We start from the raw sequence: 60948 nt of genomic DNA, 5'->3' as shown, positions 1-60948 counted from the left end.
TTACAGATAAATCCCTCTTAAATGCCTCGATTGATGCCACATGCTTAGCCAGTGCAACCCAGATCCTGAGCACTCACAGGGTGGAAAAGGCAATTTTCTGTCACCATTGCCTCTTTTGCCAATTAACTTAATTAATGTGATCTCTGCCTGGTTCTCAATCCTTCCACCGAATGCTGTATACTTAAGACTCCTTATTTTGATCCCTCCAACCCTTCCCCCTCCCCTCCCCAAACCGAGTGGAAACATCTCCAAAACACTTATTAATAAATGAATTTTTGAAAAAAATAACTGTCATCCTTAGGGAAGTAGAGGAAGCGAAGATGGCTGGGAAGAGGGGATGGAACTCATGTTGTAAGGACGAAGAGGCACTTTGCAAAGAGGCGGTGGGGAGGGGAGAGATGACAGTGGGTGGAGGAGGAGGAGCAGTAAGCTGTCCAACCCCTCTGCAACTCCGTACATCATGCGACAGACTCACAGCTGAGGTTGTGGTTTAGTTTTCGCTGACAGCAGCCATCGCCTAAAAGGTAAGAGCATGAAGCAAATTTGTGCTGCGTATCTACGTGCCACTGAGCCCAATGCCCAACCCACACGTGTAACAGCAGCAACAGGAAGGGCGCAGTAAAATTGCTGGCTCCATCCCCAGCCCTTGACTGACACCGACCAGCTAAACTGCCCGATGACTTTGAATCATGTAAGATCTACAGTTATTTTGGGGGAACTTTTTTTTAAGAAGTCCAGTTGCAGTTCTGGCTATGCAGAATAAGTTCGAACAATTTTGGGTCAGAGTTTCTTTTCAGAAAATACATTTCAGTCTCGACCTGTGCTCTGTTAATAATTAACAGTCGCTTTAGCAAGAGATTATCAGTGATCTCAACTGGAGATTTGTGCCGGGTTATTTTGTAACTACTGTCCCCCTTAATCTCCTGCATTCTTGAACCAGCATTGAATAACAAATAAAATAGATTTTTGGAACCATCTCTGAATTTCTTTTCAGGGAAATTAGATTGCATTGTTTTAGGCTATTTTATTCGTGGTCTTTCTTTTTCCAAAATGACCTGAAGGAAAGAGGTGAAGGAAGATGGCCAATGGTTTACAGAACTGGCCTTTCAATGTTTAATTTTGCCCTTCCTCCACTCTACAATTTTCTCCTCTCCCCTCATCTCCCATCTTGTGCTGAAGTGCAAGGTACAGGAACTGTTGATTTTTGACAGGCAAGTTTGTAAAAGTTTACAGAAGCAAGGTGGGTAGATAGGATTAAAGATGCAGATTAATCATGTGCACATTGAATGGGTGCAACGTGCTTGAGGGGCAGAATGGTCTCTTCCTGATCCTATATTTCTGATTTGATCTGATTTATTATTGAGACATGTATTAACACACAGCGAAAAATATTGTTTCTTGCACGCTATACGGACAAAACATACCATTCATAGAGAAGGAAAGGAGAGAGTGCAAAATGTAGTGTTACAGTCATAGCTAGGGTGCAGAGAAAAATCAACTTAATGCAAGGTATGTCCATTCAAAAGTCTATGATAGTAGCAAGGAAGTAGCTGATCTTGAGTTGTTGGTACGTGACTTCAGACTTTTGTATCTTATTCCTGACGGAAGAAGATGGAAGAGAGAATGTCCAGGGTGCGTGGGGGCCTTAGTTATGCTGACTGCTTTGCTGAGGCAGTGGGCAGTGTAGAGAGAATCAATGGATGGGAGGCTGATTTGCATAATGGATTGGGCTACATTTACAACCTTTGTAATTCCTTGCGGTCTTGGGCAGAGCGGGAGCCATATCAAGCTGTGATATAACCAGAAAAAATGGTTTCGGTGGTGCATCTGTAAAAGTTTGTGAGGGTCGTAGCTGACATGCCAAAGTAGAGGCGTTGGTGGGCTTTCTGTGTATTGTTTCTGTATATAAGCCTTGGACAGCAGCACAGGATAACCAGTCTGAATCCAAATTCACACACACATATGAAGCTGCTGGTTAGTAATCAGGAACAGAATTCACTGATGTGTCACGGTGACACCATAGTTAACACTGCTGCCTCACAATGCCAGGGACCCAGGTTCACTTCCACCCTCAGCTCACTGTCTGTGTGGAGTATGCACGTTCTCCCCGTGTTGGTGTGAGTTTCCTCTGGGTGCTCGAGTTTCCTCTCGCAGTCCAAAGATGTGCAGGTTAAATGGACTGGCCATGGTAAATAAGAACATAAGAACATAAGAAATAGGAGCAGGAGTAGGCCATCTAGCCCCTTGAGCCTGCCCCGCCATTCAGTAAGTCATGGCTGATCTGTCGTGGCTCAGTTCTACCTTCCCACCCTCTCCCCATAACTCTTAATCCCCTTGCCTATTAAAAACCTATCAACCTGCGTCTTAAATATATTTAGCGAGGCAGCCTCCACCACTTCAACGGGCAGAGAATTCCAGAGATTCACCACCCTTTGAGTGAAGAAGTTCCTCCTCATCTCCGTTCTAAACCGCCCCCCCTTTATCTTGAGGCTGTGCCCTCTAGTCCTACTGTCCTTTCTGAGCGGGAAGAGCCTCTCCACCTCTATCCTATCCATCCCATTCATCATCTTATATGTCTCAATGAGATCTCCTCTCATTCTTCTAAACTCTAACGAGTACAAGCCTAGTTTATTCAGCCTCTCCTCATAGTTCAAACCCCTCAACTCCGGTATCAGCCTAGTAAACCTCCTCTGCACTCCCTCCAAGGCCAAAATATCCTTGCGTAAGTGCGGCGACCAAAACTGCACACAGTACTCCAGCTGCAGCCTCACCAGTGCCCTGTATAGTTGCAGCAAGACCTCCCTACTTTTATATTCAATCCCCCTCGCTATGAAGGCCAGCATCCCATTTGCCTTCCTGACCACCTGCTGCACCTGCAGGCTGGGTTTTTGCGACTCATGCACAAGGACCCCGAGGTCCCTCTGCACTGTTGCATGCTGCAGTTTTTCGCCATGTAAGTAATAGTCCTTCCTACCATAGTGGACAACTTCACACTTGCCAACATTAAATTCCATTTGCCAGTTCCTGGCCCATTCGCCCAGCCTATCTAGATCCTTCTGCAGACTTTCCACATCCTCCGCACAATTTGCCGTTCCACCAATCTTGGTGTCATCAGCAAATTTCGACACCATACACTCGGTTCCCTCCTCCAGATCATCTGTATAAATGGTAAATAGCTGAGGCCCCAGCACCGACCCCTGGGGCACTCCAGTAGTCACCATGTGTGGGGTTAGGGGATAGGGGAGTGGTGGGCCTAGGTATGATACTCTGTCAAAGAGTCGGTGTAGACCTGATGGGCCAAATGGCCTCTGTCTGCATTTCTGTAAGGATTGTATGTTTCCCTTCCCCCAGCTAAGGGATGTATAGACCAGTTACATCACTTTCTCATTGAGACCAATCACCTTAGCCCAACTAAGGTCAGGATTTTCCAGCCCTTCCCGCTGACAGAATCTTCCACACCTGCCAAAGGCAACCCCTCTGCAGCAAGACAGAGCCACGCAAAATGTCATTGTCATCGGCGGGACAATATGATCCCACGAAGGGTGAGCACATCCAGCACCGGAAAACCAATGCTGTGGTGGGTGGGGGGGGTGGGGGGGAGGTGGTGGTGGTAACAATACCCCACTCTAAAGCTGAAAGCTGAAAGAATATTGCAATTCAAGATGAAGTGTCAAGGGTAAAACTAGAAGTATTTCAACAAGTCTCTAGTCAATAATTTTAAGTGGTGAAAAGGTGCAAATAAAAGCTTTGTCACCAACCACACTCCAGTTTATAATTTACTAATATTTCTTGCAGCTTTATGAAAAATTAAATAACAATTACCACATCCAGAAATGCAAATTGTGGAGAAAATCTGGACTGAAAATATGCAAAATAGAAGATAAAGTAATGACAGGTGAAGAATTGGAGATGTAATCACCAAATAATATTTCTGACATGACAGTTACCCTACAGGGACTTGAATCTATGTTCGCTACACTCTAGAACTGGATTAACTTCTCACTAATCCATATGCATTCTCTGGCAGGATGAAACTGTTCAAAGCAATCAATGAACCTCAGTAATTAAGATGGTCGCTGCATTTGGAAGATACTTACGGCTTCATTGCAACCACCAACTCATTTACAAGTACTGGCAGCCAAGGAGACCTCATCCGATTGCCTCTGTAATTAGTAAAGAAATGTCCCTTCAGCAGCATGGTCTGCAGATCTTTCAGGCAGCAATCAATGCTGTTTTGCCTCAAAACATGATCAAAAACAACATTAGGATAGAAGGAAACAGGCTAGTGATACAAAATCAGTGCTTCCCTGTGCACAAGAATGTCTACCTTGTTGGATTTGGAAAGGCCGTGTTGGGAATGGCAGCTGCCATGGAAGAGATTCTGGGAGACCACCTGCTCCAAGGAGTGATCAGCATTCCTTTTGGAATTCAGCGGATTCTTCAGTTGGCTGGAAAAGAGTAAGAAATTAAAAGATTAGCATGTCTATTTTTCTTTGCTATTGGCCGGTAGCTCCAATGAGTTTCCCTCTGATCTTTCCCTAACAAACCTAACCAAGCTGGAGGGTGACTCTGTTTGGGATTACTTGAAAAACATTCAACAACTGCTCAGGTAGTAAATTTGTGGTCCGATTGTAAAATTGAATTATACCGACCAGTACGTTTGCAGATTCAATTTCTGGTCTTGCTGAATAACTAATTTCAGTGTGGGGGAGAAGTGGAAGCTACATTTGGTCTCAGTGCTTCTATGTTCTGGAGGTGGAAACTGAGCTGCTCCTGATTCTTAGCCAGACTCCTGATTCATGCTGGAAAATGATGGTGGGTGGAGAAAGGGGTATTAAGTGAGGATACTCACTATCAATAAGCAAAGACGAGTAATTGTTGGTACTGAGGGGGTGCTCAATACCCACAGAACCGTACAATGCATGGGTACAATGCACCTTCAGAAGAGGAAGATGACTTTATCGAAACATAAGGTTATGAGGGGGTTTGATAGGGAGATGCTGAGAAGGTGTTTTCCCTCGTGGGGGAATCTAGAACAAATGCACTCTATATTGTCTCTAGTGCTTAACTGCTTCGCTCCTGATAACTCTGCAGGGACATGCTTCTGAGACCTCAGACAAAAATACAAGCAATGGAAGGAGCCAGACATAACCTCCCTGATGAGAATGCTTTAAAGGCAGCCAACACTATCCATCACTTAGTGAAAGGACTTACCACAGATGACCTGCTTTTTGTGCTTATCTCAGGTACAGAAATTGTTTGTCTAATCATCATTGCAAATGTGCTGTACATAATAATCCAATGCCTCAGGTTTAGCCCAGATCAATATCCGCTAATCTGAAGGTTGACTACAATACCATTATAAAAGTTTTGAAGTATTCACTGAAATAAATTAAGTTGATTGACATTGGCACTTTACAGGATTCCTGCAGTGCCATGTGTGGTATTGGTTTCAGGTCTGATCTTTGCTGGTTAGAGAGCAAAGTACTGCAGAAATAAAAACGGATGAAGCTGTTAATGTTCAGCAGGTTTGGCAGCCTCTGCAGTGGCAAAGACATAGTTAATGGGCAGGCTTTTGACCCACTCGAAATCCAGAATCAAAATCGAGCCCAGTGTGTTAGGTCATCAGAACTGGGGAGTACTTAGAGATGTTTTGATTTGATTTATTATTGTCACATATATTAGCATACAGTGAAAAGTATTGTTTCTTGCATGCTATACAAACAAAGCATACCATTCATAGAGAAGGAAATGAGAGAGTGCAGAATATAGTGTTACAGTCACAGCTAGGGCGTAGAGAAAGATTAACTTAATGCAAGGTAAGCCCATTCAAAAGTCTGACAGCAGCAGGGAAGTAGCTGTTCTTGAGTTGGTTGGTACGTGACCTCAGACTTTTGTATCTTTTTCCCAACGGAATAAAGTGGAAGAGAGAATGTCCAAGGTGTGTGGGGTCCTTAATTATGCTGGCTGCTTTTCCGAGGCAGCGGGAAGTGTAGACAGAGTCAGTGGATGAGAGGCTGGTTTGCATGATGGATTGGACTACATTCATGACCTTTTGTCGTTTCTTGCTGTCTTGGGCAGAGCAGGAGCCATACCAAGCTGCAATACAACCAGAAGGAATGCTTGCAATGGTGCATCTATAAAAGTTGATGAGAGTCATAGCTGACATGCCAAATTTCCTTAGTTTTCTGAGAAAGTAGAGGCGTTGGTGAGCTTTCATAACTATAGTCTCAGCATGGGGGGATCAGGACAGGTTCTTGGTGATCCGAACACCTAAAAAACCTGAAGCTCTCAACCCTTTATACTTTGTCCCCGTTGATGTAGACAGGGGAATGTTCACCTCTATCCTTCCTGAAGTTGATGACAATCTCCTATGTTTTGATGACATTGAGGGAGAGATTATTGTCACCGCAGCAGTTCACCAAATTCTGTACCTCATTCCTGTACTCTGTCTCATCATTGTTTGAGATCTGTCCCGCTATGGTGGTGTTGTCAGCAAACTTGAAAATCAAATTTGAGGGGAATTTGGCCACACAGTCATAGGTGTATAGGAAGTATAGTGGGGGGCTGAGAACACAGCCTTGTGGGGCACTAGTGTTGAGGATAATTGTGGAGGAGGTGTTGTTGCCTATCTTTACTGATTTGCCTGTGAGTTAGGAAGTTCAGGATCCAGTTACAGAGGGAGGAGCGGAGGCCCAGGCCACAGAGTTTGGAGACGAGTTTCATGGGAATAATAATGTTGAAGGCTGAGCTGTAGTCAATAAATAGGAGTGACGTAGGTGTCTTTGTTATCTAGGTATAACAGTGTTTTGAGCAGAGACAGGCGGAAGGCAAGAGGAAAGAACAAATACATGGTCTGTGATAGAGCAGAAAGCAGGAGAGTGACAAAAGAGATGATAGGGCAAAAAGACATGGTAATTATGCAAGTGAAGAAAGAAAAGATGCAACTGGGCAATGAAGAATCATCACCATTAGCAGCTGCTGTTCACAGCAGAAGGGTTATGACCTGAAATAGTTAAACTTGATGTTAATTTTTAAAAATTCTTTCATGGGATGTGAGCACTGTCAGCAAGGTCAGCATTCGTTGCCCAACCCTAATTACCCTCAAATTCAGTGGCTTGCTAGGTCATTTCATAGGGTAGTTAAGACTCTGCATTGGATCTAGGGTTACATGTGGGCCAGTCCAAGTAAATATGGCAGGTTTCCTTTCCAAAAAGGTATTAGCGAACCAGATGGGATTTCATGAAAATCAGTATGGTCGCCATCACTGAGACTAGCTTTATATTCCCAATATTGATCATTTAAATTCCACCACCTGCATAGGCATTCAACACTAAATGCTATTTTTTTTGAGTGCCACATTCCCAGAGGAATCCTGCATTCCTGTCTTTCTAGTTTGTGTGGTGGTCACCTAACCTCTCTCCCCTGGTCTCTTTACAGCCGCAGTGATCACCTGCTGAAGCTCTACAAAACTCTCAGCTTCTGTATAAAATTCTTAGGAATTGGCAGGGTAGATGCTGGTGGGATAAAAGGTCCACCATTTCAGACTGAGATGTAGCACTCCAGAAGGCTGTAACTCATAGTCATAGAGGTTTACAGATGGAAACAAGCCTTTCGGCCCAACTTGTCCATGCCGCCCAGTTTTTACCACTAAGCTAGTCCCAATTGCCCGCATTTGGCCATATCTGTCTATGTCCATCTTACCTGTGTAACTGTCTAAATGCTTTTAAAAAACAAGATTGTACCCACCTCTACCACTGCCTCTGGCAGCTCGTTCCAGACGCTCACTACCCTCTGAGTGAAAAAATTGTCCTTCTGGACCCTTTTGTATCTCTCCCTTCTCATCTTAAATCTATGTCCACTGGTTTTAGATGCCCCTACGATTGGGAAAAGGTGTTGGCTATTGATCTATTATATGCCCCTCTTTATTTTGTAGACCTCACTCTATAAGATCACCCATATTTTATATACATATATAAATTCACCCTATATATCGCCTCCTACATTCCGGGGAAAGAATGTCCCAGTCTGTCCAGCCTCTCCTTATAACTCAAACAACTCTTTGGGATTCACCATCCTGGACAGCTTTAGATGTTCAATCATTATGGACACTAAGAGAATATAAGGATAGGGTATGAAAGTGAAGTTGATACGAAAGATCAACCATGATCTTACTAAAGAATAGATCAGGTGTAAGAGGCCTTACAGCCTACCCTGCTTTTATTTCTTATGTTCTTTTGCTATCCTGTGCGCTGCAAATGCCAGCCACACGGCCACCTTTCAACCGTAGAATCCCTGAGGTACAGAAGGAGGCCATTCTGCCCAAGGGGTTTGTATCGACTCTCCAAAAGAGCATCAATACCAGCCATACCCCCTTCAAATTGGACACTAAGGGGCAATTTAGCATGGTCAATCCACCGAACCTGCACATCTTTGGAAAGTGAGCGGAAACTCATATAGATATGGGGAGAACTTGCAAACTCCCCACTGTGCTAACGCTTGAGTAGTTGACTGCAGTGTATCTGTTCCATGATTCATGAAGTGTTGCATAGTTTCTCCAAAGTGCAGGAGATAGAACCATAGAAAAATAGGAGCAGGAATAGGCCATTCGGCCCTTTGAGCCTGCTCTGCCATTTGTTATGACCATGACTGATCATCCATCCAGTAACTTGTTCCCGCTTCCTCCCCATATTCTTTGATCCCTTTAGCCCCAGGAGCTATATCTAATAACGTTTTGGCCTCAGCTGCTTGTTGTGATAGCTAAATCCAGAGGCTCACCACTCTTTGGTTGAATAAGTTCTCTTCATCTCAGTCCCAAATGGTTTACCCCGTATCCTTACCCAGCTTAATCTAACACAGACGTTCTTTACAAACTATCTGATAACCCTCTAATACAGAGAGTGCTAACATCCAAACCTTACCTGAATTGGAAAGAGAAATGCAAGCAATATTATTAAGTACGTCCTTAAACCATAATTACAATTCTGAACAGAATTCCACCCTTTTAAAAGGTACCAATCAACCATGAGTTAATTCCCTTCTGTGCAAGTTCACATAGAGCCACAGAGGTTCACAGCATGGAAACAGACCCTCAGCCCAACTTGTCCAAGCTGCCCAGTTTTTACCATTAAGCTAGTCAGTTCCAATTGTCGAAGTTTGGCCCACTATACACATCTCACCCATGTAACTGTCTAAATGCTTTTTAAAAGACATAATTGTACCTGCCTCTACGACTACTCTGGCAATTCATTCCGGACATGCACAACCCTCTGCGTGGAAAAAATTGCCCCTCTGGACCTTTTTGTATCTGTTCTCTCTCACCTTAAAGCTATGTCCTCGAGTTTTAGATTCCCCTACCATTGGGAAAAGATGTTGACTACCTACCTCACCTGTGCCCCTCATTCTTTTACAGACCTCTATAAGATCACCCCTAAGTCTCCTATACTCCAGGGGAAAAAGTCCCAGTCTATCCAGCCTCTCCTCATAATTCATAGCATCCTAGTGAATCTTTTCTGCAGTCTTTTTAGTTTAATGCTATCCTTTCTATAATGGGGTGACCAGAACTGTGCACAGTATTCTAAATGTACCCATTAGTTTGTGAGAAGATTTTTTTTTCACAATCTCTAACCTGGCCTGTGTAAACTTTATGCTTAAGCTTGCTTTATATCATCCGCGGAAAACTTGGCATGCTCAGGTCTGTAACAGTTATTAAACATGGTTTCTTTAGGAGGGGGGTCTGCTTTATTGCCAGCTCCAATCCCCCCCATCACCCTGGAGGAGAAACAGTGCCTGACCAAACAACTTGCCGCTAAGGGGGCAACGATTCAGGAGCTCAACACAGTCCGCAAGACACTCTCTCTGTTGAAGGGCGGAGGTTTGGCTAGAGTCGCCCATCCTGCTCAGGTCAGTATACCTTTTCTCTTTGTTGACTGAGACTTTGCTGATTGTGATACATTGAATGAGATTGCAATCAATTGCTGGCCTAATCCACAGTGGTGTTAATCAGAATGTCAGCTGGGTCTCAGTGGTCACAGTTCCATCTCTGAGCCAGAAGGTTATGGGTTTCACGTGCTGAGTACATAATCCAGACTGATGCCCCAGTGCAGTACTGAGAGAGTGCTGCATGGTCAGAGGTTCTGCCTTTCATTTGAGAAGTGGATGTGAAAGATCCCTATGGTACTTTTCAAAGAGGAGAGAAGGAGTCTCCCAATACCCCAGCCAACATTTACCTGTGAACCATCACCAGCCAACATTTACCTGTGAACCATCACCAGTACAACAGACTACCTGGTCATTGTCTCACCCCTGTCTGCACATTTGGCTGCCATACTTCTCAAAACAAAGATTAGTGCCAAAAACTCTGTATTTGTCCGTGACTGGGATTTTCAGGTGCCGCTGAAATGAATGGACATTTGGCTGGAATGGCAAATTCTCCATTCTCATATGCAACAGGGGAGGCAGGCAAGATTAGAGAATCCCGCCCTTTGTTTCAAATACTATTAATTAGCTGTGAAGCACTTTGAGATGCCTGAAGCTTACGAAAGCTACTATCTAAAATTCTTTGTATGTTACAATGGTGAAGATTCCAACTCTTTACCCCTCTAGCCACATAGGGACCCTCAGCTGACTCAAGCAATGTCACAGATACAGCACCTTATCTGTTCCAGATGGTGCATCAAATGGCTTCTGCTCTCAAGCCTTTATACACAAAAGATGGCATCAACGGTCACAGGATTGTGGCAAGCCACATTGCACAAAAACACTTTTTGAAACATTGGCCCAATGGTCATTTGTTTGTATAAGTCTAGGCACTGGGTGCCAGCAGGTAACTGAATTACAGGGAGGAGGAAGATAGGGTGAGTGCATTATGCCTGAACATCGCATTATCAGCTGATATCTAAACATGCGCATTTCATAGCAGGCACACAATGATGAGGAGGAACCTCAGTTGATTTTCTTCTCACAAGTCCTCATGATCTCTACTCGCACCTTAATCCTCTATCACTGAACATACACTCACTTTAATTTGCCATTAAAGGACTACATGGTCAGAAAGTCTTGTCAGGAGCAACGATTTCTTGTGAAAATAAAAACTTCTTGGTTTCTCACCTGATTCTTTATCTTTAATTAGATATGCATGTCCCTTAGCTCCATCCTTTAAAGTAGGCTATCCAATCCGATCCATGTGTAAAAAAAAATTTCTAAGTGGGAAAATGCTTAGGAAATCAGAAACACAAAGTGACTTGGGAGTCATTGTTCAAGATTCTCTTAAGGTTAACATACAGGTTCAGTCGGCAGTTAGGAAGGCAAATGCAATGTTGCATGTAGAGAGGGCTAGAATAGAAGAGCAGGGATGTATTTCTGAGGCTGTATAAAGATCTGGTCAGACCCCCTTTGGAGTATTGTGAGCAGTTTTGGACCCAATATCTAAGAAAGGATGTGCTGGCCTTGGAAAGGGTCCAGGAGGTTCACAGGAATGATCCATGGAATAAAGAGCTTGTCATATGAGGAACGGTTGAGGACGTTAGGTATGTACTCGTTGGAGTTTAGAAGGATGAGGGGGATCTTATTGAAACTTACAGGATACTGCAAGGCCTGGATAGAGCGGACGTGGAGAGGATGTTTCCACTAGTAGGAAAAACGAGAACCAGAGGGCACAACCTCAGGCTGAAGGGATGATCCTTTAAAACAGAGATGAGGAGGAATTTCTTCAACCAGAGAATGGTGAATCTGTGGAACTCTTTGCTGCAGAACGCTGTGGAGGCCAGGTCATTGAGTGTCTTTAAGACAGAAATAGATAGGTTCTTCATTGATAAGGGGATCAGAGGTTATGGGGAAAAGGCAGGAGAATGGGGATGAGAAAAAAATCAGCCATGATTGAATGGCGGAGCAGACTCGATAGGCCAAGTGGCCTAATTCTACTCTTATGTCTTATGGTCTTATATTACAGTCCTGCCAAGATAAACGGCAATTTAAATAGCCTGTTACATATGCCAACAGAGAGGAGACATGCTATGTGGGGGGAGGGCATAAAATTAATCCTATTACTAAGAGTCTTTAGATTAGTTGCCATTTTGGGGCACTTATCCAAAGGCTTAATTTCCTTCACTATGTACAGAGGCCAAACTTCTTCAGTGCAGAGGTAACAAACTTTTATAGTCTATAATGTGGTTCCTTAAAATCAACCCAACATTACAAACTGAAACTTTATTTGTTTTCCCTATGGTCACCTCTGCTGCTTTGATATTGTTAAGGAGTAGGAACTGACAGGTTTTTTTTTTAATCAATTTTCTCCCTCCTGCTCCTCTTCTAAAGATACCTTGTGCTACTCAGATACGGTCCCGAGTGCCGACTATCCTCCAATACCTGATTGCAGGTGGCTATCCACTATGGGTGAACCTGGACAATAAATTTTCAGCCAGGCATTTGATAGTGTAGCTATGGAAATCTTGCAGTTGGCAATCACCAGGTGGAACTTCCAGTCAGAGTCACTTAGGTGGCAGTCAAGAGCAGGGATAAAATTTACTCCTTTATGGATTAAATCTTGCTGAGGTCATTTGTAGCCCTTACACCCTTTCACTAACATCACCTAACACAGAAATCAAAACAGATCTCTGGAATGTATGACACAGTGCCACACCATGTAATGTGTTTACCCACTTAGCTTAAGGACATCTCTGATGGATTATGAAATGATTTAACCACAGCAAGTGTAAAAGTTTATTTGTTAGTCACAATTAGGCTTACATTAACACTGCAATGAAGTCACTGTGAAAATCCTCTCGTCGCCACACTTTGGCGCCTGTTCGGGTCAATGCACCTAACCAGCACGTCTTTCAGATCATGGGAGGAAACTCACGCAGACACGGGAGAACATGCGAAGTCCACACAGTGACCCAAGCCAGGAATTGAACCAGGTCCCTGGCGCTGTGAGGCAGCAGTGCTAACCACTGTGCCACCATGCTGCCCCCTTTAGTAAGCAAACGATATTTACAGATTCTGTAAATATGTAATCTCAGCAAAATGGGTGAGAATATTGACCTGCATCTAATGTCTTTGACTATATACCATGTAAGGTTGTTGATTAAAAGCTGATGATGCAACAGGTAGTTTTGATCAGAGATTGTACTAATAATTGAAATCATCTTTGGAGTTAGGACTCTGAATACAAATTTATTTATACCGAACCCTTGTAATGGTGCTGTAATCAGGTTCAGCTGTACGAGAGGTTGAAGTCTGGAGCAGTATAAAAAAGATATGGTTTTTTTTGGCAGGTGGTGAGTCTCATCATGTCTGATGTTATTGGAGACCATTTGGAGTTTGTAGCCAGTGGCCCAACTGTACCTAATTCACAAAGTAAAGAGGACTGTCACAAGATACTGTCAAAATATAACCTAGCATCATCCATGCCAGAATCTGTGAAAGTTGTTCTGTCTCAGCCCAGCACAAAAATGGATCAAGAGGACCCCCACGGTTTTGCTCATGTGTGTAATTTTGTTGTGGGGTCCAATGCAATTGCCTTGGAGGAAGCAAAACGTAAATCAGAAAGCTTGGGTTATAACACCTCTGTCCTGTCTACTGTAGTCAGTGGAGATGTCAGGACTGTGGCCAAATTGTACAGTCTTTTGATTCGATATGTGTGCTCAGTTCTGGCAGCTGCCAATTTGAAATATGTGCATGCAAGTAAACTGAAAGATGAGATCCTGCAGATGGTTACAAGCATGGAACTATCTGACTTCCATCTAGACGGCTGTTTGGAGCTGTTAGAGGAGACGCGGCGTTCCAGGAAACCAATATGCCTTCTGGCAGGGGGTGAAACTACAGTTCGGCTCCAGGGCAAAGGTAAAGGGGGTCGAAATCAGGAGCTAGCCTTGCGTGTAGCCTTAGAACTACATTGCATAAAATCAGAGATTCCACAGAACGCACTTACAAAGCATGAAGTTGTTTTCCTGAGTGGCGGCACCGATGGACAAGATGGGCCAACTGATGCAGCCGGCGCATTCGCTTACACCGAACTGGTGGATAAGGCCTTCAGTGAAGGGCTTAACGTAGAGGACTTTATAAATAACAATGACTCCTTTACTTTTTTTAGCAAGTTCAATAATGGGGCTGATTTAATTGTGACAGGCCTGACAAATACTAATGTCATGGATGTGCAGGCAATTGTTATTCAACCCAAGGAAACTTAAGCTATTCATGAGGAGAAGGCAACTCACTACCCGATAACGCGGTGGAGTCTGAATTGTTGAATGGTTTCGAGAGAGATAAACATGTTTCCAATAAAGAAAGGGAAAGCGGGACATGAAGAGATAGGAAGGCGGATTTGAGACCAGGGAAAGATCAGCCATGATTTGACTGAATGGCAGAGCAGGCTCAAAGAGGTGAATTTGCCTACTTCTGCTCTTTACTCCTATGTTCCTAATGTGTATTGAAAAAAAATTTCTCTAATTGATCCGGATCTATAAACAAGAGACATAATTTTGTACTCTTATTTTGTTCTTTTGTCAATCCTATTACTGCTACAGTGAGTGAAACTAAGACCTTACATTACTCTGCTCTAATCGTTAGTGATATCAGCAAAAGAAACAAGGACGTGTGTATGGTTTTGCTATGTTAAGCATTGGCATTGCCAGTTAATGCAAACAACCTTTGGATCAGGTATGCCACAAGCCAGCAGCACTTTGGAGGTCACTGCACCTATTTTTCAAACAATGTTATTCAAATAAAGAAACAAACATTCAAGATTCCTTTTCTCAACAGCTTAGGAGCTAGCCAACATTTTGTAACAGAAAACACCATTGGAATTTTGGGGGCGACAGTGATGTAGTGATAATGTCACTGTGCTAGTAATCCAGGGACCTGTACTATTGCTTTGCAGACATGGGTTCAAATCTCACCACAGCTGCTAGGTGGGCAAAGAATGCTGGCCGAGCTACTGAAGCTCACATCCCCTGAGTAAAAAAAAACCCTTAAATTCAATTAATAAAACTTAAATGCTATCAGCATCAGTCATGGTGACCATGAATACATCATCAATTGTCATAAAAATGCATCTGGTTTACTCATGTCCTTTCAAGCCAGAAATCTGCATCCTTACCCAACTCCCCATACACAGCAACATTTTAACCGTGCTCTGAAACAGCCACTTAATTCAAAAACAATTAGGGATGGACAAAAATGCAGGCAATGCCAGTGGCACCCACATTCCATCAAAGGATAAAAAAAAATTTTTTTGTAATTGTGGGGATTTAAAAGTTACAGGCTTTGATCCCTAATAACGCAAAACAAAAACCGACATATGTCTTATATCTACAATCAATGTGCAAAAGTGTGCAATAGAAGCTGAAGTCCATAAGACATAGGAGCAGAATTAGGCCACTCAGCCCATCAAGTCTGCTCTGCCATTCAATCATGGCTGACATTTTTCTCATCCCTGCTTGCTAATCATTCTTGGTTCACAGCATTATGAAGCTTCTTAGTTAGCAGTACACTTATTTGCAAAATAGGGAATGAATACACTGTAGTCATGACATGATACAGATAGGACAAGAAGGACTGATTTAATTTCTCGTCTTAGTGCCTCAACTGAGGACAAAGAACAAAGAAAATTAGGGCATAGGAATAGGCCTTCAGCCCTCCAAGTCTGCACCGACCATGTTGCCTGACTGAATTAAAACCTCCCACTCTTCTGGGGACCATATCCCTCTATTCCCACCCTATTCGTGTATTTGTTGAAACATCACTATTATATCTGCTTCCAATACCTCCCCCAGCAGCAAATTCCGGGTACCCACCACCTTCTGTGTAAAAAAAAACTTGCCTCGTACATCTCCTGTCTAACTACAGTTGGGATCAGCACCTTAGATTGGTTCCCTTTCCCCCCCTCCCCCCCACCCCTTAATTGCCATCAGTAACCCTTTCTGAAAGTTGTAGACAGGTGGACCGGAATGAAAGGAGACCCCTCTCATCCTCATTTTCCATTTCACATGAAAACACTGGCCACATGGTTACTGCAAGTGAAACCATTTCTCAGCACAGCTTTGAGTTATTGACAAGTTGGAGGGCTAGGCAGACAAGTGACAGGTGAAGTTCAATGGGGAGAAATTTGAAGTGATTCACTTGGCAAAAGAATGTTTATTTATTAGTGCCACAAGTAGACTTACGTTAAGACTGCAGTGAAGTTACTGTGAAAATCCCCTAGTCGCCACATTCAGGTACCTGTTCAGTTACATAAGAACATAAGAAATAGGAGCAGGAGTAGGCCATCTAGCCCTTCGAGCCTGCCCCGCCATTCAATAAGATCATGGCTGATCTGTTGTGGCTCAGTTCCACATTCCCACCCTCTCCCCATAACTCTTAATTCCCTTGCCTACCAAAAACCTATCTACCTGTGACTTAAATATATTTAGCGAGGTAGCTTCCACCACTTCAATGGGCAGAGAATTCCAGAGATTCACCACCCTTTGAGTGAAGAAGTTCTTCCTCAACTCCGTTCTAAACCGCCCCCCCTTTATCTTGAGGCTGTGCCCCCTAGTCCTACTGTCCTTTCTGAGCGGGAAGAGTCTCTCCACCTCTATCCTATCCATCCCATTCATCATCTTATATGTCTCAATGAGATCGCCCCTCATTCTTCTAAACTCTAACAAGTACAAGCCTAGTTTATTCAGCCTCTCATAGCTCGACCCCTTCAACTCCGGCATCAGCCTAGTAAACCTCCTGTGTACTCCCTCCAAGGCCAAAATATCCTTGCGTAAGTACGGCGCCCAAAACTGCACACACTACTCCAGCTGCGGCCTCACCAATGCCCTATACAGCCGCAGCAAGACCTCCCTACTTTTATATTCAATCCCCCTCACTATGAAGGCCAGCATTCCATTAGCCTTCCTGACCACCTGCTGCACCTGCAGGCTGGGTTTTTGCGACTCATGCACAAGGACCCCGAGGTCCCTCTGCACCGTCGCCTGCTGCAGTTTTTCGCCACGTAAGTAATAATCCTTCCTACCATTATTCCTACCAAAGTGGACCACCTCGCACTTGCCAACATTAAATTCTATTTGCCAGTTCCTGGCCCATTCGCCCAGCCTATCTAGATCCTTCTGTAGACTCTCCACACCCTCCACGCAATTTGCCGTTCCACCAATCTTGGTGTCATCAGCAAATTTCGACACCATACACTCGGTTCCCTCCTCCAGATCATCTATATAAATGGTAAATAGCTGATGCCCCAGCACCGACCCCTGGGGCACTCCACTAGTCACCAACTGCCAATCCAAATAGCACCCATTAACCCCCACTCTCTGCCTCCTATTTGACAACCAATCCTCTATCCATGCTAACACCCTACCCCCAACTCCATGTCCCCTGACCTTCTGCAATAACCTCTTGTGAGGTACCTTGTCAAACGCCTTCTGAAAATCAAGAAAGACCACATCCACCGGCTCTCCTCTATCCACCGCCCTAGACACATCCTCATAGAACTCCAGTAAATTTGTCAGACATGACTTCCCCTTAACGAAACCGTGCTACACTGAGGGAAAATTTAGCATGACAAATACACTTAACCAGCACGGTTTTTGGATTGTGGGAGGAAACCAGAGCACCCAGAGTACACCCACGCAGACACAAGGAGAATGTGCAGACTCCAGACAGATAGTGACCCAAGCTGGGAATTGAACTCAGGTCCTCTGAGACAGCAGTGCTAATCACTGTGCCATCATGCTGCCAACACAATAGCAGCTTGAGGAAAAGGTTATGCTGTGAGATGCACTGCCTGACAGTCTGTTGCAGTCAGGTTTGATGGACGCATTATAAAAGTAATTAGACTGTAATCTGAAAAGAAAATGTGCAGGGTTACAGGGACAATGCAGAATAATGGCAATGGGTTAATTACTCATTTGGAGAGCTGGTGCTGACAGGATGGGTCAAATGTTCTTCTGTGTGCTAACAATTCTGTGAAACTTCAGCAGAGGATGGTTGAGGGAGAAAATTTAGAAATAAAACAGTATGAAAAAAATAATACAATTGAATTCTGACTAAATGAAATAATCAAGTTGAAAAATTTTAGGAAAAAGTTAAAACTGCACAAACTGTAAATCACAATTTTAAGCCTTTGGCAAAGACAATATTTATGCAGCAACATCACACCAGTAAACACTGCCTCTTTATTTATAATATAAATGTATTTACACAGCTGCAATGGTATAAGAGAGGTCTTGTGACGTAGGGGTAGCGTCTCTGCCTCTGACCCAGAAGCTTTGGCAGTTGATGGTTAAGGTGTGTCCGTAACACTGCCAGAAAGGTGGAGTATTCCAAACTAAATCATTTCAATGGCAGCCAGCAAGAGACTCCTAGTCAGCCATTTGATGGGAAGAGAATTGCAGGCTGCTCTGTTCAGACCCTTCATGATTTTAAATATCACATCTCCCTTGCTCCAAGTTCTAACTTCCCCAGTCTGTCTTTACAACTGAAATTCTTCATCTTCCCCTATCACTATTCATTGTTCCAGATGACAACGTGCATATAAAGGTGCATGTTGCCACAGCAACTCAGACTCCTCGGGGGTCGGTTGTTTAGACAACTAATGTGGATCAGAATTGTGCCAATAACCTCGGGTTTGATTCCCACTTCGGGTTCGGGCTAGGGTGGATTCAGTGTCCTACCTGAGAGGGAGACTGCAGTGAATTGTAGAAGAATTATTACACAGGAAACCAATTGCATAAGACTTAAAAAGAACAGTGCAATCTTGCAAAAAAAAGAAAGCTGTTCTTGTTCTGTAATGTATCCGTGATACATGAATGACAGGTTTTTACCGACCCAAGTGAGATTGGCACATTGTATGTCGATTAACAAGAAGCAGGTAGGATTTTGTAGTGGCAGGTAGGATTTTGTAGCTAGGGGAAGCCCATCCACAATCTCAGTGATTGCCCTGCAGGTATTTAACATTGGGATCTGCATTGATTCGGGTGGAATTGTTTTGTACAGGTTCTTTTTAAACTAGTTATTTTTTAATGCTATAAAGTTTTGTGTATTGTTTGATTGAGTATTAATGTAACTCAAGCAATGCTTACTCAAAAAGCTGTCCAGTAATTGTTAATAATGCTGTCCTACTTGTGTCGATGGGTCATCCCCATGTGACGTAAGGAGAATCCTGGAATGGTTTCAGCACAGAAGACTGATCACAATCCCACCCAGGCCCCATTCCCCAACTCCACACACTTACCCTGGTAATCCCCCTGACACTAGAGTTAATTTAGCATGGCCAATCAACCTAATCTGCAAATTTTTGGACTGGGTTCAAAAGTATTAATGAAAATAGATCATATTAGGAATTAATTCAAATTCTTTTTCATGAACCAAGTGTGTTTTAGTTTAATTCACAGTATAACATAAATTCCCCTCCCAATTAAGTTCTTGTTGCCAAAAGTTGCTCATATTTTTATATCACTCAACCCAATTTTAAAAATTTCTTCTGAACATAGGGATCAACCTACAAATCAAACATTTTGCATTTTACTTGATTGTTATCCAGTGATCTTCTTAAGACACAAGTGGGCCATTTGGCCCCTCAATAGGCTCTGCCATAGATGCAATAGCTTAGTGGTATTATTGCTAAATTATTAATCCAGAAACTCAGCTAATGTTCTGGGGACCTGGATTCAAATCCCACCATGGGAAATGGTGGAATTTGAATTCAATTTAAAAATCTAGAATTAAGAATCTACTGATGACCATGAAATCATTGTCAATTGTCAGAGAAACCCATCTGGTTCGCTAATGTCCTGATCTGACTATATGTGACTCCAGAGCCACAGCAATATGGTTGACTCTCAACTGCCCTCTAAACAAGGGCAACTAGGGATGGCAAGAAATGCTGGCCAGCCAGCGACGCCCATGTCCCATAAATGAATAAAAACAAAAATGCCTTTTATAATGTTCTACTACCCTCGGGGGGAAAAAACTTCCTCATCTCTGTCTTATTTTTAAATTATGCTTTTAGTTCCAGATTCCCCCAAACATGGATGTATATATTCAGTGGAATGACACACAAGATCCTTTTGATTTGGGAGTGGAGCCAAAAACAGGAAACTATAGAACAGCTATCAGCTTAGAATTGTCACTTGAATCCTGAGACAAGTCTTGAAACACCTTATGCCATAAAATTGTGATCAGTTATTATGCACACACCAAAAGTAGGAGTGTTGTGTGATGACACCCATGCTAAATTTAAAATTAGTAGCAATATAGTCTGACAGCATCTTCTATCACCTGAACTATTTGATTCCTCATCTCTGCCATATTGCAATGTGGGAATAATTTTAGAACATTTAAAACAAGATGATGGAATATCATTTTTGGTCACTGTCAGGTAGATAATTCAAAGTACCATTTACCAAGGTTTATAAGGAGGTCTCCTGTCTGATCTTAAAATTCATATGTTAAATCCAGAGCCAGGGACAATAGCAGGACACTTACCCAGAAAATACAAGACATGCACAAGTTTATTAATTCTGCACAAGTTATCAATGTATAGTATCCTACTGTGTAGTGTTAACAGTTCACACAATTCCTGTGATAGTGTTTTACCCACACACACTCAAACCAAAACCAATTAACGGCAAAGATTTCTAACAAAGATATATCCTGTGAACTTTGCACATAGATCTTCCTTTTTTGAAAGGACTACAAACCTGTGACTAAATTCAACACCTGAGCCATAAGCAAAGCTCACTGAGTTTGAACAATGGCAGAAAGCTAACACAGCACGGTGGTTAACACTGCTGTCCTCACAGCTCCAGGGATCGATTCCTGGCTTGGGTTACTGTCTGTGTGGAGTCTTCACGTTCTCTCCATGTCTGTGTGGGTTTCCTCCGGTTGCTCTGGTTTCCTCCCACAATCAGAAAGATGTGCTGGTTAGGTGCATCAGCCATTCTAAATTCTCCTTCAATGTACCCAAACAGGCACCAGAGTGTGGCAACTAGGGGATTTTCACAGTAACTTAATTGCGGTGTTAATGTAAGCTTACTTGTGACACTAATAAAAATAAACTTAAAAACACAATGCTATGTTAAAAACTAGTGGCACAAAATGCATGCACTTGCCAATACTTGCTGAACAAGGCATCATGGCAAATAACAGTGCAGAGGCTGCAATGGACGTGCAAAGTTCACTCACAGCAGTGCACACGCCACAACCCAGGATCACCATGTCACAAAAACCTGCACAATTTATAACAAGCATTTCATTGCGTAGAAATGTCAACCCCGCCTGTAATTCATAATTGTCCATTCTGGAAATTGTGGTCTATTCATTTAAAGAAAAATTAAGATGTTCTTCGAACTGAGAAAAGGATACAAATTTGGAATCAGTCTTATATTAATCCCAATTCCCAGATGGTAAATACAGTGATAGGGATCCAAAGCAGTAATCTACAAAGACAGATTTTAAGAAACAAGGGCAATTTTAACCTGCTTATAATCACAGTATTTCATTCCTTTTGGATGAAAAGCTCTCAAGAGCACATGATAAATCACTTAGATTGAAGCCTCTTGTTTATTCTGAAATTTGTAATTCTATCACTAACAAAAATATCCACATATTATGTCATGAGGATAGAGGTTTTTATTGGAGAGGAATTCGCTCCTCAGTTTCCAATCTTAGCTACATCACTATAGGGAAGCTTTGACTAGATATCAGGAATTCCCCTATATGTGAAACACAAGTCAGTGACTGAGTTACCCGAGCTTTGCTTGTTCACTTTCTGTGAGATTAAGAATGGCCTTAGTTGACACCTGAGAGCTGATTTTTACCTGCTCTTCCTGTAAAGAGAATGGTAGAGGTCAAAGGTAATAGATTAAAAAGTTGACCTGAATCTTTAGGAACACAGGAACAGGAAGAGGTTATTCTCCTGTCAAACTTGCTCTACCATTCTATATGATCATACTTGATTGAGCACTTCAATGTCTTTTACACCCACTATCCCCATAACCCATTAAGTTAATCAAAAATCTGTCAATCTCTACCTTACACAACATACTCAATGATTGAGTTTCCATAGCCCTCCGGGGTAAAAAATTCCAAAGATTCACAATCCTTTATGTGAAGAAATTTCTCCTCACCTCTGTCATAAGTGGATTCCCCATTATTTTGAAGTTGTGTCCCTCTTGTTCTAAACTCCCCAACCTTACCTGCATCTATGCTGTCTATTCCTTTATGTATTTTCTGGGTTTCAATGAGATCACCTCTCATTCTCTGAAACTGTAGAGAATACAGGCCCAGTTTGCAGAATCTCTCAAGACAATTCCATCATTCACAGAACAAGTCTGGTGAACCTTTGTTACAATCCTTCTAGACAATAATATTCTTTCTGAGGTAAGGGAAACTGCACATAGTACTCCAGGTGCCATCTAACGAAGTTTCTATACAATTGAGCAAGACTTCACTACTCCTGTACTCAAATCTTCTTGTTAAATTGGTTAACATTTTATTAGTCTTGCTACAGCTTGCTGTATCTGCATGTTACCCTTCAGTGACTTGTGGACACAGACACCCTGGTCCTATTGTACATCTACACTTTCTAATTTCTTACTATTTAGGAAATATTCTGTGCATCCATTTCTTCTACCAAAGTGGATTAGCTCACGTTTCCACATTATATTCAATCTGCCATGTTCTTGCAGACTCACCCAGTCTGTCCAATGCCTCCTGTAACCACTTTACATCTTTCTCATACCACACATTCCCACCTAGCTTTGTATCATCCACGATCTTGGAAATGTTACATTTGATCCCCACATCCAAGTCATTGATATAGATTGTGAACAGATGGGACCCAAGTATTGATCCCTGCAGCACCCAACTAGCCATAATCTGCAATGCAAAAATGACCCATTCTGTTTTCTGCCTGTTAGCCAACGCTCAGTCTACATCAGTATATTGACTCCAATCCTACGTGCTTTTATTTTGCTAATCAACCTCCAAAAAGACCACATCCACCAACTTTCCTTTATCAATTTTGTTAATAACATCCTCAAAAAACTCCCAACACGTTCATCAAACGTGATTTTCCATTTGTAAATCTGTGCTGACTATGCCCAATCAGATCATAATTATTGAGGTATCTTTGATATAGATTCTAGCATTTTAGACATGACTGATGTAAGGCTCACAGGTCTGTCATTCAGTTTTCTGTCTCTCTCTCCTTTGTTAAATAATGGGGTGAAATTTGCTTCCTTCGAATCTTAATAAATGATACATTTTTCTTGTTTAACATATTTAAGCACACTGCCTAACACCAGCTTCTCACCAACCAGTGAACTTTCTGTGACTTCAATTCTGGATGTTTTTCAAACTCAGCCCACTGTCCCATTTGAGGTTCTTTCACAGGTCCAACTTTCTCTGCTCCTGGAAGATAACGAGGCATCACCTGATAACACTTGGCCAGACTAACCAGATGATCTCTGGTGAGAAATTTAATCTCTATAGGAAGTTTTTATGCTTTAATTGAACTTAATAGGCAGTCTTGTGGTGCAGTGGATAGTGTCCCTGCCTCAGGGTCAGACATTCAAGGTTCAAGTCCCACTCCAGGATTGGAAGTGTGTTCACATTCATAACATGCCAAACAGGTTGGGTGTCAACTTACAATTCCTTCCAACGTATGTTAAAAGCAAATGGTAAGAGTGGTAGAAATTCCTGATCAGCTGTGATGGAAAGAAAATTGGAGCTTCTAACATCACTTTTCATGCATTTAAAAGTGGACATTACCACAGCAACTCCTGGGGGAAAAATTGGCTCAAATTAGCTCAACAGCCAATGGATATCAGATTGGTGCCACCAGCGTTATGTTTGATTCATTATGGCTGGGTTGTATTTGGGACCCAACTCCTTGCCAACCTCAGGTGGAGATTACAGTACTGTGAGTCAGTCCTGCCCCCCAACTCAACAAGAGAATGGACCCCATTGACCTTGGATTAGGCAGAGGTAAAAAAAAGAAACAGGATTCCTAGTGACCCACGTTGGAAAGTGAGTTGTCTACAGAATCAGGCCTGCTGGTGAATAACCTGCAAAGTAGAACCTTGTGACTATGCTATCCCATCATCAGGCCTAGCACACAGCGGAAAAGCTCCCATGACATTAATAAGTCATTTGCATTTCCTGGAGGTTAATGAAGTTAATCACTTGGGTGATATGCTGTTATCTCCTGGTGCCCTTGCAAGTACAGGAGGGGGAAAAAAAATCAAGATTCAAGAGAGGGTGGGAAAGACTGCATAGATAAAAAAAAATCCAGAGGAAATAAGGACAAGAACTCAAAAGAAGTGGGCCCAGACATTTTCAAATGAATGGCTCTTCATCTGGTGAACCACTCTGAGTAAAATATAAGGTTTAAAACTGATAGGTTCTCTAGCTTCTCCCCCCTTTTTTAAAAAAGTTGTGAAATTCTCATTCTTAGAAAGTTCCTAAAATTTTGCAATAAGGAGGCACATTGATGAATTTAAAAAAACAAAGCATTTTACCTTAAAAGTCAAACTAGCTTAAAGAGGGTGAGTTACAAAGATCCTATTGCTACAGTCTACTTATTTTGCAGTGCTTGCCAAAGATTCTTGGTTCTTTCTCCCTTGGGGCTCAACTTCTCGTGCTTTTAAAATCAGCTGTATTCAATAACAAACAAACAGTCTCACACCCTACTGTAGCTCGCTGATCCAGTCAGACTAACCACACATCCAGTGGGGTAAGCCCAGCAGAAACAAATGATCTTCTAGTCCATTTACACTAGCTTATCTTTATGTCAGAGGTGATTAGAATAATTGTATTTTGTAACTTGTGTGATTTGGCATTTTAGTAAACTCTAGGTAGAGACCTTCAGCAACAGAAGAATCTAGTACAACTATGGTTTTTTGTTTCTGCATCTCCTTTTATACAGTTTAAAATCTTAATCAAATGCAGTCCCTCCCAAAACAAAATTAAGGCTAAATATACATATATACACACATACAGCAGTTTTTCCATGTACAGCAGTCAAGAAAACCTTTCCATTATCAAACATAAATACAAGTTAATCAACTTCAGGGCCATAAGTTTACAAAGGTTGTCCAATTAATGGATTACAGTGATTTACAAAATGGTACTGTTTATGTACAAAACATTTCAATTAGAAAAATGTATGTCAGTAGAATATACATTACTTCAGTACAATCGATCCAGGGCCTGTTGAGACTTGAAAGCAACTTTTAGCATACGGCTGTCCAAATCCAAATTAATTATTTTTACTGTACTATAATGAATAATGTTGCAATATAAAAGGGACATTAAACAAAGAAATCATCCTTGTATTCATGTGAAATGTTACAGATAAGACTGTGATGAAACATGGCTCTCCCTGCCTTAAAGCCAAAGGGCAGGCTTTATTTTTGTTTCAACCATTTTGTGACCAATGTTTATTGAGGAATATCTGTTAAGTATTGGCAGTGGGGAAAGAAGACACCCAAAAACCTAATGCAATACGGTAGTACAAAAATCACAAAATAATAACACACACAAGTATTGAATAATTTATCGTGCCTCTGTTGCATAGGATATTGACAAGCAGAGGCCACATACTTCCAGAGCGAGGAGGTATATATCTGCGCAGGTGCTGGTATCCAGTTTAAAAGCGGCTTTGATAAAAGTGCAAAACATGTTACCCTCTTGGGCATGTTGCGACACATAGCAAAAAGGAACTCAGAGAAGACGGGAGAGGAAATGAAACAACAAAGTATTGGTGTGATGGTCGAGTGTCAGAATAACACGTCTCGCCTCAATTACTGGGAGTTTTGCAAAGATTTCTGGATCTCTGGGAGTGGGGGGAGATCGCTATGCAGAGGAGAATGCAAGTGAGAGGACAATAGATAGGGGCAAGATAAGACATGATGTTTGTGACATTCTCTGCCCCACTCCGATTTCTGAAGGTGGGCACTCACCAACCTCACTTACACAAGGTAACAGGTGTTGCTGATGGCCAAACCCAGCATTGTTTCTTTTAAGTTTATTTATCAGTGTCACAAGTAGGCTTACAGTAACGCTGCAATGAAGTTACTGAGAAAATGCCCTTGCAGCCACACTCTGGCGCCTGTTCAGGTACATTGAGGGAGAATTTAGCACAGCCAATGTACCTAACCTGCACATCTTCGAAATATGGGAGGAAACTGGAGCCCCTTGAGGAAACCCACACAGACATGGGGAGAATGTGCAGACTCTGCACAGGCAGTGACCCAAGCCGGGAATTGAACCTGGGTCCCTGGCGCTGTAAGGCAGCAGTGCAAAAAGCATTAAAGAAATTAGAAAGATTTGAAAAAGGGAGTGGGGGAAAAAGGAAGCAAATAGCTTCATAATACTATGCAATTAGAATCTCTCTCTCTTTCATCACATCTCATTGCTATGATATAAAACAAGAACAAGGGTGTGTCTCCTGCTGGTGATATTTTTACATAAACAGACACTCAGTTCTTCAGTGTTAATGGAGGTACAAAATCCAGGCTCTTCAATACTGGCAGATGATGGCAATGGTAGGGATGCTCTATACATCCGGAAGTGGAACAGTATTGATTTATAACCACAAGATCAGGAGTATGTTGTATGGAGAATTGCCTTTATGGGTCAGGAAGTTCAGACTCTAACTTATAGTGCTCTGTTGCATCACCAACACAACACCAACCCAGTCACCTACACTATACATTCTTAAATGAAAGTCAGATCAGTATCTTGAGCTGAACGATCAGATAAATAAACTTCCAATTTCAACCCAATGTACTTTGCTAAAGAGGCTGGGGAAAACTGTTCCATAAAGGAACCACCTGTAAGCAGGACTTTAAAAAAATGATAGTTAATTCTATCCCACCACATTTCCAATTCTGATCATTCCTGTTATAAATGCTACTTAGATTATGTTTCACTTGCCATGAATGTTGTTTTTTTCTCCCTACCCCAGCAAGTTCAGAAGTAGTAGAAATTATCTTGTTATCATTTCCCAAATGATCTTCTAAAGTTGGAAATGCAGCTCTTAGAATTTATTGCAAGTTGGCTATTGCTAAACATCAGCTGTTGCTAAACACAACAATTCCAAAGGTTGTTGAATCAAGCAATGGTTATTTGTACATGCATCTATATGTTTCATTACACAACTTTAATAAAACTGGAAATGTATGTCAGTGGATTTTGCAAGTACAGGCAACAGAGAGAAGGGACTCCACAGCTATAATAGTGCACTTGTGATTAATTTGTGATTTAAGTGGAGATCAAGGTTAATGGTGATTAACAGTCCACCAACACACATCTATTTAGGCGATGACAATGTTCTTAATTATCACCCCTTTTTTTTTAAATAATGGAAAGTTCACTGTAGTCATGGGTTCGTGAAACTGGCCATTCAGCTTGGATATGTTAAATAAAAGAAAGAATTAAACTGGAGCATAATAACTAATTACCGACAAGACTCCCATAAATATTCATATATTTCAGAACCTCTGTTAGATTGATCACCACCCTCCTGAATAATGATCATTTTTGTGAGCTGTCAGTAAACTTATGCCATATTGCTTTTCTTTTCCTGGTCCAAATGGAAAGAAGGTAGCACGACACAGTTGCAACTACAAAGCAAAAATATCACTACTGAGCACCACAGAAATAAATTAGAAATGTAATTTTGGTACCTTCTATTTGCTCCTGGAGATTTTGCTAGTAATTTTTTTTTTCAGCAGCATGCAAACAGAAAATGTCTGCTTACATCTCAAACTTCAATCCTTATTTCGGTATACTGGTTTAAACACAAAGATAAATCTCTTGGCATACTTCATTAGCTGCTCTCAAACTGGATAAGCTTTAGTGTGGGACGGATGTTTGAATTTTCCTTCGAGAGTTCTAGTTTTGTAAATACACAATATACCAAAGTTGCAAAGACGCAATTTAACTAAAAGCACAGTATTGCATTACCCCAATACTCAGCTTGGGTACCAATTCCAGTGCAAGGTAACTACATTGCTCTGCTATACTGCCACATAACAGCATTTTGTATCACAATTTCCATAATGGTCATTTTATGAAGCATAGCAGAAAAATAAAGTGACAGCTGGCGACAGATTGCCAAAAATGAAAAATGTAAACTGCAACCTGTGATTAATTTATGATTTAAGTGGAGATCAAGATTAAAAGGTGACTAACAGTCCACCAACACACATCTACTTAGGTTATGATAATGTTCTTAATTATTAAGAACATTATTGTTCTTAACCCCTTATTGATTTTTTAAAATAATGGAAAGTTCACTGCAGATGTAGGTTCCTATCTTGGTTGAGCATTTCTGTGGAATATTGTGGACTTTTAGCAGTTCAGGCTTTCACTGTATTCAAGAAAGGTTACTTTCATTGCACATCTGTCTCACTGACATTATATACATAAAGTATATTTCACCCACAGAATGCTAAACTGAGTAGTTAAGTGCATGAAAATCTAGTCAGCAGATTGGAAAGTGTTACATTAAGCCTTGGGGAAGAGGGCGAGTTGGTCCATGGTCCTACCCAATCCAATTCCTGAGCCAGCTGTCAAAGTGTTTGATTAACCTAAGGTAATTTTTTTTCTTCTTCTGGGAAAGCAACGTGACTGTCACCTAGCTGGAGTAGAGTTTCAGTCTGGGTCCCAAACAGGTACAATACTGGTGATGTTCCTTGCAGCATCCATCCAATGTGGCAGTTAGGAAGCTGGAACCACCTGTTTCCTGGTTTGGGTTTCAGATAAGGATAAGATTCTGGGATAAGACAGGGAAGCAGGAAAGGGTGAAATGCTCTTTCAGATAGCCAGTGCAGACATGATGGGCTGAATGACCTCATTCTACACTGTGAGGAATCTGAGATTGAGTAACATTGTCAGTAAACCATGGCTAACAAACAGAGGGTCCACTTCAGTTCACTGGTTTACTGTGGCTAAAAAATCATCTGGAGGGCAAGTAAAAGCTGCTGTCTTTGATGAACGATGGGAGATGAGATGTTGTTGGCATGGGCAGTGAAACAGGCCAGTAGTGGGCCACACTACATCATTTTTGTAAGACTCAATTGGGGCACTCTTGCTTCTCCTCACCTACCACATTTTATTTTGAAGTTACATTTTTGGAAAGAGTTTCCTTTTATGGATTACCAGTTAGGCCTCTCAAAGCACAGACAAAAAGAGCTACTGCAATGTGGGAACTCTGCCCCATTTGTCTTTCAAAGCTGCATTCCACAGCAGGCGTACAATCTTGATTTGAATGTGTGAACTACCTCCCATCTGTTCCATGCCATAGCCCTGGCACTCATTTCTTGGCATGCCTGAGGAGTCAACTCATGAGGTAAAATGGATTCCCTAGACGCACTGTCAACAAGCTAGTCGTCTATTTTTCAAGTGATAAACAGGCCAGTTGTAAGCTCCCCCCCAAAATCTTCCCTGACAGCAAGATCAAGATTAGAAATTTAGCTCACTGGAGAAGTGCCTGGCATGAACCCACAACTCTACTACCATGGCACATGTCGGCATACCAATGTTGTGCCACCCAATAATTTCAAATATTAAGTAAAATATGATCCTGAACTTTTCACCAATTTAGCTATTAAATTGAAATTCAAGCTGTAGAATCCGCATCAGGTTATTGGCCATTAGCTTCACTGAGTACACAAGATTGTTAAAAAGATGTCCCCTGCTTGGAGAATTATTATTATGTTGTCACAGGGAGACTGAGAAATTGCTTCAGACAACAACGTTTTACTTCACCTAACTCCCTCAAAGGTCAGCCCAACTTCCGGTTAATAATGCTGCCGTTAAGACTTTGTTGACCACGTTTAGACACAAACAAATAGGGGTTGGGCCAATATTTGCATGTATATAGACGACGAAACATAAGGCAGCAGTATATAGGATATCAAAATCTGGAACTGCTCTGTTTTACAAGTTAATTCTCAACATTTCTTTCAGCTCTACAAACTGTCCTGTTGCACTTTGGCAACAGTATAGAAGCAGTCTGATGGCTTTAAGGACTAGCATGTAACCATTCTACCTAAAAGATATGAATTGGAGTTTCCGATCCAATTTAATACATCTTTGACAAATTGCTTTAGGACAACGTTGTGACATGAAGAACAGTCTATTAAACACTTGCTAGTTCTTTGATAATCTATTTCTGGGCTCCCAATGACACCCACAGCTACTTCTCAAGGGCAATTAGGAATGGGCAATAAATGCCTAGCCAGTGAAGCCCACATCCCGTGAAAAAAAACTTGAATTTACTCTTGTCCACCAGAATCAGATTGATTCTTTTCCTCCCACGGATAAGATCCATTTTCCGCCACAGCTCCAAATCCTGAGGAACCCAGCACATCTCTGTTCAAGTCACCAACATTTTAGTTACTGGTACCTTTTTAACCAACACGTGTGCCAACATAAACTTCCCCAGATACTCAGCAAAGCCTACGAATATCAGAAAGTAAAAACAAATTAACGGCACTGAGTCACAATGGCACATTTCAAGTCATCAGGCAGCAAACTTTGAAGAGTCTAGCACCCAATGCAGTCCGAACATTCCGAATTCACAACAACTTTGCTCCACACAGCAAATCACCGCATGTCCTGGCTGCAGATTTCACACATCTTGCGTCGCTCACTCTCTGTGACTTTTAATTGACTCGCCGCTGGCATTTTCCCTGTATGAATAAATAAACATATTTCTGGATTCAAAATTGGCATTATTTCATTAGACAACTGCATTACAAAAAGTGTAATAAGTCACCTACTTCTCCGCCCAAGTTTCTACTTTTAGCCCCCTTTCCCCAAAGGAGAACTCATGACTCCACTATCCAAATTTCCCACACAGGCATTTTTAAAGTGCAAACAGGGACATAAATCCTGCCCAATGTTTCCCTTCTCAGTCAAATTGCACTGCAGCTCCTTGTAGCAGGCCCACTGCAGCTTCAGCTGCACCAGTTACCACGTGACATATCAAAAAGCAGACTGAGAATGTCTTGATTTGTTTCAGTCAATAACAATACCCTTGTATTTACCAAATGTGCCAATAAGGATGGGGTTTGGGTGAGCAAGAGGGACTTCACAGTCATATCCCAGAAAGCAGTGAATACCTTAAGGAAAGACAGGGCACAAATAAACTGCTGAGGAAAGCAAATCACATGAGATCATTGCCCCACTGGTGGGCCTTTGGTAACTTTGCTGTTTAGCTTGGAACTGCACCACAAAGAGCATGAAGATTTCACATTTGATCACTTGTTTGGGCTGATTTAGCTGATCTCAGGTGGTAGAACTGGAATTGGCCTCACCATTTTTGGGGCCAGATGAGGGGTGGGGATATTATCCATTCCTGATGCTGTCATGTGACCCTGCTGCAAAGTGCATTCAAGTTTGTTAGGCATCACTGTGACATGCTCTTTTATTCAATTATCTGTATACTCATTAAACAAAGAATGCCAATTTCGACCAGATGCCGGAAAACGGGTTGCACTCGTGGAGTAGTAACCCACCATGTCTAGGAGCGGAATCCTCAAATGGCTGTTACTTAATATAGTAAGTACAGCTGAGCAAAGTTCATGATCCAATCTCTAGACCATCTTCAATTAGATGATTTCAGCTTAGGAGGTATCAGAGGCAATAAAATTGGGCTTTACTGGTTTGCAAGGGAAATAAAAATAAATCAAATGAGGGTTCACATTTGTGATTGTTGTCCAGGAGTCCACAATGTGCCCCTAAGGAGCTCAAGTGCTTGAAATAGATCCTCATAGAAGACAACCTCTTTGATAAATTTCCTGAACGTATTAGCATCTTGAAGCTAGTTGTTCTACTTTTAACTGTGTACGTGGATTCAAATTCTGAAGGAACATATTAGGATCTTTAATAAAACTAGCTTTTAGTTTAATGCAAAAATTGCACAATGAGGTTATTTTGTAGACACGTCCATCTAATCAGAGTTTTATTATGCATCTCCAAAAATTTATTTGAAAGGAAACATACCAACTAGTAAAGTTCGAAGAGCCATCTGGAGTGCCTCCATTCTGACCTCCACTACCTGTAAAAGAAATTCTAATTCAACAGCTTATTCCACCACACACAAAGAAAAATCATAACTTATATTTTGTGTGATCGTAATGGACAAGAGTAGCCCCAGGGGACACTCTGACAATTTTCTTCTTCCATTCACTTCACAGAAAGATACTAAAGAGTCACTCACAGCATGAGGATGTCACCTGTAAGGCAAGCAATTTTGCCCAATTTGATATAACAGAAAGGTTTTGTAGGCAATTTCAGTGTCCAATGAAAAGTCAACCAGATTTCCGACAGTTTGGGATCACACAAGCCAAACTGGATAAGGACAGCAGATTTCCTTCCCTAAAGGACATTAGTGAGCCACTTCAAATAAAACTTCAATCTCTTATTTTTGCAGTCACCATTATTGGGATTAGCTTAATGCTGAGGCAGAGAAGGAGAGAAAAGGATGCAAATCCTGCACTCGGGATCCCACTACTTAACTAGATGCCCTGTCACATGTGCCCAAAGATCTCTGGGTTGAGAATCAGCCTGCTTATCTTAAGATCTTGGTCACCCTAAAATAGAAAGGATATTATTAAACTAGAAAGAGTGCAGGAAAGGTTTACTAGGATGCTACTGGGACTTGATGGTTTGAGTTATAAGGAGAGGCTGGTAACTGGGACTTTTTTCTCTGGAGCGTACAGGCTGAGGGGTGCTCTTATAGAGGTCTATAAAATAATAAGGGGCATATAACAGTTAGATAGTCAATATCTTTTCCCAAAGATCGGGGAGTCTAAAACTAGAGGGCGTAGATTGAAGGTGAGAGGGAAGAGATACAAAAGTATCCAGGAGGGCAATTTTTTCAGTAATGGATATCCTGCATCAGTCTTTACTTTATTAACGATTCATGGAATTGTGAAACAGAAATTAAGTTCCAATAGTTCCGATTCATTCATGCGCATAGAACTTTGAAGGTGGCAGGACATTTTAAGAGTGTAGCTGGCAAAGCATACAGGATCTCCTCTCCACTATCCTGACCCTTTCACTGTTTATGCTGTCAGGCAGCTTGTCTTGTATCCCGTTTTGAATTATCCACCATTTGCTCCTTCAAACACTGGGAGGACACGGATTCCATTCCTCGTCCATCTTCTCCAATTATATTACTTCCCCATTCCTCAACACCCTGAACCCCGTCCCCATTTTTCACACTACTTTGGCCATGCCTTCAGTTAATCTAGTACCATGCTCTGGAAATCTCATTCTCTCTCTCTCACCCACTCTCAAACCCATGCCACTGAGTAAGCTTTCTTGTCATCCTTCCTAATAGCTTCTCCTTCAGTCTGGCTCCCATTTTCTGGTTGAAATTTCTGAACTAAATGGGACATTTCCTATATTAAATGCAATATATAAATGCAAACCATTAAAACACATATTAGCAGGAGTGCATTTCAGAGATGTAACACATATCAGAATCCAGAAGAAAACCTTACAACATCATTTTCGCCTTATAGTATAAATACATCAAACATACAGAAATTGCTTCAGACACTCAGTGACCAATAAATTAAATAAGCAAGGCATTCTGTGTCAGCAATTATCACACAAAAGCCAATGGGATGAATTATTGATGGGGGCATGAGAAAATGCTGGCTTGGACAATTCTCTGCTCTTCTTCGAATAGTGCCACAGGATCTTTTGCCATTCAGCCTGACTCAACAGTACAGAGGAAGGCAAGTAAATAAGTTCTGTAATATGCCAAGCATCAGCCTTGGTTATGAGCACAAACACTAGTCTATGCTACTTAACTCTAATGGGCTCCAGGTTACTTTATTCTGTAGGATCCATAATAATCTCTGAACACCTTTAGCTATCTGTTAAATTGAAAGGAAAACTCAAAAATATTACTACATTACTATCCTATGTCACAATTACTTCTATGAACATCACTGATATTACACCAGCTCAAACAGGTTCAATGACATACTGATAAGAAAAGTGGAAATTTAACTTTACATTATACATTCCAAATGTTTGGCAATGAGTTTTGATGATTAGCTTCTTTTTTGTTTAGAGAAAAGCAAGGAATCTGATGTTGATGATTGAAATATTACTGCCAAAGAAATGAATTATAAACTTGCCTTTTATGTCTACATCCCAAAGCTCTTTATAGCTAATTACATTATTGTGTGACGTATAGTCACTATTACATATAATGGAACATGAGAAGGTGGCTTAGCCCCTCAAGTTTGTTCTACCATTCAATTAGATCACAGCTGATCTGTACTAGATTCCTATTATCTTCTTTGTGAATAAATACATCCAGCTTTCATTCCAATATGGCCCAAGTTCATAACCTTGGATACCCTAACTTGAGGAAGCATTTGATTTGAATATGTTTGTTCAATTGTATCTTGTACAAAAGGCTGGGGCAGCCATAAATCTGTGGTCGCATTAATATCCAAAACTATATTAAATACTATAATGTACATAAGAACATAAGAAATAAAAATAGGAGCAGGAGTAGACCATCTGGCCCTTCGAGCCTGCCCCGCCATTCAATAAGATCATGGCTGATCTGTCGTGGCTACCTATTCTCACAATGCAACAGCCATAGTAAGAGATCCCAGAAGTATGAGCGGGCTACATATAGGGGGATATAGTAGGCCTTACTAAACATTGTAGGCTTGGGAATACGTTTTGCCTCAGGGATGTTAGTCTTTGCCTGTTTAATAATGAATTTTTTTGTCTCCACAGGCATTTAAGTCCAGCAAGGGGCATGCATGCGGCAGGTTGTAGTGGGCTGCTCTTGGACGTTGCTTCGGGAGTTGCCTATTGCTTCATGTCGTTAGTGTGCTTAAACTGGACCATCTCGAGGGCAACATGACAGCTCAGAGACTATCTCTGTTGCTGTGCGGACACATGGATTTGGGCCTGTGTCTGTGGGAGTTTGCACGTTCTCCCTGTGGTTGCGTGGGTTTCCTCCGGGTGCTCCGGTTTCCTCCCACATCCCCCAAAGATGTGCTTTTAGGCTGATTGATTGGGTACTAAATTGTCCCTAAATTGGACCTCCCTGATCCTCGCACGTTAGGTGTAGACTAAAATCATGAATAGGTCACTGAGACAGTGGGACGGCGGCGCGGGCTTGTTGGGCCGAAGGGCCTGTTTCCCGTGCTGTGTTGTTCTTTGTTCTTTGTTATATTACAGAACATATTTACCATATAATCAATGAAGCAATCTAACTCATAGCTACACAACAAGACAGTTTCAAATTTGGCCTCAGTTCATCCTCCCCACCTCTCTCAAAGTAATTCACAAGATCACAATGATTACAGTATGGAAGGCCATTTGGTCCATCATGTCTGCACTAGCTCTTCAAAGCAGCAATCCACTTCATGCTACTCTCCGCATTCTCCTCATAGCCCTGCATTTTCTTCCTTTTCAGATGATCTTGAATGCTTCAATTGTACCTGCTTCTACCACAGTCTCAGGCTGTGCATTGCAGATCCTAACCACTCGCTGTGTGAAAACATTTTTCCCCATGTTGCTATTGCTTCTTTTGCCGATCATTTTAAATCTGTGCCTTCTTGTCCTTGATCCTTCACTAATGAAACCAGATTTTCTTTATCTACTCTATTCAGGCCCTTCATGATTTTTAATAACTGCTCACCCTTTCCTCACTATACAGAGTTCAATTGTAGTTTTAACTAATATCTATTCAATACTCTCAAAATAGTCAAAGCGACTATGTTTTCCCCTCCCTACATTTAAATGTAATCAGTCACTAATGAGACCCGAACTGAGTTAGCTGTTCTCAACCAGGGCAACAGCATTGGAGATATTGTTTTTAGCACATCTGCCTTTGCTTCGGGAGCAAACTATGAGGAATTTATCAAGCCTGAGCTCCACTATTGACCTTAAATTGCAAGAGGAATTATGTTTAATTACTGTAAAAATTACACAACTTGCATTTGTGTGCTAAGAGTAAAATGTTCCACTGTACTTCTAAGGAGTGGCTCTCTGATCAAATTTGACGCCAAGCCACAAAAGGAGTCATTAGAACAAATAATGACGAAAATAATCTCTCCCTCAATGTCAACAAAATGGAGGAGATAGTCATCGACTTCAGGAAGCGTAGTGGAGGGCATGTCAATGGGGTTGAAGTGGAATCATTGAGCTCAGGCTTCTGGGTGTCCAGATTGTCAACAACCTGTCCTGGTCCCTCCACACCAACACTAATTAAGAAAGCCCACCAGCATCTCTACTTTCTCAGGATGCTAAGGAAACTTGGCATGTCAGCTATGACTCTTGCCAACCATTACAGATGCACCATAGAAAGCATTCTTATTGGTTGCATCACAGCTTGGTATGGCTCCTGCTCTAAGACCACAAGAAACTACAACGGATCATTTGTGAAGCTCAGTCCATCACACAAACTAGCCTCCCATCCATGACTCTATCTACACTCCCCACTGCCTCAGAAAAGCAGCCAGCATAATCAAGGACCCCACTCACCCTAGATATTCTCTCTTCCACCTTCTCCCATCATAGTTTCAGAATAAGGAATTGTCCATTTAAGATGAAAAAGGACTTTTTTTTCTCTCAGAGGGTTGTGAATCATTGGAATTCTCTACCCCAGGGACTAGTGCAGGGTGAGTCATTGAATATACTCAAGGCTGAGATAAACAGAATTTTGAACTATAGTTGAGTCAATGGTTCAGGGGAAGAGACAAGAAAGTTGTGTTGAAGTCAAAAGGAGATCAGCCATAATCTTACAGAATAGCAGAGCTGGCTTAAGGGGTTGTTTGGCCAATCCTGCTCCTAGTTATGTTCTCAAATACCAGTAATCATATCCGAGGTCATTGTAAGAATACCTCACACTGCTATTTTTCCCAGAAGGAAATCTTTAAACATGATTCCTAGCAGCAAATGGCTTGATCATTTCTAAATTAGGCAGTTAAAACAATCTAATTTGTCAACAACTTGATGAGTAAAGCACAACAGTGCATCTCCACAACAATGGAGCCATAGAAACAGAAATAGTATGTTTGAATCTGACTTTTCTGAGTTAAGTCAGTAAGAATCAGGAAGTAACAAATTTTCCTGAACTAAAGCGAGGTAACACAAACTAAACAGTGTCAATGGGTCCTGTCACCTGTTTTTTTAAAAGTGAACAAGCCCTGGGCATTACTTTGCAGAACAGTAACTTTATCCCAGGGATGTTGACTCAAGATCACACACAGCATGTTAAAATTAGAAAATGTCCCTCATCGCCCAGCCGCAACACCAGGATTGCTGAACGTGATTAAATGCATTCCTGAAGGCTTCATCGTACAACTTGCCCCCATATTCTTGTTATTAGTTGGCCAACACATCCATCCTTGTGACATATGGCCTTCTGACACCAGTAAAAAGATTCATTACCAAATTGGATGATGCCTGTCAGCCAGACAGCTTTATCACCTCACCTCCCCGCCCCCTCCATTTCAACATTTCTAATAATTGGTAAAGAGAAATCAAAGAAAGTTGATAATTAATGCCCAGAGGAGTTTCAATTTTTCTAAAAACTGGCAAAGAGAAATCAAATAAAATGACAAAAACATTTTTTTAATGTCCAGGTGATCCCCTACCCAATTTCAAAATTTCTAACAATGAGTAAAGAGAAGTGACAACAACAATCTTTTGTTGATTCCCCCACCCCAGGGTTGCACAGAGCAAATGTCATGGATTAACATCCCCGTTCCTGGAGACCCCAGGCCAATCCTAAAGCGTTGGCAACCTTTTCCCAGTAAGAAGTCTCACAACACCAAGTTAGAGTCCAACCAGTTTATCTATTACCAGTTTAGGACTCTAACCTGGTGTTGCGAGACTTCTTACTGCGTTTACCCCAGTCCAACGCCGGCATCTCCACATCATGACAACCTTTTCCCACACAGACAACACACCTTGCCTGTAGTACATGTCATTGACTGTGGCCCCGTAAAACTTCCAGGCCATGTGAATGGCCACCAAGCTGCCGAGCAGCCAGCCCAGGAGGATTTTGAAGATGGTCACCCTCATGTCGTTGCTGCTCCAGTCCTGGGCGAACTCGCCGCAGAAGGAGAAGAGGCGCTCCAGGAGGAAGGAGAAGAGCCCGAGATCCCACGGCGGCGCCTCCATCTCCCCGCTCCCGCTGCTGCATCACTCGGGAGAGGAATTAGCCCACCCGGATCAGCGCAGCGATTCCGCCCGCCGCCTGGGAGAGCTGCTAACCAGCAGCCTCCAGCTCTCTCTCTCTCTCCTGAGGCCTAAGCTGGCCGCTCCGCTATCTCACCCCGCCCCAGCAACCGCACTTTCGCCACTCCACCCTTCACCTCACCTCAATAAACCCACGCTCTATTCCCGAGGGAATGAAAACTAAATAAAATCCTCTTTTTAATGCACGTCGACTTCTATCCAAATCACGACATAAATTCCTCGCCACCGGCGAATCTGTTAATTGGAATAGAGACTCCCGCCCAACGGCAGCCCAGACAGGACAATCCGCAGTTACCCTGGCAACGGGAACCCGAGATTCGCCTCCTTTCCTTTCAAACCTGCTGCCAACTCTGGGCAAAGTAAATTAGGCTCATGTTTTCCACCTTGTATATATAACTTTTGTTGTATGTTTCTAATATTCAATGTTAATTTTTTTAAATTAACAATTAAAAGTTAACTCAGCCGCTTAAGGTTACAGGTATGGTATCTAGAATCCCAGTAAGAAGTCTCACAACACCAGGTTAAAGTCCATCAGGTTTATTTGGTAGCAAACACCACCAGCCTTTGGAGCGCTGTTCCTTCATCAGGTGAGTGGGAGTTCTGTTGACAAACAGGGCATACAAAGACACAAACTTGATTTACAAAATAATGGTTGGAATGCGAGTCTTTACTAATCAAGTCTTAAAGGTACAGACAATGTGAGTGGAGAGAGGGATAAGCACAGGTTAAAGAGATGTGAATTGGCTCCAGACAGGACAGTTAGTGAGAATTTGCAAGTCCAGGCAAGTTGTGGGAGTTACAGATAGTGTGACATGACCCAAGATCCTGGTTGAGGCCGTCCTCACGCGTGCGGAGCTTGGCTATCAGTCTCTGCTCAGCGACTCTGCGCTGTCACGTGTCGTGAAGGCCGCTTTGGAGAACGCTTACCCAAAGATCAGAGGCCGAATGCCAGTGACCGCCGAAGTGTTCCCAAACAGGAAGAGAACAGTCTTGCCTGGTGATTGTTGAGCGATGTTCATTCATCTGTTGTCATAGCGTCAGCATAGTCTCCCCAATGTACCATGCCTCAGGACATCCTTTCCTGCAGCGTATTAGGTAGACAACATTGGCTGAGTTGCAAGAGTATGTACCGTGTACCTGGTGGATGGTGTTCTCATGTGAGATGATGGCATCCGTGTTGATGATCCGGCACGTCTTGAAGAGGTTGCTGTGGCAGGGTTGTGTGGTGTTGTGATCCCTGTTCTCCAGAAGGCTGGGTAGTTTGCTGCAGACAGTGGTCTGTTTGAGGTTGTGCAGTTGTTTGAAGGCAAGAAGTGGGAGTGTGGGGATGGCCTTGGCAAGATGTTTGTCTTCATCAATGACATGTTGAAGGCTCCGGAGAGATGTTGTAGCTTCTCTGCTCCGAGGATGTACTAGATGACAAAGGGTACTCTGTCCACTGTGTCCTATGTTTGTCTTCTGAGGAGGTCAGTGTGGTTTTTTTTACTGTGGCGCATTGGAACTGTTGATCGATGAGTCGAGCACCATATTCTGTTCCTATCGCCATAACCCCATGTATTTACCCTGCTCAATCCCCCTGACACTAAGTGGTAATTTAGTATAGACAATCCACTTTCCTCCAGTTTCCTCCCACAGTCCAAAGAAGTGCGGGTTAGGTTAATTAGTGGCTAAAAGTAGTGGGCAAGTAGAGGATTGGGAGAGGTTTAAAAATCAACAAAGAATGACGAAGAAGTTGATAAAGAAAGGAAGGATAGACTATGAAGCTAAACTAGCACTAAATATAAGAAAGGATAGTAAGAGTTTTTATAAGTATATAAAGAGGAGGAGGCTGGCTAGGGTAAATGTTGGACCCTTAGAGGATGAGAGGGGGGATTTAGTGGTGGGGGATGCGGAAATGGCTGAAGCCTTAAATAAGTTTTTTGCCTCGGTCTTCACGGAGGAGGACGTGAATAGTTTGCAGGGTATTAAAGATAGAAGGATGGTAGGAGTTGAGGGCTTGAATGCGATCATTGTCACTAGAGAGGTAGCGCTCGATAGACTAGCAGGACTGATGGTGGATAAGTCCCCAGGACCGGATGGAATGCATCCCAGGGTTCTGAAGGAAATGGCAGAGGTGATAGTGGATGCCTTAGTGATTATTTTCCAAACCTCGCTGGATTCCGGGGAAGTGCCAGAAAATTGGAAAACGGCTAATGTTACGCCGCTGTTTAAAAAGGTTAGCAGGCAAAAGGCAGGGAATTATAGGCCGGTTAGTTTAACGTCTGTTGTAGGAAAAATGCTTGAATCTGTCATCAAAGAAGAAATAGCGAGGCACCTTGAGAAAAATTGTTTGATAGAGCAGACGCAGCACGGATTCGTTAAGGGGAAGTCATGTCTGACAGATTTATTGGAATTCTATGAGGATGTGACTAGTGCGATGGACAGAGGGGAACCGGTGGATGTGGTGTTTCTCGATTTTCAGAAGGCGTTTGATAAGGTGCCGCACAAAAGGTTGTTACAGAAGGTTAGGGGGCATGGAGTTGGGGGTAAGGTGTTAGCGTGGATAGAGGATTGGCTGTCTAATAGGATAAAGTCTGACAACACCAGGTTTTAGTCCAACCGATTTATTTGATAATACTCACAAGCTTTCGAGGTTTCCCTCTTCGTCAGGTGAATGGAGAGTTCTGGCCTCAGACAGAGCATATAAAGCACAGACAGCGCTTTTGTCGCGACACTACAGACTTCCTACTGAAACTCAGCACACATGGAGTAGTTGAACCAGGGACACTCCTCGTCACAATGGATGTCTCGGCGCTCTACACCAACATCCCCCACAATGATGGCATTGCTGCGACTGCCTCAGTACTCAATGCTGACAACTGCCAGTTTCCAGATGCAATTTTACAACTCATCCGCTTTATCCTGGACCACAATGTCTTCACCTTCAACAACCAGTTTTTCATCCAGACACATGGAACAGCCATGGGGACCAAATTTGCACCTCAATATGCCAACATCTTCATGCACAGGTTCGAACAAGACTTCTTCACTGCACAGAATCTTCAACCAATGCTACACACTAGATACATCGATGACATTTTCTTCCTTTGGCCTCATGGTGAACAATCACTGAAACAACTATATGATGATATCAACAAATTCCACCCCACCATCAGACTCACCATGGACTATTCCCCAGAATCAGTTGCATTCTTGGACACACGCATCTCCATTAAGGACGGTCACCTCAGCACCTCACTGTACCGCAAGCCCACAGACAATCTCACAATGCTCCACTTCTCCAGTTTCCACCCTAAACATGTTAACGAAGCCATTCCCTATGGACAAGCCCTCCGTATACACAGGATTTGCTCAGATGAGGAGGATCGTGACAGACACCTCCAGACCCTGAAAGATGCCCTCATAAGAACAGGATATGGTGCTCGACTCATAGATCGACAGTTCCGATGCACCACAGCGAAAAACCGCACCGATGTCCTCAGAAGGCAAACACGGGACACAGTGGACAGAGTACCCTTCGTCGTCCAGTACTTCCCCGGAGCGGAGAAGCTACGACATCTTCTCCGGAGTCTTCAACATATCATTGATGAAGACAAACATCTCGCCAGGGCTATCCCCACACCCCCACTTCTTGCCTTCAGACAACCACACAACCTCAAACAGACCATTGTTCGCAGCAAACTACCCAGTCTTCAGGAGAACAGTGACCACAATTCCACACAACCCTGCCACAGCAACCTCTGCAAGACATGCCGGATCATCGACATGGATACCATCATCACACGTGAGAATACCATCCACCAGGTACATGGTAAATACTCTTGCAACTCGGCCAACATTGTCTACCTGATACGTTGCAAGAAAGGATGTCCCGAAGCATGGTACATTGGGGAGACCATGCAGACACTACAACAACGGATGAATGAACATTGCTCGACAATCACCAGGCAAGACTGTTCCCTTCCTGTTGGCGAACACTTCAGTGGTCACGGGCATTCAGCCTCTGACCTTCGGGTAAGCATTCTCCAAGGCGGCCTTCACGACACACGACAGCGCAGAGTCGCTGAACAGAGACTGATAGCCAAGTTCCGCGCACATGAGGATGGTCTCAACAGGGATCTTGGGTTCATGTCGCACTATCTGTAACCCCCGTGACTTGCCTGGGTTTGCAAAACCTCACTTACTGTACTGTCTGGAGACAATACACATCTCTGTAACCTGTGATCAGTGCTCCTTCCACTCACATTGTCAGCCACTTCAGGTCTTGAACAGTAGGTTAGGTGTAAGGATTTGCATTCTAATCAGTAATCTCTAAACTGTCTGTGCTTCATATGCTCTGTCTGAGGCCAGAACTCTCCATTCACCTGACGAAGAGGGAAACCTCGAAAGCTTGTGAGTATTATCAAATAAATCGGTTGGACTAAAACCTGGTGTTGTCAGACTTTTTACTGTGTTTACGCCAGTCCAACGCCGGCATACCCACATCATGTCTAATAGGAGGCAGAGAGTAGGTGTCAATGGGTGCTATTCGGATTGGCTGTCTAATAGGAGGCAGAGAGTAGGTGTCAATGGGTGCTATTCGGATTGGTGGTTGGTGACTAGTGGAGTGCTCCAGGGATCGGTGCTGGGGCCTCAGCTATTCACCATTTATATAGATGATCTGGAGGAGGGAGCTGAGTGTAGGGTGTCGAAATTTACTGATGACACGAAGATAAGTGGAAAAGCAAATTATGCGGAGGGTGTGGAAAGTCTGCAGAGGGATCTAGATAGGCTAAGTGAGTGGGCGAGGACTTGGCAGGTGGAGTACAATGTTGGCAAGTGTGAGGTTATCCACTTTGGCAGGAATAATAGTAGGAGGGACTACTATTTAAAGGACGAAAAGCTGCAGCATGCTACGGTGCAGAGGGACCTGGGGGTCCTTGTGCATGAGTCGCAAAACCCAGCCTGCAGGTGCAGCAGGTGATCAGGAAGGCAAATGGGATGCTGGCCTTCATAGCGAGGGGGATTGAATATAAAAGTAGGGAGGTCTTGCTACAACTGTACAGGGCACTCGTGGGGCCGCAGCTGGAGTACTGTGTGCAGTTTTGGTCGCTGCACTTGCGCAAGGATATTTTGGCCTTGGAGGGAGTGCAGAGGAGGTTCACTAGGCTGATACCGGAATTGAGGGGGTTGAACTATGAGGAGAGGCTGAATAGACTGGGCTTGTACTCGTTGGAGTTTAGAAGGATGAGGGGGGGATCTTACTGAGACGTATAAGATGATGAAGGGGATGGATAGGGTAGAGGTTGAGAGGTTCTTTCCACTCAGAAAGGACAGCAGGACTAGAGAGCACAGCCTCAAAATAAGGGGGGAGCAGTTTAGAACGGAGTTGAGGAGGAACTTCTTCACTCAAAGGGTGGTGAATCTCTGGAATTCTCTGCCCTTTGAAGTGGTGGAGGCTACCTCGCTAAATATATTTAAGACACGGGTAGACAGGTTTTTGGTAGGCAAGGGGATTAAGGGTTATGGGGAGAAAGTGGGAAAGTGGAACTGAGCCACTTCAGATCAGCCATGATCTTACTGAATGGCGGGGCAGGCTTGAGGGGCTAGATGGCCTACTCCTGCTCCTATTTCTTATGTTCTTATTATGTTCTTATGATTGGCCATGCTAAATTGAACCTTAGTGTCAGGGAACTAGCAGGTTAAGTAAGTGGGGCTATGGTGATAGGCATGGGTGGGATTGTGATCAGTGCAAGCTTGATGGACTGAATGGCTTCCTTCTGAAAGGTAGGGATTCGATGGTTCTTTGCAGTGGCACAGTGGTTAGCATTGCTGCTTCACAGCGCCAGGGATCACAGCGCCAATTCTGACTTGGGTGACTGTCTGTGTGGAGTTTACACATTTTCCCCGTTACTGCGTGGCTTTCTGGTGCATTGGTTTCCTCCCACAGTTCAAAGACGTGTTGGTTTATTGACTAAATCTAGATAGGCTGGGCGAATGGGCCAGGAAATGGCAAATGGAATTTAATGTTGGCAAGTGTGAGGTGGTCCACTTTGGTAGGAAGAATGGTAGGAAGGACTATTACTTACGGGGCGAAAAACTGCAGCAGGTGACGGTGCAGAGGGACCTCGGGGTCCTTGTGCATGAGTCGCAAAAACCCAGCTTGCAGGTGCAGCAGGTGGTCAGGAAGGCGAATGGGATGCTGGCCTTCATAGCGAGGGGGATTGAATATAAAAGTAGGGAGGTCTTGCTGCAGCTGTATAGGGCATTGGTGAGGCCGCAGCTGGAGTACTGTGTGCAGTTTTGGGCGCTGCACCTGCGCAAGGATATTTTGGCCCTGGAGGGAGTGCAGAGGAGGTTTACTAGGCTGATACCGGAGTTGAGGGGGTTGAGCTATGAGGAGAGGCTGAATAAACTAGGCTTGTACTCGTTAGAGTTTAGAAGAATGAGGGGAGATCTCATTGAGACGTATAAGATGATGAATGGGATGGATAGGATAGAGGTGGAGAGACTCTTCCCGCTCAAAAAAGACAGTAGGACTAGGGGGCACAGCCTCAAGATAAAGGGGAGGCGGTTTAGAACGGAGTTGAGGAGAAATTTCTTCACTCAAAGGGTGGTGAATCTCTGGAATTCTCTGCCCGTTGAAGTGGTGGAGGCTGCCTCGCTAAATATTTTTAAGAAGCGGGTTGATGGGTTTTTGATAAGAGAGGGGATTAAGGGTTATGGGGAGAGGGCGGGAAAGTGGAACTGGGCCACAACAGATCAGCCATGATCTTATTGAATGGCGGGGCAGGCTCGAAGGGCTAGATGGCCTACTCCTGCTCCTATTTCTTATGTTCTTATGTTCTAAAGCCCAGCCTTCAATACTATTATCCCATGAAACCCATCACCAAACTCTGAGGCCAGGGCCTCGACACCTCCCTCTGTGATTGATCCTGAATTTCCTAACTCACAGACCACAATCAGTAAGGATAGGCAACCACAGTTCCTCCACGATCATCCTCAACACCGATGCCCCACAAGGCTGTGTTCTCAGCCCCCTAATATATTCCTTAAACACTTATGACTGTGAGGCCAAATTCCCCTCCAATTCGATTTTCAAGTTTGCTGATGACAACACCATAATGGGTCAGACCTCAAACAATGAAACAGAGAGTGGTTGGGATGTGGAATGCACTGCCTGCTGTAATAGTGGAGTCAGACACTTTAGGAACTTTCAAGCGGTAATTGGATAGGCACATGGAACACACCAGAATGATAGGGAGTGGGATAGCTTGATCTTGGGTTCGGACATAGCTCGGCACAACATCGAGGGCCGAGGGGCCTATACTGTGTTGTACTGTTCTATGTTCTATGATGAGACAAAGTACAGGAATGAGATAGAGAAGCTGATGAACTGGCAACAATTATCTCTCCCTCAACGTCAACAAAATGAAGGAAATTGTCATTGACTTCAGGAAGCGTAAAGGAAAACATGCCCCTGTCTACATCAGTGAGGATGAGGTGGAAAGGATCGAGAGCTTCAAGTTTTTAGGTGTCCAAATCACCAGCAACCTGTCCTGGTCCCCCCATGCCGACACTATAGTTAAGAAAGCCTACCAATGCCTCTACTTTCTCAGAAGACTAAAGAAATTTGGTATGTCAGCTACGACTCTCACCAACTTTTACAGATGCAGCATAGAGAGCATTCTTTCTGGTTGTATCACAGCTGGAATTGGATCTTGCTCTGCCCAAGACTACAAGGAACTACAAAAGGTCATGAATGTAGCCCAATCCATCACACAAACCAGCCTCCCATCCATTGACTCTGTCTGTACTTCCAGCTGCCTTGCAAAGCAGCCAGCATAATTAAGGACCCCACGCACCCCCAGACATTCTCTCTTCCACCTTCTTTCTTTGGGAAAGAGATACAAAAGCGTGAGGTCATGCACCAATCGACTCAAGAACAGCTTCTTCCCTGCTGCTGTCAGACTTCTGAATGGACTTACCTTGCATTAAATTGATTTGTATCTACACCCTAACTATGTTAGCTATGACTGACACATTACATTCTGCACTCTATCGTTTCCTTCTCTGTGAACGGTGTACTTTGTCTGTATAGTGTGCAAGAAACAATACTTTTCGCTGTATGTTTATACATGTGACAATAATAAATCAAATCAAATCAGATGGTTAGGGGCATTGGCCATGCTAAATTCTCCCTCAGTGTTACTGAGCAGATGTGAGTGAGTCGCGATTAGGGCATTTTCACACTAACTTCATTGCAGTGTCAATGTAAGCCTACTTGTAACACTAATAAATAAACTTTAAATCTTGGACTGTGGGTGGAAACTATAGCATCCGGAGGAAACACATGCAGACATGGGGAGAACATGCAAACTCCACACATACAGTCACCCAAGGCTGGAACTGAACCCAGATCCCTGGCGCTGTGAGGCTGCAGTTCCAACCGCTGTGCCACCATGCCGCCCATAGCTGAGGTTTAAATGCCTGGTTTATTTTTTAAAACAAAATTATTTCCATTTAACAAGAAATTCATTGAGTATTATTTTCCTACTTCTCAGTTGCTTCTTAAGATATTGCTTGTTTTCGAATAATAGATCTTATGGCAATAATATATTCAAGAATATCAACTTGGAAAACTAACAAAATCTTATTTAATTCAGGGGCAGCCTCTGGTTGGAAGCATTCCTGGTCACACATGATGTTCTGACTATCTGCAAATGTTATTGCAACATAAAGTTGAGTCTCCTGGCAGTCAGATTTCTTTGTGCAATGGTCTCACTGAAGCCAGTCTTCTGTCACCAATGCCCTTTATTTACACAGTGAATAAAGAACTGCTTCTACAGTACACAGGTCAAGCCCAGGAATCCTTTGGCTGCCGGCCTGAGTAGAGACATTTGATTTTAAACTTCTGCTGCTCCTCTCCTATCAGGCAAGCCTCCGCTCGCTCAATAGGGGAGCTCGTAGTCCACAAGGCCCACAGGAAGATCTACTGATGATCTTCATGACCACCATAACATCCCTCCCACCACAAGACCAGTTCTTCATCAACACTCCTGTCACAGGAGGGCCTTTTCTGATGCTTGGCAATTGGCCTGGGGTCATTTGAAGACAAAACCAAATCTTGAGAGTGCGAAGCAAATTGGAGACCTTCGCTTTCAGACAGAATGCCGTAAAGCCATTGACACAGGGTCTTTCTGGGGCTCTGCTTCAGGTGGGGTGCCATTCTCCTCCATTTCCATCTTGAAATCTCTGTCCTCATTGCCCATCCCATTGACATTTCCACTGGAGCAATTCCTTTCATTGTGTGAGTGATAGTTCCATAATCAAATAAAAATTGTGCCAGTTTGGTCTCTATGGATGCTGAGTGTTGATTCTTCATGGCAAGCTTAAAAGTCTGCACTGACTGTTCAGCCAACCCATTTAATGACAGGTGATAAGATGCTTTTCTTACGTGTTTGAAAACATGAAGTTCTGGAACTCGCTGCTAGTAAAGGCAGCGCCATTGTCAGAAAACAGGACTTCTGGTATCCTGTGCATACAGAAACTTTGTGTTAGTTTCTCAATCATAGCATGGGAAGTGGTGGAGCTCATGCAATGTAACTCCAATCATTTGGAGTGTGCATCCACAAACATAGAACCCACAAAAGGCCTGGCAAGTCCATATGCACTCGCATCCAGGGCCTACCAGGCCACTCCCATGGATGTAGATAGGCTGAGGGGAGTAGTTTTTGATTCTCCTGGTATGAATCACACTGTAATGTGCAATAAATGATCTTACTGTGGAAGTCATAATGAGAGCAAACAAAATGCTGAAAAAACTAAAAATGCAGGAGAGTGTTTAGAGGTTCCTATTTTTGAGTGATCTTAGGCACCTGAAACTCAAAGTTTATATTGACACATCCTATACCAATTTATGTGATGAGTCCTCAAGTGCAGGAGGTTTTGTCATATTTCTCTCAGGGAAAAATGGAAAATGTTGTTCTCTGGCAAACATTTTCATCTTTAAAATCCCAGCGTGCCATGGTGTAATTCCATAAGTATCGAACGCCGCCCTGGGCAGGGGATGACTATACGGGACCCTCCAGAGGATGATATCATCCTCAACACTGAGCTCATCTTTCTTTGTCAGATAGGGCTTTGTTTCGTCTGAGAGTTGTCCTCTGAATCTGCCATTCAGAATCATTAATTTAGATAGGACTGGGTCCTTTTGTGTCTAGGCCTTGATTTGCTTTGCAGACACCGGCAGGGTGTACAGAAATTTGAGGTTATCACAACCTCTTCCACAGCTGGTAACAAGACCGGGCTTGTGGGCAATGGCAGTTGACTTAGTGCATCAGCATTAGCTATCTGGGGACCAGGGCTGTGTTCTAGGAGGTATTCATAAGCCTCCAGTAACAAGGCCCAGTGCTGTATCCGGGCAGAGGCAATGGGGGTATTGCCTTGTCTTTTTTAAAAAGTCCCAACAAGAGGTTATGATTATGAAGCATCTACCATAGACATATTGATTGACTTTTAATGCTGAAGACAACCGTCAACCCCTCTTTTTCGACTTGGGATTAGCTCAGTTCAGCATCTGTGTGTGCCATAGGCCTCTCAGTTCCATCTTTTCAGTGGTGTGCCAGTACTGCACCACCCTGTAAGGGGAAGAATTGCATGTCAGGACAAGGTCTTTTTTTTGGGTCAAAGATTGGTCAATAAATTAGAGCACGGAAGCTGCTGTTTAACGCTGATAAAAGCTTCCATCTGCGGAGCCTCCCAAGACCATCTAGAAAGATATACAACAGGGGCCAGTACAGAAGCCAAATTCTGAATAAATTTCCCATAATAATTCACTATCCCCAGGACAGATTTTAATTCTGTGGTGTTCCTTGCAGTTGGCGGCTTCCTTATTGGCCCTTAGCTTGTCTTCCACTGGATGAAGACCCTTGCCATCTACCCAACAGCCCAAATAAGTCACGGCACTTGCTTGGAACACATACTTGTTCCTACTCAGGTGTGCCCCAACTTCTGAAAATCTCTGTAAGACCTCTTCCAAGTTTGCCAGGTGTTCACATTCCAAAGTTCCTGTGACCAGGATACAGTCCAAGTACACTGCTACTTGGGATAATTTTTGTAGTATGTTCGCCGTGACCCATTGAAAAATGGCACATGCAGACAACACTCCCAAGGGCAGGCAAGTGTACTCATGTAGGCCTTTGTGTGTATCAATTGTCAGATACTTCCATGAAGGTTTGAAGATGTCCAACTTAGAAAATGCATGGCTGTCTGTTAAACTGGTGTACAGGTCTTTAATTCAGGCATGGAATATCTATCAAGGGCAGCATGGTGGCACAGTGGTTAGCATTGCAGCCTCACAACACCAGGGATCTGGGTTCAATTCTAGCCTCAGGTCACTGTCTGTGTGGTGTTTGCACTTTCTCCCCGTGTCTGCGAGGGTTTCCTCCAGGTGCTCCAGTTTCCTTTCACAGTCCAAAGGTGTGCGGGTTAGGTTGATTGGCCATGCTAAAATTAACCCCAGTGTCAGAGGGATTAGCAGTGTAAAAACGTGTGAGGTTATGGGAATAAGGTCTGGGTGGGATGTACAGACTTGATGGGCTGAATGACCTCCTTCTGTACTGTAGGAATTCTATGATTCTATGAAGTTTAGAAACCTAATTGACAGTAAGCTTATAGTCTCCACAAAGTCGGACTGACTTATCTGGCTTAAGGATGAGAACAGCAGACAAATTGTTATGTCTTATTCTGCCCAGTGTTTCCAGGCATTCCATTTCTGTCTCCAATTTTTCCAAAAGGGAGGATGAAACTAGTCTCACTCTAAAACACTTAGGCATAGATCTTTACTTTGGCTCCCTTTATTTTTCCCAGTCCTTCCTGGAAAACCTCAGGGCACTTAGTAATAACTTCTTACAATCACCCTGTGCCCAGCCTGAAGATTTCCAGTCAGTTCAGTTTGATGTGCTGGAGCCAATTTCTTCCCACGCAGTTAGGTTCTTGACCCAGTACAATGATGACTGAAAGTCAAACTGACCGTTGTCTGTACATCACTAGAATCGCCATGGTTTCCTTTATCCGTAATGATTCCCCTGTGAATGTGGCTAGCCTGGCTTTAGTGTCTCCTAATCTCAGATGCTGAATACCAGTCCAGGTGCAATCATAGGTCTGCTCCCCAATGATGGAGACCGCAGCCTCTGTATCCACCTTCATTTTTAATGGGTAGCCATTTACTAATAACTCCACCATTACCTGGGCAATCTTCACTGGGGAGATATGATTTAATTGCATTGTCCTGTTCCTGATAGTAAGTATACCTGCAAGGTTTGGTCTGGTACTGCCTTTTGCTTCTTTCCAAGACAACGTGTTTTGATTGTCCCTATATTTTTGCCTTGGGTGTGGTCTTTTGCAATAGTCCATCGGGTGGCATCTACAACCCTCTGGAATATGCTTCCTAGAACCTGTCTGAAGGCTGTCCCTGCCCTTCCCTGACTGCCTAATGATGCAACTTGGACTTCATCATTGTAAGGAATTCTCTGTTCTTTTGCTGACACCATTGCTCTCAGTTGACGGATGAACGTTGCACAAGGCCCCTCCACCTAATTGGAGGACACTGCTGCCTGATGTCCTCTGTGGTTCCTGAGCTCCTTCTTCTGCATTCTCCAAAGATAGAGCTATCCCAGTGTCCTTCTTTACATCCAATAATTTTCTTGGATCATCACATTGTTAATTCCACAGACCAGTCTATCTTGCAACATGTTGTTCAGGGGTGGCCCAAATTCACAGTGCTCTGCTAATTTTCATAACCTGTGAGAAATTCAGTGACACATTCCCTTGATGCCATGTTAAAGCAGTGTCGCTGGAGTATTATGGAAGGTTTTGGGTGGCAGTAGACTTTAACCAAGTCTACTAATCCATTAAAGGTTTTTGAGTCAGAAGCATCTGGGTAGGTCAGGCTTTTTATTACACTGAATGTTGGGATCCCCGTATCCCACCAACAGGACTACTTTCTGCTTTTCATCCTCCTCAATATTGTTAACCCAGAAGATATAATGCTCACGCCCTGCGTATTGGGCCTAGTCTTCTATGGTTGCATCATAGGCTTCAAGTTAACCAAAAAGAGGCATTTTTCTTTCTGGAGGATTACTAGTCTTGACAATGAAGATTGTCCAGAGGAAAGAAAAAAAGTTTTTACTCCTCATCGCCAATGCAATAATCTTGCCGTTGCCAGCCTTCCACCACCAACACCCTTTAGTTACATAGTGAATAAAGCACCACTGCTGCAGTTGCAGTACAACAGGTCAAGCTTAGGAGTCATTTGGCTACCAGCCTGAGCAGAGACAGCTGAGTTTAAATTCCTGCTGTTCCTTTCCTATTAGGCGAGTCATTATCATCACCAAATCCCCAATATCATCATCTTGGGTGTTATCATTGATCAGAAACTGAACTGGACTAGCCATATAAATACTGTAGCCACAGGGCCACATCACAGGCAAGTAAGCCTGCAGCAAGTTACTCACTTCCTGACTTCCCAAAGCCTGTCCACAATCTACAAAGCACAAGGCAGAAGTGTGATGGAATACACTCCCCTTGCCTGGATGACTGCAGCTTCAATGACACTGAAGAAGCTTGAGGCCACCCAGGATAAAGCAATTGATTGCCATCCCTTCCACAAACATTCACTTCCTCCACCACTGACACACAGTGCAGCAATGTGTACCATCTACAAGATGCACTACAGCAATTCACCAATGTTCCTTAGACAGCACCTTCCAAACCCATGACCACTGCCGTCCAGTAGAACAAGGGCAGCAGATACATGGGAGCAGCGCCATCTGGAAATTCCCCTCTAAGCCACTCATCATCTTGACTTGGAACTATATTGCCTTTCCTTTATTGTCGCTGGGTCAAAATCTTGGAACTCCCTCCCCAGTAGCACTGTTGCTGTGTCTTACTTCAGGGACTGCAGCAGTTCAAGAAGGCAGCTCACCACCACCTACTGAATGGCAATTAGGAATGATCAATAAATGTTGGACTAACCTGTGATGCCCACATCCTGTAAATGAACTTATAAAATGATTCAGGGTGATATCTCAGAGGCCCAAACAACAAAAAACATGACTGCTAATGGTTTGGGCAAAGGATAGACAAGAGTTGAAGGAACGCTCAGTTCTTGGTTGGTTGTGGGGCAGGTGAAGGTTACAGGTAGGTAGGGCAAGATTTGAACACCACAATGGGAATTTTGAAATTGAAGCATTGGTGTACCAGAAGCCAGTGTACATCAGTGAACACAGGGTGATAATGTGAATTTTTTTTTTAATTTCTAGGGTTACTGAGATTCTGTAAAGCAGGTTTGTAGGGGCTAATTTATTTAATTAAGCTGGGGACTGAGTGTCTATAGAATTGAGACCATCAAATGCGCTCGGTGTGAAAGGTAGGCATTTGAAGTAAATTGGATGCTCTACAATGAACACAATATGGGTCAAAATTTGTGTTAGGGGATAAGTGAGGATTTGAATTTTTAGCTGTTGTATTCCAAAGAAAGGTAAGAAGGAATTTATATCTTAAGGAAAAGTCATAAATAAACTTGGGAAAGGTTATTAAGTTTCATCTGACCCAAGAGTGAGAGCAATAGATTTTTCTAGCTTGAAGACAGTTAGGTTCAGAGCGATGTTGTAAACAATGGTTCTAAAGATTGAAGAGAAAAAAACATATTTGAGGCAACGTTGGGAATTATGTTGGAAGGAGTGGCCATGTAAGACCCTGAAGTATGTTCTGTGTTGGAATAGATCTATGACAAGGTATAGTGAACAGCCTTCAAGAGAAGTGTCTATTTGTTCCAGAAAGCAGGGTTTTGTTTTCAAGCCTTGGATTTTCAAGTTGAGCAAGAGAGAGAGCATCCCTGTGAAATACCTCCTCTACAGCAACAGTGGGTTGTGTCTTGTGGCAATTTACTGGAATTTTATAGATTAAATATCTATGAGGATTGTTACTTAAAGGGATGTCTATGTGTGAGTCTAACCAAGTAAAAATCTTTTGAGAATGTTCCATAGGACTAATTTTGTCACTGCTGCTTCACAGTGCCAGGGACACGGGTTTCCAGTCCCAGCTTGGGTCACTGTCTGTGCAGTGTCTGCACATTCTTCCTGGGTCTGCATGGGTTTCCTCCGGGTGCAGCAGTTTCCACCCACAGTCCAAAAGATGTGCAGGTTAGACGTGCACTGGACATGCTAAATTTTCCTTCAGTATACCCAAACTGGCACCAGAGTGTGGCAACCAGGGGATTTTCACAGTAACTTCACTGCAATGTAAATGTAAGCCTACTTGTGACACTAACAAATACATTTAAAACTTAAATATGTAAATGCAGTCTCGTATGTTTAAGTTTTCTTTACTTTTGATAATAAGTGTTTTAATTTATTATTTAAACATCTCAGATAGTATTACTGGAATTTGTGGCTCCTGACTTCAACACATGTATCTTCCTGCAATATAATGCAAATTAAAAATCATTGTAGTAGCTTGCCAAGTTTGTTTCACTTTGGGATTTGGTTAGCACAGCAGTTATCACCTGCCAGTTCATAATAATAAGTGGACAGGATGTGATCAATGATAAGGGCAGTTGAGTTTTGGATGAGTTCATATTTATGAAAGATGGGAGATTAGCCAAGAGAGCATTGAAATTGTTGAGTCTTGATGTAACAGGCATGGGAAAGAATTTCAGAAGCAGGACTGAAGATAGGTGATTTCTAAAGAGGACGAAATGGCAGTCTTTGTAAGACTCTTAGCTCAAAGTCAGTTAGGAAGTCAAGATCGTAAACAGTATCAATGACTCAGATGACGGGATCAAGTGCAATATATCCAAATTTATTGATCAATAAAAGGTGGGAAAGTAAGCGATAAGGAGAATGTAAAGAGGCAGAGAGCTAAAGGACCGGTTAAGTGATTGGAGATGGAGTATAAAGCAAGGAAGTATGAAATTATTCACTCTGCTAGGAAGAATGGAAGGGCAGATATTCTTTAAAAAATGTAAAATGAGTAAACATTGGGATTCAGGAGGATTTGGGGAATCTCTTTGACATCACAAAAAGCTGACATGCAGGTACAGTAAGCAATTAGTTAGGGCAATGGAACCCGCCTTTATTGCAAGGAGGGTTGGAGTATAACAGTGAGGTAGTCAACTATAATAATGTGCAGTTAGGTAGTGCATTTAACATAATAAAATGTCCCAAGATGCTTCATAGGAGCCCCAGAAAACATTATGTGATAATAAGCCTCTTAAGGAGATATTAGAGCAGATGACCAAAAACTTTGATCGAAGGGCTAAACAAATGATGGGCAGATGGAAATTGCAAGATGGAAGCAGACATTTCAACGAATGATTATTCATTCGTTTGAACTACTGTTTGAATTTGTTTGAGATTGCAAGCCCCAGAGAGAAGTCCGAAGTGGGTGCAAAGACTGTCTTGTGAGCCACAAACATCAGCAGTGCACCCTGAGGCTGTTGTACTTTGATTGCAAGTATAGCAAAACCCTTCTGAAATAAAGACCCACTCAGTACACACCAAAGCACAAAATAAATAGTTATTTCATTATAACTGTTAAATGCATTGTATGAATGTTATACTGAGGTGTTCATCTTTATTTACAGTTTCAGGGGATAAAAGCATGAAATCTGATCATATACAACTTAAAAGTGTTAGCCCAGGATTACATGCAGTTACATTTCTTTCTATCATAGGCCTTGCCTCCGTCAGCACAAAATGGAATTAATTTATCTTTACAGCATAAATTATTTTAAAGTTCACCAGCAGTAAGTGATGATAAATGCTTCTTTTTGTAAAAACTTGAATGACACAATAAATAGGCCTCTTTCACAAATGAACTTTGGCTGATTTGTTCCTTGAGTAAACCTCTTGATTTCCTTATGTTGGCTGCAGTGTTTAAGTAAGAGGCTGGGTTCAAGCCTGAGCTATTTCATTACTGAAGGGTGTGTGCTGCGCCACTGAGTCAGATTGCATGACCCTACACAGGTGCCCTATGATACACAGTTTCAGCTGAAAGTCGTAAATGATTTCCTTTTGCAGAACGCTAGCTTTCTTTCACAACTGAGCACATTGGGAACCATATGTGAACAAATAATGTGTCCATAAACACTGACTTAGTAACTGAACAATTACCTATTAGGTTTCTTACAAGTAATTTAAACTCATGAGGCATCTGGGCGAGCAGGAGCTGACTGTACACTTGCAATGTCTCCATCAATGATCACATTTCTTCTTTCATCATCTGCTAATTTGTACCAGCTATTTCTCGTGGATTTTTAATCACTTTATAGATTTTATGTCATTTACTCAACTAAATCAATTTGTAGACCATCAAGTAAATGACTTAAAACCTATAAGCTGATTAAAAACCTGAGCAAAATAGCTGATGAGGGTTAGCAGAACAGAACTGTTGTCTTTGGAATATGGACCAACAAGAATAATTTGTATTTATATAGTGCCTTTAGCACAGTTCCAATGCACTTTACAGGAATGTAATCAAACAGCAAGCCACAAAAGGAGATTTTCTTTTATTTATTTGTGGGATATGACCATCACTAGCTGGCCAGCATTTATTGCCCATCTCTAGTTGCCTGAGAGCAGTTGAGAGTCAACCACATTGCTGTGGTTCTGGAGTCACATGTAGGCCAAACCAGATAAGGATAGCAGATTTCCTTCCCTAAAGAACATTAGTGAACCAGATGGGTTTTTCTAACAATCGGCAATGGTTTCATGGTCAGCAGTAGATTCTTAATTCCAGGTTTTTTTTATTGAATTCAGATTCCACCATCTGCCATGGCGGGATTCGAACCCGGATCATTGGCTGAGTTTCTGGATTAATAGTCTAGCGATAATACCATTGGCTATCGCCTCCTAACATCAAGGCCAAAAGCTTGAGAGAGGTTGAACTGGGCCAGATTGGCAGTAAAGCAAATAATTCTCCCTAATCATCTGGTTAACACTACATAGGTCTCTACGAAACAAAATAGATAGGCATGAGCAAATATACAGCTAAAAGCATGCGACCATTTCAAAGCTGGTGGAAGTGGACACAATCATAGTTTCAGAAGAAATTTGAATGGGCACTTGAGGAAAATAAACTGGAGAATGTGACTGACTAAACTGTTCTACAGAATGTTGGTATAGACTTGGTGGACTGAATGGCCATAATGATCTATGGATAGAATTCATGGAGGTGGGCTCAAGGCAAGACCAGGAAGAGATTCACCAACCTGGCTGTTGGGTCTGTGGCCTGGCAGTGGTCTGTTTGATGTGGAGATGCTGGCATTGGACTGGGGTAAACACAGTAAGAAGTCTCACAACACCAGGTTAAAGTCCAACAAGCTTATTTGATAGTAAACCCACCAGCTTTCGGGGTCTGCCCCTTCCTCAGGTGAGTGACTCACCTGACGAAGATGCAGACCCCGAAAGCTAGTGGGTTTACTATCAAATAAACTTGTTGGACTTTAACCTGGTGTTGTGAGACTTCTTACTGTGGTAGGTTGTCAATTTGAATAATTAACTCCACACTTGTGGGTTGATTTACAGTTTTCAGCTGAAGTCGTGTATCACTGTTGAGCACTAGCCAGCTGCAGCAGATCCCTAACACCTCACCCCCTCCCCAGGCTAAAACCCAGCAAGTTTCTGGAATGGTTCGCCAGACTTGTGAGGTCTCCTGTTCATATCCCCAATGGAGGAGTATTGATCAGCACGCTAAAGCTGTAGCCACCAGTCTGTGGAGGGGTTTCCCTCCTGCCTGCTGGTGGGCCTGTTGCCAGTTGGAGCAGGGTTAGGAACCAGAAATGATCCAGCCACTTGATAATTTTTACAGGGGACAAGCCTTCACGTTATGACTCTAAATAGCAGTTTTCCTGAAACTCTTCAATAGAGAAATCAGGCCTCTGTATTTATTGAGTGAACAATCTATAGGATGTCCACCCATGCAGTTGGCTTCACCAATCTGTACATTTGTAATGACGACCTCCGGCAGAATCAGAAAGCTTACATAGAATCCACAGAATCCCTACAGTGAGAAGGAGGCCATTTGGCCCATTGAGTCTGAACCGGGTCTCCAGCAGAAAATCTTATCTGTGTCCACGCTCATCCTATCCCTGAATCCTGCGCACATACCTTGTTAATCCCCTAGCCTAAATCAATTTCTCCTTGCAAACTGTGGAGAACTGTGGATCTTCAACCTCTCTTTAAACCAATCTGAGGTCCCTATCTGTTTCAAGAAGACGACCACCATCCTGGTAGCTAAGAAAAGCCGAACAACTTGCCTTAATGACTATAGTCCGGTAGCTCTGACATCCACCATTATGAAGTGCTTCGAAAGACTAGTCATGGCACAAATCAATTCCAGCCTTCTGGACTGCCTGGATCCACTACAGTTCGCCTACTGCCACAACAGGTCCACAGTAGACACCATCTTCCTGGCCCAGCACTCAACCTTGGAACACCTAGATAACAAAGACACCTATGTCAGGCTCCTATTTATTGATATATACAGCACAGCCTTTAACACCATTATTTCTACAAAACTCATCTCCAAACTCCATGGCCTAGGCCTTGGTTCCTCCTTCTGTGACTGGATCCTGAACTTCCTAACCCACAGAGTACAATCAGTAAGGACAGGTAACAACACCTCCTCCATGAGCATCCTCAATACCGGTGCACCACAAGGCTGTGTTCTCAGCCCCCTTCTATACTCTTTATACACCGATGACTGTGTGGCCAAATTCACCCCCAACTCGATTCTCAAGTTTGCTGACGACACCAGAGTAGTGGGTTGAATCGCAACCAATGACGAGACAGAGTACAGAAATGGAGAGCCAGTTCAGAATCTGGTGAACTGGTGCAGCAACAATAATCTCTCCCCCAGTGTCAGAAAAACGAAGGTCATCAACTTCAGGAAGTGTAGAGGAGAACATGCCCCTGTCTACATCAACAGGGATGAAGTAGAAAGGGTCAAGAACTTCAAGTTTTTAGGTGTCCACATCACCAACAACCTGTCTTGGTCCCCCCATGCTGACATGATAGTTAAGAAAAGCCATCAATGCCTCTATTTTCTCAGAAGACAAAGGAAATTTGGCAAGTCAGCAACAACTCTCACCAAGTTTTACAGATGCACCATAGAAAGCATTCTTTCTGATTGTATCACAGCTTGGTATGGCTCCTGCTCTGTCCAAGGCCACAAGAAACTACAAAAGGTTCTGAACGTAGCCCAATCCAGCAAACCAGTTTTCCATCCATTGACTCTGTCCACACTTCCTGCTGCCTCAGCAAAACAGCCAGCATAATTAAGGACCCCACGCTCCCTGGACATTCTTGCTTCCACCTTCTTCCATCAGGAAAAAGATATAAAAGTCTGAGTTCACGTACCAACCAACTCAAGAATGGCTTCTTCTCGGCTGCTGTCAGACTTCTAAATGGATCTACCTTGCACTAAGTTGATCTCTCTCAACACCCTGGCTATGACTATAACACAACATTCTGCACTCTTTTGTTTCCTTCTCTATGAATGGTATGCTGTCTGTATAGCACACAAGAAATAATACTTATCACTGTATGTTAATACATGTGACAAAATAATAAATCAAATCAAAAATAAGTTATACTTTATGAAACATTTCTTTCATCAGTCCTTTTCCACGAATGGGTATAATAGGAAGTACCTACTTGCTGAGCTTTTTACCTGAAGACACTGAATATTTTTGAAATAATCTTTTGATAGAAATGAAAACAAAAGTGGAAATAGCCCATTCCACTTTTAGCTGGCCCTGAAATATAAAATGATTTTCCTGTGTTTGTGCCACCATATTCTCAACCCTCCCTATCACTGTAATTTCTCCCAGTCCCTTAACTGTTCTCCAGATTTGTCATTTGACTCTGGTCTTGGGCATCTCACACCTGTGCACAAATCACCTAAGATGGTGTTTTACACAGCACATTGGGATAATTGGCCAAGTACAGAAACAGACAGGCTGCAGCTTCAAATGACAGAGATAAACAGGTTGCAGCTTCAGATTTCTGAAAACACAAGACATAGGCCATCCCAAAGACAATGGACACTTTCTGGTCAAACAGGGTTGTTTACCAGACACAGAGGCACCTTAAATCCCTTATTTGGAAGGGAGGTATGTGACCTACGTGCCTCCAGCACCTATAGGCATGGCTGTTGAGTACAGACCCAGAGATCAGTGTGGTAGCACCTGATTGGACTCTATCTATCAGGGTGATAAAGCTCTGATTGATTGATTGGCAATAATCAAGAGACCCGTCCAAAAGGACACGAAACCAATGAAGGATGAAAGGTGCTGCACAACAGAAGCTCTCTCTCTCTCTCTCTCCCACAAATGACAACAATGGTGACCACCGCCAGCAACTATCACCACAAGGAGAGCCAAAGTATCAGACCAGACTGAAGAACCAGACTTCACCAAGGACTACAGAGACCAACATGTAGATAAAGGCAAATATCTGGTTGGGTACTTGCCAGTCACGCAAAAGTTAAATCAAGGTCTAGTACTGTGTGGGTGATTAATATCAATTGTGTGTGTGAATAAATATTATTGTATTAACAAGAAGTCAACTCGCAGTTCTTTGTCCACTGTATAAAGGTTAAAAACATACTGTGCGGCAGGCACCTCACACCTCTGTCCGGTTTTGGCATTCAGCCAGCCAGGTTTTGAATTCTATCCCAAAACATCTCTGCCTTTCCATCTTCCACTCCTCCTTAGAAGCATTTTGAAAGCTAACTTTTGGTAACCTGTTCCTAATCTTGCATTAATAAAAACAAAAAATGCTGGAAATATTCAGCAGGTTTGACAATATCTATGGAAAAAGTTAACATTTCAGGTTGATAACCTTTCCTCCTCTTTGGTTTGAACTGTTTTCTCCCCAGATACCGCTGTGCAGAACATTAGGGTGTTTTTCTATGTTGAGAGTACTATATAAATGTTATTTCTGTTATTATAGTGACAAGCTATTTTCTATTGTTGAAGTATAGCCCATGTGGAAAACTTTAGATAAACTTTAGGTGATGGTGATGGTGGTGTCTGGGACGTTATCTATAAGATATGATTCTCTGAGTATGACTATGTCAGGCTGTTGCTTGACTAGTCTGTGAGCTAGTCCTCCCATTTTTGGCACAAGCCCCCATATCTCATTAAAGAGGACTTTGCAGGGTCAACAGAGTTGTGTTTGCTGCTATTGCTTCTGTTGCCTAGTTGATGCTGGTGGTTTGTCTTGTTTCATTCCTTTGTGTTTTCTTTCTAATGGTTGAATACGACTGTGCCATTTCAGAGGGCATTTCAGAGCCAACTAAATTGCTGTGGATCTGGAGTCACATGTAGGCCAGGCTTCCTTCTCTAAAGGACATTAGTGACTAGTCGAGTTTTTACAAAAATTGTCATGGTCATCATTGTACTTTTAATTCCAGATGTTTTATTGTGTTTTAAATTCCACCATCTGCCACGGTGGCATTCAAACCTAGGTCCGCAGAGGATTACCTTGGGTCTCTGGATACTAGGGCAAGCACTTCCCCCTAACCCTATTACTCATCCTCCAAAAATGTATCACCTCACACTTTTCTGTGTTGAATTTCATCTACCACATGTCTGCCCATTCTAAGGCAAGTATATCCTTCCTTTCTAATGAAAGCAAAATGCTA

General features: G+C 42.7%; 2 protein-coding genes and 1 long non-coding RNA gene across 6 annotated transcripts; 2 read left to right on the top strand and 1 right to left on the bottom strand.

Moving 5' to 3' along the window:
- Positions 1-369: 369 nt before the first annotated feature.
- Positions 370-14491, top strand: glyctk (glycerate kinase). 4 transcript variants are annotated; one of them, XM_080218918.1, is made up of 6 exons: positions 370-524; positions 3796-3895; positions 4028-4458; positions 5095-5246; positions 9728-9903; positions 13275-14491. In XM_080218918.1, the coding sequence occupies exons 3-6, from the start codon at positions 4070-4072 to the stop codon at positions 14187-14189; spliced, it is 1632 nt and encodes a 543-aa protein (XP_080075044.1). In that variant the 5' UTR covers positions 370-524; positions 3796-3895; positions 4028-4069; the 3' UTR covers positions 14190-14491. The 4 variants fall into 4 exon arrangements, with proteins under 4 accessions (XP_080075044.1, XP_080075037.1, XP_080075052.1 ...); XM_080218926.1 differs by lacking the exon at positions 370-524 and adding an exon at positions 1404-1509; XM_080218911.1 differs by lacking the exon at positions 3796-3895.
- An 11206-nt stretch (positions 14492-25697) lies between these two features.
- Positions 25698-38308, bottom strand: tcta (T cell leukemia translocation altered). The gene is made up of 3 exons (XM_080218946.1): positions 37965-38308; positions 32008-32062; positions 25698-30692 (listed from the first exon to the last, which is right to left on the bottom strand). The coding sequence occupies exons 1-3, from the start codon at positions 38176-38178 to the stop codon at positions 30650-30652; spliced, it is 312 nt and encodes a 103-aa protein (XP_080075072.1). The 5' UTR covers positions 38179-38308; the 3' UTR covers positions 25698-30649.
- A 371-nt stretch (positions 38309-38679) lies between these two features.
- On the top strand, positions 38680-47593 carry LOC145363717 (uncharacterized). The gene is made up of 2 exons (XR_013890025.1): positions 38680-38843; positions 46902-47593. It is a non-coding gene; the product is annotated as an uncharacterized LOC145363717 (long non-coding RNA).
- The last annotated feature ends 13355 nt before the right edge of the window (positions 47594-60948 follow it).

Source organism: Carcharhinus amblyrhynchos, chromosome 3 (assembly GCF_965287045.1).
Source record: "Carcharhinus amblyrhynchos chromosome 3, sCarAmb.v2.hapA, whole genome shotgun sequence".
NCBI lineage: Eukaryota > Metazoa > Chordata > Chondrichthyes > Carcharhiniformes > Carcharhinidae > Carcharhinus > Carcharhinus amblyrhynchos.
This window is presented reverse-complemented; position numbering and strand designations above follow the sequence as displayed.

Excerpts from the sequence above, each read along its gene's own strand:
- tcta (XM_080218946.1), bottom strand. The coding sequence starts at position 38,178 with ATGGAGGCGCCGCCGTGGGATCTCGGGCTCTTCTCCTTCCTCCTGGAG. Across the intron at positions 32,063-37,964 it reads TGACATGTACTACAGGCAAG|GTAGTGGAGGTCAGAATGGA; the intron begins GTGTGTTGTCTG and ends TTTCTTTTACAG. Across the intron at positions 30,693-32,007 it reads TCTTCGAACTTTACTAGTTG|GGAAAATGCCAGCGGCGAGT; the intron begins GTATGTTTCCTT and ends TTATTCATACAG.
- glyctk (XM_080218911.1), top strand. The coding sequence starts at position 4,070 with ATGGTCGCTGCATTTGGAAGATACTTACGGCTTCATTGCAACCACCAA. Across the intron at positions 4,459-5,094 it reads CTTCAGTTGGCTGGAAAAGA|GGACATGCTTCTGAGACCTC; the intron begins GTAAGAAATTAA and ends ATAACTCTGCAG. Across the intron at positions 9,904-13,274 it reads GAGTCGCCCATCCTGCTCAG|GTGGTGAGTCTCATCATGTC; the intron begins GTCAGTATACCT and ends TTTTTTTGGCAG.